This window comes from Sceloporus occidentalis, unplaced genomic scaffold (assembly GCF_023333645.1).
Source record: "Sceloporus occidentalis isolate IW3139 unplaced genomic scaffold, rSceOcc1.0.p SCAF_173, whole genome shotgun sequence".
Taxonomy (NCBI): Eukaryota; Metazoa; Chordata; class Lepidosauria; order Squamata; family Phrynosomatidae; genus Sceloporus; species Sceloporus occidentalis.
The window spans coordinates 1,255,435-1,327,523 of NW_028317153.1; the positions used below are offsets into that span (position 1 = coordinate 1,255,435).

The 72,089-nt window shown below is 40.1% G+C and overlaps 2 protein-coding genes across 5 annotated transcripts in view; one reads left to right on the forward strand and one right to left on the reverse strand.

Moving 5' to 3' along the window:
* The first annotated feature begins 1,667 nt into the window (after positions 1-1,667).
* LOC149279290 (protein phosphatase EYA2-like) lies at positions 1,668-43,834 on the forward strand. Of its 2 annotated transcripts, XM_089501351.1 has the most exons (16): positions 1,668-1,776; positions 4,445-4,489; positions 5,123-5,171; positions 6,027-6,169; positions 8,694-8,810; positions 18,017-18,084; positions 19,406-19,583; positions 19,966-20,108; positions 22,219-22,302; positions 31,474-31,563; positions 36,301-36,359; positions 37,710-37,870; positions 40,446-40,560; positions 40,832-40,953; positions 41,184-41,284; positions 43,754-43,834. In XM_089501351.1, exons 1-16 carry the CDS (start codon positions 1,668-1,670, stop codon positions 43,832-43,834), a joined length of 1,665 nt encoding a protein of 554 aa, XP_089357477.1. The 2 variants fall into 2 exon arrangements, with proteins under 2 accessions (XP_089357477.1, XP_089357478.1); XM_089501352.1 differs by lacking the exons at positions 1,668-1,776; positions 4,445-4,489; positions 5,123-5,171 and having other exon boundaries at positions 6,067-6,169; positions 18,026-18,084.
* A 7,236-nt stretch (positions 43,835-51,070) lies between these two features.
* LOC149279291 (MYND-type zinc finger-containing chromatin reader ZMYND8-like) overlaps positions 51,071-72,089 on the reverse strand; it is a 21,687-nt gene continuing 668 nt past the window's right edge. Inside the window, exons 2-22 of one of the 3 annotated variants that reach the window (XM_089501345.1) lie at positions 65,872-66,020; positions 63,475-63,693; positions 62,273-62,386; positions 61,955-62,047; positions 60,820-60,907; positions 60,031-60,086; positions 59,504-59,581; positions 58,923-59,038; positions 57,705-58,186; positions 57,001-57,141; positions 56,573-56,725; positions 55,667-56,179; positions 55,069-55,377; positions 54,970-55,017; positions 54,338-54,522; positions 54,017-54,097; positions 53,380-53,458; positions 52,871-53,110; positions 52,421-52,569; positions 51,945-52,034; positions 51,071-51,172 (exon numbers count right to left, since the gene is read on the reverse strand). In XM_089501345.1, coding sequence (XP_089357471.1) covers positions 51,071-51,172; positions 51,945-52,034; positions 52,421-52,569; positions 52,871-53,110; positions 53,380-53,458; positions 54,017-54,097; positions 54,338-54,522; positions 54,970-55,017; positions 55,069-55,377; positions 55,667-56,179; positions 56,573-56,725; positions 57,001-57,141; positions 57,705-58,186; positions 58,923-59,038; positions 59,504-59,581; positions 60,031-60,086; positions 60,820-60,907; positions 61,955-62,047; positions 62,273-62,386; positions 63,475-63,693; positions 65,872-66,020 — 3,485 coding nt within the window. Of the gene's footprint in view, positions 51,173-51,944; positions 52,035-52,420; positions 52,570-52,870; positions 53,111-53,379; positions 53,459-54,016; positions 54,098-54,337; positions 54,523-54,969; positions 55,384-55,666; positions 56,180-56,572; positions 56,726-57,000; positions 57,142-57,704; positions 58,187-58,922; positions 59,039-59,503; positions 59,582-60,030; positions 60,087-60,819; positions 60,908-61,954; positions 62,048-62,272; positions 62,387-63,474; positions 63,694-65,871; positions 66,021-72,089 lie in introns of all 3 variants that reach the window. The other 2 variants (XM_089501344.1, XM_089501346.1) reach the window with 2 other exon arrangements.

Below are 72,089 nucleotides of genomic sequence, written 5' to 3' on the forward strand. Positions count from 1 at the left end.
AGTTTTGTCAGACCCTTTGAATGTATGGACCGTATGAAGCGTTGCGGGAATCATTGGTGCCATATAAATGTATTAAAAGAGAATAATTCTAATAATAGTTTGGTTCAGATACAGAAAGCGAATGTTTTAACAATGAGCTACCTGACGTTCTAATGCGAAAGTTGGACATAAATAGTCAAGACTTCTCTTTTTTGAAGGATCTACAGAATATAAGTGAGGTCTGTCTGGTTTCACCCCCTCTATGGACAGATTATCATCTGTCTCGAGTAAGTTAGGGACAGTTTGTGTTTTGCCGGCATAGGTAGCCCGTGGACATACACACTTTGGGCAGTCCTTATGTTTCTGATCTTCTTTGTTGCTCGTGGGGTCTTTGAAGTCCCTCCGCAGTTTCCCCCTCCCTTCGACTCCAGCTGTCATCTCTTGGGTTCAGCTCCCTGACACTACTCCAGTAGAGTGCTTTAAAAGCAGCCATGTTTCCCCTAAATGCTTGTTGCCCCTGGGGGGGAATCTGAGTGACGACAAGCCTAACAAATGGTATGGGCTGCTTTCTTCTGAGGCAACAGGACGTGTGCTCTGTGTCTGCCTCCTCCATTCATGCTGGTGCCTATACTCATTCATTGCTATTTACATAGTAATTAACTAAAGATTTTTCATGTTATCTATTAAAACGTCTAGGGTTCCGAGGAGAGAAGAGGCGCCGTATTGTGTTCCACATTTGTCTTTTATTAGTTCCTAATTAGAATCACTGTATTGAGGGCATTAATACTATTAGACTGGAATCTACCAGAATTTTACTAATTGTAACATATTGGTTTTAATTTTGTATTCTTCATCCAAACCTCAATGTTTACTGAGTGGGTTTCATTTGTAATTGATGTAAGGGAGTAAGGGGGGCTTATAAAGGGGGATTAATAGAAGTACCCCCCAGTGTGAAAATTAGGATTTGCAATAATATAGACACAATTTTAATTTTTCAAACCAACACATGGCCAGATTCCCAAATAGACATTATAGATCCGGTTATATATTAATTTATCTCAATATCCTAATAAATGAATGCGTCACATCGAGGCTTAAGAAATTTAAACAGATGCTAGTAGCCGAATGCACACCTATACAAAACAGTTTAATTTTAGCCAAAAAATGCATAGACTTGTTGTGATCGATGTTAAATTTCACAAAACCCAATTAAAAGTATTTAAAAAGCTATGGATTGGATTAGCCGATGCTATGGCAGCCCTAATTATGTATTTTTTTCTTTAAAAATTAATTATTATTTTTTTATTTTTTTTTAAATTGGTGAAAAGCCCAACGTTCTGTTCTTTGGCATCTGAAAAATCCACTTGTTTATCTCCGGAATTCAATACATACTGGAGCATAATTGCATTAACTAGAGAAAAGTCATTTTTATGATGGCAAATCACATAACAAAGCAAAATGCAATCAGATGCGTCGGTCTCCGAGGACATGTCTCCTTCATTTTAATACAACATTCTCTTAGGTGGAAAAAAAACTGGAATGTTATTATAGGAAATTTAAATACAGGATATGATTTAGGTAACCTGTTTTAATATTTATACTGTTGTGGAAGAAAAAAAACAGATTATTAAGCGTATGTAACAGAGGAATAAATTATATTTTCTTTGTCTTCTTTCAGGTATAAGGAAATGCTAGATCTCGTGATATCGCAGAGTCTTTCTGTAACCAGCGGGTGCCCAGAGAGCCTCAAGTTTAACCTTTCCGAGAATCACTCTTCGTCTCCTGATGACATAGCAGGTAAGTGGTTTTCTCCCATTCCTCAAATTTTTTATATGACATTATTGTTTCTGGTCTGGAGCAAATTCTGACTGTTCTTGTGTGGGTAAGGTAGGTAGGGATCCAATTCTAGACGGACAGAAAATTATAAACCTAGCTTGAGCTTTTCTGGGTTGAAGCTGGGTGGTGGGATACAGGGTAGGCAGTTTACCCGGATATGAACAACCGTGTTCGTAAGGTTTTCCATTGGTGCTTTGTCCAGTGATGTATGTATCTTCAGTGCTTCCCTAGGCCTAAGCCTGGTAAGCACAAGCAACCAAGACATATTACTATAACTGGGAACTCTTTGGGTTTTGCCTGAAGAAGTGCTGCTTAATGGGTCTTGGGACCACTACTGGGGAAACTCGCGTTGTGGCACAGCCCACTCTCACTTTCCATCCAACAATGACGCGTGTCCCGTGACATCAATGTAACCACCATCCTACAAGGCTGGGCTCGAGGTCAGAAAGTTTCCATGTATGCATATTACCATGACGTAATATCCTGGTGCTCCGTATCTTAAAGGTGTGCAGCGCCTTTTAATGCATCATATGGAGGCTGTGAACGGTCATCCATAGTGTTAATGGGCCTGATCAGGAATATCAGCAATCTCCCTTTTAACCAACCCATTGAGCAGTGGAACTATACGGAGCCTGACCCCCTAATAGGGTGATTGGCTCACTGTTGTGCAGCAAAGGGGCAGCTGCCCCCTTAACCTGCCCCATAGGCCTAGATGCACCAGGCCCAAAAACAACACTTGCTTTGTTATCGGTACCTGGAATAGGATGCCGTACTTTCCACATACGCTGACCTTGAGGACCTCCTGTCCTGCCTTATATATTAGCCAGTAAAGGGGTGGAGCTGAGCTGGGAAGGTGGGGTTAGTGATGAGTGGGTGGAGCCAAAGAGGATATAAGAACACCTTGTAGGCTCAGGAGAGAAACATCTTATGCTTTTCGTTAAGCTTGCTATATATTTGAGTATACGTTCTATTTAAATGCAATATGCCACCTTTATTTACGGTTTTAAATACCTAACTCCAATTGTATAGATCAACACAAAATGGCGGGTTCACTTGGCTGAACTATTGTTGCGTAAATTACATTTTATGCGTCATGTTCAGACCAGAAACACTATTTAGGAGACATCCACCTAAACATTTTCAAAGCATGAACATCTTCTCTGGCAAGTGAAAAATGGGACACGGCGTTCGAAAGGCGGCTACAACCTTGTAAAACCATTAGGCTTTTCAAATCATCCATGCGAGAAAAACCCCCCAGAATAAATGTGTTTTAAGAATTATTGGCAAGCGCACTTGTTGAACGAGTTCTCACAAGTTCATTCGCGACTTCATTCCAAAGCATTGTTTGATTTTTCTCCTCGATTAGTACATCTTTAGCTGTTTAAACCATTAGTGGCATTTATAATATACGAGTCTTACTTAAGGAAGAGGCATTTCTATTGCTTAACACCAAATATATTGTTACGCCAGAAAACTGGGGCTTGCTTTCATATAGATGTCTTAAGACACATTGTGTTATTAGGAGATATCGCGCAAAAATGTATGGGGTCTTTGGCCCCTAGTTGTAGAACGAAAGTCCTAAAAGGCGAGGAATGTCCTCAATTCAGCAAATGCATTTACCCCAAGGGGTATATTTCAACATACTGGTGGCATTGGCCCAGGGGCAGCACTATATTGTGCCCTAGGTCCCAGTTCCAAGGGGGTCAGCAGTCCCTGCGCCACAAAACCATGAACAGGGCAGAGCGCTCTCTTGGGGCACAGCATTCATAGACAATGAAGATGGTGGCCATGGAGGGGGGCGGCTAGGGGTACTGCCCTGGTTCAGGCCTAGGGCAACACCTGAGTTAAATACTCCTCTGCTTAGGGGAAAATTCAGATACCCCCAGTGGACTGAAGTTTGCCCCATGTTGACACCGGATGGCTGCCGCTCCCTTTAGTATGATCTTTGGTGTCGAAATTTGCCAAGCAGACCCATTTTTGTATCGTCTATATCCTCAGAATAGATTGTTGTTTCTGTAAGTCAAATTGTTATATTATAGACTACATGTTATGTCCCGTCTACCCTTTGTACAGCGCTACAGAATTTGATGTCGCTATATAAAACAATAAATAATATTAATAATAATAAAAAGAGGCAAATCTTTTTTATTATGAAGTTACGAGAAAGCGATGTAATTGTAACGGCCACGACAGATAAAATGAATACTAGTAGACAATAAAGGACGAGGACCTGCAGAAAGACGAGGTTAACCAAGGTCACGGGGTGCTGTGAAAGACGCCAACTCCTCTAACTGCCCATCGCAAGTCTTCAGCAAACATCATTAAAAATGCATGGCGTTCCGTCTGCTCTCCCTTTAATGCCAGCACTTAAAAGAATTAAAAGATGGCCGACCAAGTGTTAAAAGACTAACATTAACCTAACATAAGGTTGTGACAGTTCTCAGATGGTTTCCTTCTGAAGAAGAGACCTCCGATGCCCCGAAAGCTCGTCTGACTTTACTTTTTTTGGCCGTATAATTTAAGAATTAATGATCTTCTTAAGCTCAGCCTACAATCAGTCTAAACGAAATAGGCTATTAAGTTTTAATGGAGGACAAAGTTTAATTTTCTGTAAATTATTTTCTTCCAGATAAATCAAAGAAAGTATCTTCTAGACAAACCTTCTCACATTCAGGTAGGGAAAAACATCTGGATTAAAATAGGTTGTTCTTATTCACCAATGGAATCTTTAAAGGGAAATTAAACATCCTTGTAGGACGATCCCCCCCCCCCCCCCACCATACCTCCGGTTAATGAGTCCGTTAATATACGAATTAAAATGTTTCTAAAGTTCATTGTGGGTATGGAAACCCAATAAATGATCCTGTTTTTTAATGTCCTATTATGGGTGTAAGACAAAATTTAAGTAAGACAAAATGGCCGCCAAGACTACCACAAGGACGTTGAGTAGAAGTCAATTCTAGAATTGCTGACTTGGGTCATTTTCTATTCTCACGCGGATGCATAAATCAGGAGAAAATGGATTTTAGCTTTAGAGCATCACTTCCTCTGTGACATCATCAGCCCGGCCTCATATGCAAAATAGCTAATTTGCATATGTTGTAGGATTGAGGAATAAAACTATTTTTCTTCTGAATTCCTACTGAATAATAAATCATATCCATACTGTACAAACCTCTCTCAGCTAAATAGACTGTAAGCTCTTCAGGGAAGAAATACTCTATGTTAAGTTCTGTTTTAGGCTACAAATTCTAAGAAAGGTAACTTTATTCCGATTTTGATGTTTTTTTTTTTCTACTTCCTTAAGGAAACGGCAAAGAATCCCAGCAATTTACGCCTGAGGTGAATTACTCGAGGTGAGCTTGCCGGGGGAAAAAAATGTTGAGTATCGTGTTTTCTTAATGTATATTACATGAGTTCCTAGAATCTTAAAGGAGAGACGGCTCCGTGTTCTCTGCAAAAGAACCCGGAGTTCCTATCGATAGAACGTATATATATATATATTCCCAAAAAGTTATAATATTCATAGAAAACAGATGATACGGAGGGTGCCGAACACAGGAAGCCTGAATATGTTTGCATATTTATCAAAGCTTAAAGGCCGGCTAATATATGACATTTATCACTAGAATCACATTAAAAAAATAACTTATTCTTAAACAGTTCTAGTTTCTTCATAATATGTTTTCAGGCAGCTGCATATCAGCCGTTTGTATGAGTTCTCGCTGTTATCTGAGCCCCAATCTACTATACAAACACCACGACTCCTTATCATACTGTCTGTGGGGAAACAATAGAATGGCTCAGTCTTAATCGCCCAGACGACTCCCTGACTAATGAAAGTCTGTGGAGGAGCGGACTTCATTAGCGTTGCCATAAAGCATCAGCTCAGAGTGGTGTTTAAACAGGGAAAGTCACCCAAAAAATCACATGCCTGACAAAAATGGCGGCCTCCAGGTCTGCAGATTAAGGGAGTTTATTGGATCAAAATGAGATAAAACCAGGTTTTTGGAGGTTACTGTATACAGCGCTGGGTATTATTACTGTAAACAGCTCAAGGAGAAGAATATTGTCCATGGCACTTCCCCTCAAGATATATAGGTTGGGGTTAATCCTGATATGGACAATCTGTTTACAGTTCAACATCATTCAGCTGTATTTTTTGCTTATTCACCAGAATCTACATCTTAATCTGGATTTTTTTTCCATAGGCACTACCCTCATATAGTGTCACCCCCATCTATATCAGCCATGGCTGCGTATGGACAGACCCAGTACAGCGCTGGAATCCAGCAGGCAGCGGCATACTCCACGTACCCCCCTCCTGGGCAGGCCTATGGGATCCCATCTTACAGTAAGTCTTGAGTGACATCATACTAGCTGGAGGTTATAGTTATGTGGTCATATGGAAACATGCTATTTCTTATTAAGAAAATCGTATTATTTCTATTAAGTACAACAATACGATAACAATAATTTGCCCTCGGTTTTGTGGTCAACGACCTACCATGCATGGTCAACGATTAATGTCCACCACAAACTCTGGATAAGGAGCCCATAGATGAGGCAGATGAACCTTCATAAAGGCTTCTCTGTGTCTGTGTGTTCCTTGTGATTAAATATGGAATTAAATAGGTAAAAAAAGAAGCTGAGGTGCCCTCAGGGAGAGAAGACCATGTCGATTTAATGTTACACTGATGGTGTCCCTGACCACAAAGTTGTTGGCATGTTGAATTCCTGATCTAAAACATGTTTAGAACCTGCGCAGCAGCTATGTGGTTAAAAGAAAAATGAATGATGGAATCCAAGATTTCATTGACCAGCAACAATGCTCGGTATCTGGATGGGAGGGTCTTGCCAAACAACTGTTGCCGTCCTCGCTGGCAGACTCCTTTTTTTCTTGCGGACTCCTCCGTTCTCTCGTTCCACGCGGCCTGGAAAACATGCAATGCCAGATCTTAGTCCTCAGAGCAAAGCCAATCCTCTGTGAGGAGGACGGAACCAAACCTCGTCCCAAGAATTGTTAATAACCCAACGTAATGTGGAATTCTGGAGAGTAGTGCGTCCGGGGGGCCGAAGGATATCTGCCTACAGTCCCGCCTTTGCCAACAAGTCGCAACAACCAGTCTTATTTCTCAGCTGTCCTGGAAAATGTCCAGTTTATTGGCATTGCCTAACAATACGCTTGGTGCCCAAACCAGAGGAATGTTGGCCTGGATTTAGAAAGCCTTTCAGCACTAGGGAAGGGAGGGAGACAAGAAAAAATATCGCAACTCAAACTCAGGGAGGACCAGCTTAAAAAAAGATTGGAGAGATTCCTCTTTAATTTAACGTACTATAAACAAGAGGGTGGTAGATAAGTGAAACAGCCTCCCAGCAGAAGTGGTAGAGGGTAAAACAGTGAGGGTATTAAACATGCATGGGATAGACATAAGGCTCCTGAATCTAAGACGAGACCAATGACTGATTAAGGTTTGAGTCTTTACAGCAGGAAAAGCGGCAGACCAGATGGGGCCGTTTTGACGTTCTATGTTTCTACGTCTCAAATGCTACATAATATTTCAAATCTTTTTATTTGCTATTTATTTAATTACCATATAAGATTAAAAAAAAAAAACATTAACAAAATCACCATTATTATACTTTTTAATAATTGTATTTAAATTCACAGCCACGTTAACATTTCTCATAAAAAAAAAATATTTTAAAAAAAAAAAAGTTTTTTTACAAAAATCTCACAAAGGCAGATTTGCGGGGTTTATTCCGGAAGACAATGCTCTGGGTTTCTTTGGTGGGGCCGAGGGGCTGGAGTGTATCCAGCGAAAATACTGAACAGTTGTTTCTGGTAGAGCAGGTGAAAGTCCGACCATTTGCTACCGGATTGTGTCTTTAGGGCGCACACATGGCAGGCCCATATGTTGCTTATAAATCCTGTAGATTACCTATTAGGGTCACTTCTCATACAATACGCGCTCCGCCAGCGAATGAAAACCCCCACCTGGCCGCGAATCCGGAACAATGAGGTTTTATTTTTTATGGTAACATTTATTGAGGTCATTTTTCTAGACAAAACAGCATATTGTGTGGAAATTCATTTGGTGTGATTTCTTTATTATTATAAATTTTTTTTCATTTGCGTGTTAACAGTAATCATCTGGTTTTCTTATAAGCACTTCAGGGAAAATTAACCCTGTCTGCTCCGCGAGGCGCACGCCTTTCCTGAATGCCGGAATCGTAAAGAAAGCGCTTTTGTTGTAATAATGTTTTAAGCTAAGTTGCAAAAGTTCTATTCCAGAATTCTTGATTCTTTTAGGGATCAATACTTATGTTTTCGCGGCAAAGGGAGTTTCCTGTGAATATATATTATTATAACTCAATGGGGAGGAATAATCAAGCAGATCTTGAGAGCAGCAAGTTCTCTTAAAGTATACACATAAGATGCTATAACGACTCCAACCTTAATCAGTCGTTGGTCTCGTCCTAGATTCAGGAGCCATATGCCTACCCCATGCATGTTTAATACCCTCGCTGTATTACCATCTCCTACTTCTGCTGGGAGGCTGTTCCACTTATCTACCACCCTCTCGGTAAAGTAAAACTTACAAGCCTCTGATCCCCACCTGTCCTTTGTTAAATCCCTTTATGTATCTCTCTGCCTTAGTACGGTGGAAACACTAATAAAAAAGCCAATTTATTTATCTTGATTCAAGGTCAACAAAACCAAACAAAAAAAATATTTACTGTAAACAAATTAAAATGATACAATATCAGAAGAAAGATCCAGTTTGGGGAAGGAACCGAAAATCTCTTTGAAGTGCCGACGGGGTCTGTATTAATGTTTCTTTTGATCTTAAATTTCTGCTTTTTTGTTTTTTTAGGCATCAAAACAGAAGATAGTTTGAGCCATTCTCCTGGGCAGAGCGGGTTTCTCAGCTACAGCTCGAGTTTCACCACACCGCCTCCGGGACAAGCGCCGTACACCTACCAGATGCACGGTACGTACTCTTATTCATCTTATTTACTGAGATCATGCACATGGATCCATAATGGCGAACAAACCCACGCCTTATAACCCTGAGCACTGTATAGAGTAACAACCCCTCAGCGATGTATACCGCAATAACCCCCCAGCTCTTTATACAGTAAAAAAAAACGGGCCTGTATCCAGCAATGTCGGTCGGTGACAAAAACCTGGTTTTATCTCATTTTCTCCCAATAAACTCCCTTTATCTGCAGACCTGGAAACCGCCATTGTTGTCAGTCATGTGATATTTTGGGTGACATTTCCTTTCACCACGTTGAGTTGATGCTTTATGGCAATGCTAAAAAAAGCATTAGTCAGAGAGTCCGGCTGGATAATTGAGACAGAGCCATTCTATTATTTCCCACAGTTAGTATATTTATATATTTTAATTGTTTAACCTGTGATACAATCAGGTTCTGCTGGTTGAGACGAGATGAGACCCTCATATTTACCCTCGCATTTGGCAGCAATTTACCCTCTTAGGGCTGTTTTGGGTGATGGGGGAGAAATCCGTGAAAATCGAATGGTCTGGAGGAATGAGAAGGTCGTAGAGAAATGAAGTTGGATGGAAGTGTCACCCTTATTCTGTATTTACAGAAATACTTGGCTTTTGATATGTTGATAAGGTGGAATGTGTGGCTGAATTCTGTGGTTTTCTGTGGACATATCCCCGTCGACATACATTGACCAAACTGTATGGCAAGTTGAGTATAGAAAATATGATGATAATAGCAATTTATGGGATTCTATAGCCATTCATGCTACCTGTCTCAATAATACTGTGATCCTCGGTGAATTAAGGGTTAACAAGGCTACTTGCATTAAGTATACCTTTAAGGTATATACCTTAAAAACACGCACTCGTTCCCACGCGTCTACTACGTTGTAAGCTTTTCACCCCTACTGCCAGTAGAATGGTTTTTTTTCCCCCTGGGGGGTAAGAAGAAGAAAAGCAATTGGATTTTTAACCATAAATCAGCCTTTTGAGTAATTTTGCACTATTTTTTATGCTTCTATCCTTATGGGATGAGACCTCAGCAAATGTCTGACTGACAGCTAGGGACAGCTGAAAGCCCCCTCCTGATACATTTCAATACTTAAAAAAGATTCTCATGGGGGAGTTTTAGTGTTTGACTTTTAACCCCTTTGCAGACATAAGTTTTAAAAGGAGACAAAAACTATTTTGAAAGAAAATAACTCCTACAGTCCACCACCCGTCCTCCCTTAATAGAATTTGAAATATACATGATTTTTTATATGTTTTATATGTTTATATATGCTGCCCATATAAAATTATATTAAATTTAACATTTACTATGCTGTTCTCACGATTATAATTTTTTTTTAATTAAACATAGTTATTATTTTTGGCAAAATCTTCTCATTTTTCTTTAAATGTTTTGAATTTATAGCGCAAGTACTTACATTTAAGTGGAAGGGTTTCCATCACCTTTTACCCACCATAACTTATGTAATAGAATTTATAGCGCAAAATATTCAAAAGAAAATAATCAGAAAAAAATAAATCCCCTATTATTCATTAAAGCAAGATTTACCTTGAATTCTATATTTTTATGGGCATCGTAAAATGCAAATAGACGGGGTTAAATTGGCCCCACCCCTTCCACATATGTATCAGGCCTATATCCTACCAGTAATCTTTGTTTTAATTTTACACTGGTTATTACAAAACCTAATCTATGGTATATTTTTATACAATTAATTTTAATTAATTTAATTCATGAAGTTAATTTTAAAATAATTTTTTGGGATTATTTATAATTTTTATTTTATATTTCTGATTTTTTTTCTATATTGGGCTGCTACCCTCAAACCATCTCAGCGTCAAGGCATAAGTAAAGATTTTACATAATAAATAAAACATTCTTATCATCAGTTTTATATAGAAATGCGACCTCAATACTTTTCTTTACAGATTGATATTCATATAAACATAAATGTTTAATTATTTTAGATTTCTTATGTTGTTAGGGTTTTTTATTTTATTTTTTTAGCCCTAAAGCAGTAGTAATAATGGTTTTCGTATAATCCTATTAAAATGTATTACGGCATATCAGATGGTAATTAGGATGAGAGTGAGTTTTGCTCCAATTGTAGCTGTTAAATTATAAGCTCTTGTGCTCAGTGACGAAGTCATTTAAAGCTATTAGGAAGGTGCGCCCTGCAGCTGTGCCGTTCATTTTTGGCTTCTTTCACTAACTCTCACAAAATGTTGATTTACCAGCAGCGGTTCCCAATACTTTTCTCTTTTTCCCCCCCTGTTTTCTCTTTTCCTTTTTTCTTTTCCCTTTTTTTCAGAGAGCACTTCAAGTTTAGGCAGCAGGACAGTTATTATTTATTTTTTATTTATTTCCATTAGCACATACTAAATTACTATTTTTATGTGTTGGGATAGATAGATTGTATTTATCTGACAATGTTATGTCACTGATTAAAAACATGGAGTGCTACAAGTAACCCATTGGACCAAGTTTTATTTGAGTTGGGTCAAGCTCTGGCTTAATTAGTCCACATTTCAACTTAATTTTATTTAATATCCTATGGTTTAGCATCCTATGGTTGTAAAATATCCTTGATGGAAACAACATTCTGTGCCATAAAGTGAGACCTTCCTGTGGTAACATACGAAGCCTAATTACAAGATGTATGATTATGTGTAGCACAGAAGAAATAGTATAATTTAAATGAATCCAACCAAAGCATTGTTCCATACTACGCTGTTGTAGCTTTACGTTGAGTTGATGGTCTAGCACAGAAACGGCATTCAAAAGGGGATAATCACATGTCTCCTTTTGGAATACATGTGCAAGAAAGGGTTAACAGTATCTGATTGTAGAATCTCAAAGTCTTATGAAGGCCGCTGACATCCGATCAACTGCCGAGGCCCGTTGTATGTATCTCTGGGTGGTGGAATCAGCGTTTGTAGGGGGCCCATCTTGATAAAAGTCACTGGTTGCTTTTATTACGCTTGTTGAAGAAAGCTGAGGTTTTTAATTCATCCAAGACGTCGGCCTCCCTGCCTCTTGCCGGTTGGCAGGGGGTGGAAGGAGAGCGAGTTTGTGCTCCATGAAATGGTTCAGGAGTGGTGGCCTTTGAATCATACTCAGTCATTTAAAACACATGCTAACCATTTAATCTCATGCAGGGACGGCTTAGCTCAGCCAGACATCAAACAAAATATTAATCGGGGCGACGGTGTGATTTTTCTGCATCCTTCGAGGTGCTGCTGTGCCTTTATTATAAGCCTTTACATCAAGTGATTAGCAGTTTTGACTATCGTCACCATCAGCCATATTATTTTAGGTTGGGAAAAATGGTGCAGTAAACTGTACAGGCGCACCCCTTCCTCACACGCGCTCTTCACAGAGGTCCTCCCGTTGAAGAAGGTCCCAGGAGCTGAAACTGAAGTCCTTCTGAATCACATATTGATTTACATTAACTGAATTGAGGACTGCCACTTTATTTAACTATCCTCACCATAGCCAAATACTTCATAACAATGTAATATTTCAAAATTTAAGGCATAGAACCTTAATGAAACAGAGAATCTGCCGGCAGATCAGACCGATTTGGCCCCCCGTCTAGTCGTCCGTTTCTCCTGCTGTAAAGACTCAAACCTTAATCAGTCGTTGGTCTCGTCTTAAATTAAGGAGCTGTATGCCTACCCCATGCATGTTTAATACCCTCATTGTATTACCCTCTACCACTTCTGCTGGTAGTCTGCTCCACTCATCTACCACCCTCTCAGTAAAGTAAAACTTTCTGACATCACAATCTAATGGCCACAGTGAAACTATGACCTGAAAATCAAAGAACATGATACCCATTATAACAGCAGAACCAGCGAAACGTCGGTTATATGTAAAAACTGGTTCATGATTGACATGTGGTGGCAATTACTATTCGAAATACATGTCTCAAAAGCACAATGAATTCTGTTATTAGTTCCATTTTAGAATTTTCGGTAATTTTCTTTTTTTTGTGCCACGTTAATTGAGGTTTCTCTAACGGTTGCAATCATGTAAATTAGGTCACGTTGACGCAAGTCATCGACATGAAAGGACAAATTCAAAGTTGCCTTAAAATCAGCTCCTGACACTAACTTCATGGGTCTTAGCGAGTTACTTAACCTTGTTACTCCATTGCGGGGTCTGTGTTATGGCAGAGCATATTGAATAAATGAAATTGGAAGAAAAATTCCTTAGCTTCTGCTGTATTTAACCTCTGACCCCCGCATTAATGCAAAACAGCCCCGGTGGCTGAAAAATCTGATCTGGTGAAACCGACTTGTGTGCGTTTTAGCTGAAAAATTAAAATGATATTTGAGTGGATGCCAACCTCTTACAAAATCTTGTAGAAACTCAAAAACCCCCCCAAAATACCTTTTTTTTTGGTAAGTCTACAAAATAAGTACCTGAATCCGTAGACATTATAGTTGCAGAAAATACTGACAAAATATACTATTTTACTGTAAGATTTAAGGACCAGTTTGGGCAGCGACTGCTAGATAATAAAACAAAATCACAAAGCAAACTGTGAAGCGTTCACAAAAAACGTTTGGCCGGGGAATTCGAGTTCCCTTTTTGTATCATTTTTGTTTAATTTTTTGTTTTTTTTATAACAAGTACTCTATTTAAACCTCTCGTTCACAAAGCTTCCAACTTTACTACTCGTTCCTCCCAAGTCGAGGGTCTTAACCCCGGATCTTGAGCCGCAGGACTACGAGCTAAGACCAGAAGGACGTTGGGTTGACGTCTAACTCGAAGTCTTCGCACTTGACTTTAGCTATGTCAAAGATTCAAAGTCTTGACCCCAAAAATTCCTCTGCCTGCAGACTTATGTTTCTGAGATCTCCTACGGGATTATGTAGTAATTTTGCGCACGTCCAGGAACACTGGATCTCCTTCTCGTTTGTTGCCTAACTCATGCATTGAAGTCCTGGATTCTTGACCCCAACTTACGTTGGGGGATTTCATTTGGTCAATCAAACGTTAGCCTCTCTAGTGGCTTTCCGTGGAAAATGAAAGATATTACAGTAAAGTTTGTTATTTTCATAATTCACTCTTTTTATTTTCGCGAATTTGTTTCCAGTCCTCCAGAAACGTACCCGGAAACACCCGTAAGGCAGGATTTTTACGTTCGAACAGGTTACGTGTCACGGACGCGTCATTAGCCGCATTCTGCGAATACTGTTGGGTTATGCAATGCTTGAAATGACTCGCTAATCATGAGAGGTAGAAAAGCCATGACCCCACTTACCTTATTAAAAACGCAAAGCATTACTGACTTCGGGGGAATGTTCTTTAAACGTTTTATTCTATTAATCTTGGAGTACGAGCAAAATCACCTGGCATTTTCCCCCATCATCCACGAAATAATGGAGTGTACAGATTAAAATAAGCAATGTATATGTATTAGAAACCCACATTTGAAGCCATTTAAAATTCCTGTTCTTGGGACCTATATGATTATTATTCCTCCCCATTAACTTATCTTTCCCTAATAAGTTGCTGATTGTTACTGATTGGTTCAAGGAGCCTTTTCATGATGAGAGGAAGAAAAGGGAAAGAACTTCAGGGCAGGAAATTAATTAGAGAATGCTAATATTGCCACCTTTTGCCAGAAGTGGGAGGGGCTTATTCTTGAAGTGGACAGGGCTGAGGCATCACCACCGGCCCATCTTACTCAAGTAGTCACACAAGCCACAACATGCTTACACCAATACCTGGTTTCGCCCGGAGGCTCCGAGAGAAGCACTGCTTCTCCGAGTTGCGAGAGCGGTGTTCTTATATGCCCCACTCCCCGCCCATTGCCCCTTCAAATGTTTCGCGTGACATCAGCGGGAACGCCCATAACGTCAGACTTCCTGCCCGCATTCCGAAAGAGGGGGGGCTCTAGGTAGCCAGAGCCATAACGTTCCCAGGTATGCTTACATTATACTGGCCTAACATTGATGAAAAGTTATGTGGGGCACATTTTGATGACATCATACATGTTTAACATTGTGCCCCGATGACTTATGTTTGCCCTTTTTCTTTCGATTTAGACCAAATCAGTTGGGCTGAATGCATGTTATAAAACGTGCAAGCAGGTATATAAAAACATCAATAAATTCTTAACCTGGGACAATTTACAAAAAAAAAATAATAATAAAATCAAATTTAAAACAATATATTGTGATATTCATATACTTAACAACTAGTAAAAACAAAATCTAAAAGCCAGGTTTGCTTCATAAAACCGAACTCTCCATAAAGTGAGATTTCTTTTTGTTTTATTTTAAGAACTTGGACAGAACATATGGTTTTGATTAGCTTTAGTCTAAGACTATGGCGGCAGAGCTGAGTCTTAACCCTGCAGAGAGTCTTAAGGGTATTAAGAGGCCTCATTTGTCAAGGGTCAGATCACGCATTTTATTGTACAATTAATGTTTCACAAATAATGCTCGAGATATCTCTCTCTCTCCCTTTAAAGGGGAAGTATCTCAGAATATTTTTGCTGTATTAAATTAAAATTATTCTGAATAAAGTCTCTTTTTCCATCTCTTTACAGATAATTAGAGTGTATAATACATGTAAACAGTCTTAAAGCAAATATTTTTAATGATAAAAGGATTAAAAGGAGAACTGGACACTCATCATAATGAATATACAGTCCCATTGTACATTGTGCAGGAATATATAAATCAATAAATTAATAAGTATAACAGGGAACATTTTTTTAGATGTTATAGTGATTTAAGGAAGCTGTATTTTCTACTTGGATTATTCTTTAGGACTTTAGTGTCTACATTCCTACGATCAACCATATTTAAAGATATATTCTTAGGGAGTTTCAAAACTCAATAAAATTCCAATAATGACTCGTTCACGGATAATAAATACCGAGTATAAAATATCACCAGGCATTAGCTCTGTGAGATTCGTTAATGGGAGGAAGTAGAGGGGCGGTTCCTAATAAAACAAAAGGGCTCCCTGCATGCACAGATTTCAGGTCAACAAAGATGTAAAGACTAATAAAAAATAATAATAAAAAATGGATGATATAATCCCATGTAAAAACAGATGATGTTTCTTCTAGATAATTCAAAAGTGATATCCTGATTTTTAAAATCATGTTTATTGCCCATAACTTGAGAATATACAAAGTTTGCAGGGGGCATAAGATATTTATTGAGGTACTTAAAAGACAAGCAAGAGAAAAAATTCTTATATAAAATATCCTCCGATCATTTTTAAATTACCTTGGTTTATTTATTCCTACGAGCAACATGCTCTAATTAGTAATTAAATGCAATGGGCTTTTTGAAAAATTACAATTGTAAAGTAGGGAGGGTCGTTCTAAAAACAAAACCAGAAACCTTTACAACAACAAAAAAAATGTATATATGCATTAAAAAAATTGCCCCTGGGGCAGAGTTTGTAACATAGTTTGCTAATGAAATTATTTGGAATAGTTGGAATAATTAAATAGCAGAGACTTGAACAACTGGAACTGGAAGACAGACGGCTCGGATCTTTCAATACAGGCCACTTTAAGAACGAGGTGGGGTGATTTGCTAAAGTTACATAGTATCCTTACAGAACGTTTTAATGGAATTTAGGATTTGTCTCGATGAAATCTGTAGGGAGCAAATTAATGAAAGAAAAATAAATAAAATACTGTTATAAAATAAAAGTGTTTTTGTTCCTTTTCCCCCCAGTTTTTTTGTTAAAACAATGTTTTCCCACTAGATGAAAAAGTCAAAGGTTGAGTTTATTCTTATATTATTTTGCGCCGGAGAGCCAGGCAGAAATGTTTATATATCTATAGCATAAAGAACGCTTATGGATTCAGAATATATTAAAGATGGCGTTACCGAGCTGCTCATTTTATTCCCTTTCCCGATTTAAGGCTTTTTTCCCCTGCTGCTATGGCGACAAAGCCTTTCTACCTATCAGCACCTTGACCCTGCGTCGCGGGACAGCAAGAAATAATTTATAAGGCTAGGAAAAAATCTGAACGGGATAGAATGTTATCTGTATATTATGTATGTTTTATTTTTTTTATATGTGTGAGGAACTAGAATGGAGATTCCAATCGCTTTAACATCTAAAGCTTCCAAATGTGTTATATGAGAAACCCTCCATGAAGGATTTGGCCGGAGCTCCACAGGCACTTAAGACTGAATATTTCAATGATATTTATGTCAGTGTATCAGAGGAAAATGGTGAAAACTCTTGTGTACAGAGAAATCCATGCCAACGAACATTTGGACCATCATAAAAAATCAACTCAGCCATACAGAAACAAATTATCACTAGACCAGAAGACAATGTATCATTCACGTTTATATGGCCGTGTTAAGAGTTTGAGATTCTCCCATAAGTAGTTGCCCCGGTTTAGCATTTCAAATGCTCCATTTTACATGCTCCGAGGGCTACATGTGGTAGCAAATTCATTCTAGAACCATAACCCATTCCTGTTGCTTCCTGGCAAGGAATTCCATTTTTTTTCTCTGCATATTCTTTGTGACTTCCCCTGGCATGACGAAGTTTATTCAGCTGTTCATTCTCTACTTAATCCAGCGTCTTAAAATAAAAACAAACAAAATCTTTAGGGAAAGAACATGGGGGAAGACACTGGAGCCCTGTCCACACTTAGGAAAACAAAGAGAAAAAGAAAATGATAAGATACTGTCCTCATGGTTTTACTGTTCTGGTGTTAAAAAGGGCCAGTCTCTCATAGAACCACAGAGGATCCGAATGGTTTGGTCCAAAAGTCTTATTTCTCTTATAAACACAGAAGATCCGAATGGTTTGGTCCAAAAGTTTTATTTCTCCTATAAACACAGAGGATCTGAATGGTTTGGGCCAAAAGTTTTAATTAAACTTTCTCCTTGAAGCACAGAGGATCCGAATGGTTTGGTCGAAAAGTTTTAAATTTAATATCTCCTAGAAACACAGAGGAGCTGAATGGTTTGGACCAAACGTTTTAATTAAAACTTCTCCTAGAAAGCCAAAGGATCCGGATGGTTCCTCCTACTGAGTCCTATAGCAGCAGGAAGTCACTGTAAGACCAAGTACAAACAAAAATTGCTTCCCCCAGTTATTAGTAGACAATGAAGCTTTTGCACATTTCCATTTTCAGTAACTTTGTTTTCCCCTCCTCTCTAAGGTCCATCAGGGATTTATCAAGGAGCCAACGGTTTGACCAACACAGGATCATTTGGTGGTGTCCATCAGGTGAGATGTTGTATGTAAATATTAAGCCTTATCTTTAATAACCCCAATTGGGAGATCATAAACCGTAAAGGCATCCCCCACCTCTGGAAATAGGACTTCCCTTATTAAAAAAAAATCCAAACAATCCAAAAATATAGAATTCTCTGATATTGAAAATCTATACCCAACAATAGGAGAGGTAAGCATCAACATGAAGTAAATTAATTTGCCACTGCCAATATTTTGGGTGAGATTTCAAAGTGCATTATTTGTTACAAAGAAGAAAATAAACAATTTTATGTTCTTGTTGATACTTTGTTTTTCACATTTTTGACATCTCTGAGTTCTGTTTCTTCCCTTTCTCTGTAATTAGTGGTTTGAGTTTGTAATCTACAATGTTTATTGTTCCGCCATACACCCTCGTAGGTTTACTTATCAAAAAAAAAAAAAAAAAGCAATGTTCTTTCCAAAATTAAAGTAAGCACAAAAACATTTCAGAAAACGCCATTTTATACGACATACATTAACCGAAAGCACAATCACTCCTTCTGTGTTTATCTGGCCCTTAATAACTTTTCTCAAGAATTTGGGCTTCAAATTGGTAAAGCAAATATCTTTTCACTAAGAGAGATTTTGGCAGTTTCTACGCGGTGGGATTTTTTGCCAGCTCTGTGCAGTTGCTTTGAGATATCTAATACGTTATTAAGTAAAAACTGGTTTATAGCACAAAGCAGATAAGAATCGGACAAGGTTTTTTTTTTTTTTACATTTTGCTAAATAATATTCCATTACAATTTTTGCTAAATCAAAATGACTTACTTTTTTTAGAATCTGTTTTTTTCTCTATGACCAATTAGGGTCCTTAAAAAGTCTGCTTTTTTACAAAAAAATTATATTTTTATTTGTATTTTTTAATACATTTTAAGTAATCTGCCTGGCAGCCAATGATTACGCCAGTGGTAGTTGTCACGCATCTAATTAACTACTCACCTCTCGTGGTAGACCTACCATCTTTGAATAGATTCTGTACCAATTATGAGCGACAACGGTTTTTGGGATCAGTAGCCAATTGGAAAAAGTAATGCTGATATTAGGGTGATATAAGTCTAAATGCCCCAATAATAACCAAATTGGCTCACATTGCCTTCTAGCAAGCTTACTTGTCCAGTGCCCACAGAAAGTATCTTATCATGGGTTGCCTCATGTTCTACTTGACGTTATGGACCCACTCTGGACTTCAAAGGTCTAAAAGCTCAGCTAGATATTAGATATTAAATATAAAAATTATGCATGCTCCAAGGATCCTTTACCAAGCTAAAATCCATTTTTGTTTTTGTCAAAGGAATATTCATCGTACCCTGGTTTCAGCCAAGGTCAATATCCCCAGTATTACAGCACGTCATACAACTCTCCATATGTACCAACAAATGGTGTCAGTCCAACGTCTCTGTCCACAAGCTCGTACTCCCTTCAGGAGTCTTCCCATCACATATCAAATGAGAGCCCTGAATCTTTGTCTGGTAAGTCAATATGATTTATATTTTCCGCTTCTTGCAGACTGAAGGAGGGGTTAGAATGTTGAGCATTACTTGGAATTTTACATAAAACAGTTCATTGGTTTGTTCTTTAACAATGTTAAAAATGAAATTAGGCATAATTACCCGTTAACAAAAAGGATAGTGTCTCCTCACATCATCATCTTTGATGTAAGCAGTTCAAGCTTTGAATATCAAAGGTTAAAATAAGAAAACCACATAATGGGCCGCCATATTGTTTTCTCAAGTGCAGGTCACTGAGTTAGAAGAACACCTGTTATTTTTTCTATTACCTAAGATGAGTTCTATGAACAAGTATCTAGATGGCTTTGCATGGTTTTGTAACAAATGTTTTATTGTCATTCAGGTGAATATAATGCCCATAATGGTCCTTCCACACCCATTAAAGATTCAGACAGCGATCGGCAGCACAGAGGATCTGACGGGAAGTTACGCGGTAGATCGAAAAGGAACAATGACCCAACCCCCACGGTGGATAATGAAATCGAGGTATGTTCAGAAGCACAAATACTACTTTAAGGCCAAATCATGGACGACCATGTACTCGACCATATTTTGGGTCTAGTAGTTCAGTCTGATGATGTCTACAGACTAAACAAACTGTATGCCGCCAAGGACAGCCATGATTGCGTGATTATACCTCCCCATTAGACTGCTCTTCTGCTTTTACGGAAGCCTTGGGGGGTAATTCAGGACATGGAAGTAGTTAATTTTGTAGGTTTTGCTCACTAACTCTGTTGAGTTCCCTAAATTCGAAACTGAAGATCCCGTAGAACAATAATGCCAACTGAAAATCCTAAAGCCATGTAGGTTACTTAAAGGTACAGTTAGGAAAATGTTCTCAAAGAGGCCAAGGTTTCCAGTTAAAACAATTGTTTGCTTCCATTGGGCGGCCGAGCCAAACATTCACAGATGTTGTGGATTACAAGGTATACGCTACAATTTCTGAAACTTAACAAAAAAATACAAAAAAACAATTGAGTGATGATTTACGGACTTTGGAATGAAATTTTTTGGCATGCCGTACATCGAAACATATGCTACCGTGCATCAAAATCTGCTGCCTAAATATTGTGGTAATAGCCACCGGCGTTATTTAATCCTTTGAGTGCCGATACTGCGTGAAGCTGTGTATTGCTTTGAAGAAGTTAAAATATTGGTAGATGAGAGAACGCCTAGACATTTTTTTAAATCTCTTGCTTTGTGTAGCCAGCTCCGTAGACCTTATAGGAATGTTCCATCAGGATGGGGGTTTGGCCAAAGCTTTTGATTGATTTTGATAAAATTAGATTTTGGTATGATCCCCTCTTCCAAAACAACCTCATGAAAACCCATAGTTCAAATTTGAAACTGCTCCTGTGGCCCCTTGTGGCTTTCTAGTACCCTCTCTGTGGTTCAGTCAACCCTGCGGTTGACCAGAACCACCAGTTCTTCCCACCGTCCACAGAATTCCGATTTTGTGGATGAAAGTTCCACCTAAACAGCTATATTTCTTCTTTTGCCCAGATATGTCCCAGTATCTATACAACACATATATAATTAATTTAAGAACCAGAAACTTTTTGAAGTCGTCACACCAGAATTAAAACGAGAAAACCATTTGATCCATGGGTTCTACACACAGTAGAGAACAACATTACCTAGTCCATCATTCTGTCGAGTTTATCCCATTTTTCCTAATATATTTTCCACCTGGTTATTTAGATTTTCTGTTGAGGAGGAGAAGATTTTGCAAGCTCGATTTTTTTAAAAGTCTTGGCTGACTATCAAAGGTTTTTTTTTTTAAATAATAATACATTAAAGCCGGATAGAATATATTTGAATAACTGTCCTGGAGTTGGGCAAGAATACAAAAAGACCCTTAAATATGTTATCTGCTCAGAACCGTCCTGTCTCAGAAACACATTGATGTTACATTTTATTGTGATTTTTTTGTTGTTTTCTTTTCTTCAAATAACATATAATGGTTGGGGGGGTACAAGCTCCGCTATAGAGTCCTAGAGTCAGGGGTCATTTTGAGATTATATTTTCTCTCTTTTACCAACGGACGATCATTAATAAATCTCCTTTGGGAAATACTTGATAAATTCAGTGTTTTTGAAATGAAGTCTTCACTGGAGGGAACCTTTAAAAATAAATAAAGAAGGGGCTATTGATGTTTTGACTCCAGAGTGCAGAAGGCTAAAAGGGCTTCGTGAACATGAGATCTTGATCATCTTGGGTTTAACCCCCAAGAACTATCAAATCAGATGAATTTAAGGCAATATCCGTGCCTGAAACTTGAGTTTAGTAAATAAGGTTCTCACGTAATGTCACCTCCTTCGTCAAGATGTTGGGAGAAATTAGGGAGTATAAAAAAAATTTAAAAGCTCAGCACCTCTGATATCTGCAACCCCAAAGTACGTGTTCTGAGAAAGACTCCTGTCCACCACAGATGAACAGATCCCAAAGTTTCCTTTGCCCCACCATTTTCTCGCCAACAACAGCATAAAAAAAAGTATGTAATTAGCAGATAGGGGCCTTCCAAAGGCCAGGAATGTGTATTTAAGTGACCCTTTCTGTTCTTCTTACTAAACACCTTCCGTTCTTTGCTTCACAGCGCGTCTTTGTGTGGGATTTGGACGAGACGATAATTATTTTCCACTCTCTGCTCACGGGAACCTTTGCGACCAGATACGGGAAGGTAAGTTCAGTTCATGTTTTCTCATTGTGTATTTGTTCCACCAAATAGGTTTGGGGGGGTTGGTTGTTAGCAATCAACAGCATCAGTCCCCAACCACACATCACCAAATTGTGTTCCATTTAGTGTCTGTTTGGGGTAACTGTTGGATTAGTACAATTTAGTGACATTTTAGTTATTTTTAAGGAAAACAAATGATTAAAAGAAAGAAATGCCTTGGAGAAATTGCTACGCAGTGTTCCACGCAGGATCCAGTCGTGAGATGATTTAGATTGTACTTAGTAGTCTACGGCTGAGATGTTTTTTTAACATTAGAATAAAAAAGTCATAGGACTTTTGGGTAAGATGGCTGCCATATCGAAATCGTACTGGTGCCCAGAGTAGGTCTTACTGGCAACGTTAATAAAAAAAAAACGCTGGAAATATTACTTTTCATGTTTCAAACATTCTGTTCTCTTTAATATTCTACTACTTTGAACAGCTTTTTCTTTGGTTTTTTATTCCCCGTAAGTATTTTCGTGCCAGTTGTATTTGAGTCAAGTGCATAAAACCTTATTTCCTCTTTTAACGGCTTCCAATTAATCCTGCTTAGCCGTTTTAAGGGGGGGATGGGGGGCTCTATGCCTGCTGTTATCATTATGATCCGTTAATTAAAACACTAATATGGCAGTTTCGCTCCTCGTAACCGTAAAGCCGAGTATCTATTAATAGACTTCGAAGGGAAAGTGACGCACATGACTCACGATGTACTAACACATCATTAAAGTCGTGTGTACATTAAAAGGTGCCGGGAAAAGGGGTGGGGAGAAGGAAGATAGTAAATCAACCCAATGTTCTAGAATTCCCTTGAGGAATAAGTCATTGCCACAAACAACGGCCAGGAAAAAAAACATATTTGGAGAAGGCCATCGTAGGATGTCTAAGCACAGGACCTAAACGAACTTAGCGAAGGCGTTGGGAAGTGTGAAGAAAATTCAATCCAAGTTAGAAAGTTCTAAATTAGAACGTTCAGGATATCCTACGACCATTATTGTTGATGGACACGTGGCAGTTTTTTGATAAGGTTACCGAGAAGTCTTTTTGAAAGTTGATGGTAGAGGAGAGCTGTCTTTGGCAATCATGGTAGACAAGAAGCCTCTCTCTTTCTGTTGATGATGGAATAAAACTTTACCCAACGGTTGAAAAAGATGCAGAACAGGGCCTCTTTCTCCGGTTGTTGATGATAGACATTGGGTAACAAATCAATCATATTTTAGTGACTAAATAAGTAAATTAACCATTTGGTACCAAAATCCTTTGGCCATAGTTAGAAGGCTGTGCATCTTCAACGTGATATATAAAATACAGAGGGTTTGGGTAATTTTGTCATTTTTTTTCCCTGTCTATTCTTAAGTTATTCTTATGTGTTAGTCGTATGTTGAAGTATTATTAAACACTTTGAAGTCCATGATTATGATATTGGTCAGCTTGTCCCGACGGCTAGCTGAGAAACATCAGAATTCTACTTTACCAACCTGTCCCCGGCTTCATGGCAAATTGCATAATAAAAAATACGTAAATAAATAAAATAAAAAATGATTAGAAACCACTGGAAAGTTAGCCAAAATGTTTTTAATTAGGGGGTTATATATTCTCTATCCGACAAATTGCAGTAAACCTCCTTTTTTTTTTTACTACTTAATTGCACAGACATAAACTTTGGCCTTTTATTGCTTGTCAGTTAAAATCTACGAGAGGTTCTAAAGGTTCAAATAAAAAAGATGTTTCCCGCAGAGTCATTAGTCAAATCGAAGCACGGCAAATTTCTTTTTTTTTGTTGTTTTTTTTTTACTGGTTTTTGAGATGTTGCCCTGCACCACCTCTGTTGTTTCGAACATCTAAGACTTTTCAATTCCTTCGACAAACACAGGCCAAAGTGCTTAAGGACATCTGTTTATTTTATTTCTCTAATGAGAAAACCTTCCAAATTCTTCCTGGCTCAGCTGTGTTTATTTACATTGTGTTAGTCAGGCGTGCCGCGCACCTAGGGACATAGGAAGCCCATTTGGGCCTCCTCGAGGCTGACCCTACTTTTCTGCATCCTTGACTACGAGTCCAAAGAAGTCCTTCCTTAAAAAAACATAGACCCCAGGAACCCTACGAAATAGCTTTCCAAACAACAAATACGGCCCTAATTCGCTCCGAGGTTTATGGATTAAGTCAAGATGAATACAATTTGGAAAGGATTTTCCAAGGAAGTTTAAGATTGTTTTACATGCATACAGGGAATTTTTGGAATTTTACAAACTGCGGAACAGATATTTATTTAGTGGGTAATGAGAAAAAAAATTAAATTGCCTAGTTTCCTGGGCTTATAGTTTTAGAATTAGAATTTTAAAAAAATATATATTTAAAACAGTAGAAATAATAATTCTGAATTATTGAATTATATTAGGGGATTTTTTTTCAATAATAAAAATGGATAATTTATTTTATACATTTATAAAACTTTATAATATTTTATATTTTGCATTTTAGTTAATAGAATTTCTGAAGTTTTATTTTACAAAAAAATGTAATTTTTTTATTTTTATATTTTTTTCTTTTTTTGGAAATATATCTCCAGCATATTTTTTAAAATAGCTTTTTTTTTTTTTTTTTTTAATAAAAAGCTATTACAGTCTAAAACTTTCACCATTTAAGGGTCCTTCAGATAGGATATGAGATCACCCAAGGTGGGAGTTGGGGTATTAGGTGTCATGTGTTAAGTCAGCGAGTGTTGAAATAACTGGTTGATATTCTCAGCTAGCACTTGAAGGGAATAATTTTGAGTCTGGTCAATGTGTTTTTTTTTTTAAACGAAAATGCCTCCAGCTCCTACTGTTGTTTTTCAAAACACCTACCTAGTTCTCAAAATGTTAACAGTTCTTCCTTCGATTTGATCAAAGAGGCACAACAAAGGTACATCTTTTTGACGTAAATCGTCGGTGTCGAAATTTTCCGCGACGTAGCGAGAAGTCGGTTTACCCGGAACCCGTAACAAGGTCCTAATTATACCGTGCCAAGGGAAGTATTTTTTTTATTTTTTCTTAAAAAGTCAACCTTTTGGCTCATCTCTTCCTTCCCACTTACCCAAAGTACCTTTCAATTTTAGTTTGGCTCTTAGGATTAAAACGTGTGATTTAAATGTCAGCTGAAACCCCGTACACAAGCAGCTCGTTTGGAAAGCTCCGTTCCTTTTGTGCGTTATAAATAGAACTGCAATTTCAAACCATGGTCGGATCTAGAGGGTTTTTGTTATTTTCTTCCGTACCTGAATTCTTTCTTCTCACGTTAAATTACAGGTTATACACCCTGTACCTTTTCATGAGATCGGAGATTTTGTTATTGGAGCGCGAACAATAAGCTGCTATGTTCGGCAATTATCAGGTTTGATGCCCAGTAAAAAAAAAATTATTGAGGCCCCCAACTTATCCAGAAAGCATCACAATAACCAGTGATATTAAATATTATTTTTCGCGAAAGGCATTGATTTTGGATAAAGCTAAGTTCTTTGTAGTGAATACACATCTTATATTAAAACATAGATCCCGCTGCCAGGTCGGCCCCATTCGGCCCCCGTCTAGTCTGCTTGTTTCTCCTGCTGTAAAGACTCAAACCTTAATCAGTCGTTGATCTCATCTTAGATTCAGGAGCCGTATGTCTACCCCATGCGTGTTTAATACCCTCACTGTATTACCCTCTACCACCCCTGCTTGCAACTACCGCCTCCTACATCTTCCTTACATAACATTAAAAGCCCCGAGCAGGCAAAACTAATAGACAAATTGGACAGTCTTGGCTTAAACATCCTCCAGTTCCGCAGAATTCCCCAGCATTCTGGGTATTAAACCTTTAATGACGTTTTCGCTCTATCACCTCTTCCTTCGCTTCTAAACCACTATTGGGGGGTTTTTTCCACTTCTGCTATCCACCAAACCTTATTTATGTACCAAGGTACGTCTCCAAAAAAATTGTTCAGACTTGTACGTTGGGTCTGAGCGGCCGAACCGTTTACGGTAAAAAAAAAAAAATGCGAGTACATAAATCCAGCCTGCCGTCTGAGTCTGTCTCTATTTACCTACGTTTCAATTACCCTGACATTCAAAATGCAAAGACAATGTCTAGATAAGCCCCAATTTTGGATACGCTTTTATAGCCATTTACCCTACACCCCCCCTTCCCTCTCTTTTTTTTTTTAAGTGCTGCCAACTACCTGTTGAGTACGAGAGCAAATAATGACTCTGCCACAAGGATGAAGGTGTTAATTATGTGTATTTATCAAATCAGAGCCCTATTCTGTAGGGTTTATCTCTTAAAGGTGTCAGCCAAGGGTGAGAGACGGATTAACAGACAATCGAGGCTTTTTGTGTTTAAAATCTCCTACTTGCGGTTTTACCTGAAATAATAAATGGTCGAAATTTTTTTTTTTTAAAGTGAATGCCTTTAATTCGGTTTAATTGCTTGGAAACTCCTAGAAATCAGACCTGCTCGACTAGTTAAGGCTTATGCATTTTAATCTTTACAAAAAAAAAAGAATCTTGTATTTGTAAAAAAAAAAAAAAAATGTCAGACAGGGGTGAGAAAAAAAATTCCCAAACATTCTCTAATGGATTTTTGAGATTTGTTTGCAAAATTTTCCTTTTTTGACGTAGCTAGGGACCATGGGTCACAAAATATGCCGATTTGGACCCACAATTAGGGTTATAATTAAAGTTATAATGTCTTTGTGGCTATGGATACTCAACTCATAGTGAATACTTCATAGGGACATCCAATATTTAGTAAATTATAACGTCCAAGATTCTTAACCATCTACGAAGTTGGTCGCCGACCAGCAGGAGTCATGTAACTAGTTAGCTTGGAGAAGTCTTGTTAGTTATTGCAACTAAGCAGACAGACAGCACCACCACCCAGTCTCATATGGCTGGACCCCGCTTGCCCCTCTTTACCTGAACTTCTACTCTTAATATTCGAAAATGTATGGGGTTAGACAGCTCCAAAGTGGTGGGAGTACTGATAAGCAGGTGGACAACTTCCGTCTTTGCGTCCACAGTTGACGTACAACTTAACAATAATCAATTTTAAAGGGTATATTGTTACCTTAAAGTCAGTTCTATTGGCTGGATATGAGTAGTCCTTGGACCTTGTTGCCTGTCGCTGGAGAAGAAAGGGGTTCTTTACGGTTTGTTGACGTTTGAGTCCAGAATCTTTCATTAACCAGCGACGTAGCAAAAACCTGTGGCTTCTTTTCTCTTTTTTTTTTCTCTAGAATGAGATTTATAGAGGAGAAAAGGGCCATTCCTTCCCTCAATCACGTTCTTTACCATTGGATTCCATGAGAATCTTCACTGGCTTGTTTATTGCCTACAAAACCTCTAGATATTTGGGACTGCTTAAGCACTTGATGTTAGTTAAAAGTAAATCTATCGTCTGCTTTAGCTAACAGCCCCTTAAGTGCATTTAATCCGTTAACCCTTTTGATTGCAATAATTATTCCCCAAATGTATGTAAATAACGTTATGAAGCCAACCTACCTCGGCGAGAGTATCGCGGGTGGTCAGAGCAAATTAAATAGAAATTGTGTTTTTTTTGTTTTTTTGTTTTTTTTACAGCGGGGCCACATTGCAGGTTTTTAAATGTATGTGGCGTGTTCACAAGCTACAGGGTGGTTTAATCGGTGACCAGCTGTAAATTCTTGCCATTAATTCAGTGCGGACACTATAATTTATTGCTACACTGTATTCAACGGCCAGCCAGCACACACAAAAAGGCATGGATAAGATTTCGCTTTGATTTATAATGTGGTTTGAACTCCAAACATCCCTAAAAAGCATAATTAATAATAATAATACAAAAAAAAAAAAAAAAAAAGCCCGGAGAGAAATTTTGGACTTTGTTATCTAGAGTCCATTCCCAGTTGTAAAAAAAAGTGCTTTTTCATTTTTACTTCTTCTCCCACTCGTATAGAAGAACTTGAGTCGGGACCGGCCATTAAAAAGCAAAGACGCATAAACTTGAGTGACGTCTGTTCAGTAAACTCCTGGAAAAACCCTGCCAAGAGATAATTTTAGTCGATGTTTATGGGGCTGAAAGCTTTGGGACATCATCGACACCCCGCTAATGCACTTTGGCAGGTATTGCTTGACTTTTCAGGCTGGCGGTACGCCAGAGGATTACTTTGCTATAACCCAACTGAAAAGAACTAGCTGCTGCCCGTGGAGATCGAAAATATTAAAAAAGACCCTATTTGTGACTTCTTGGTAAGCGTTTGCCACTGCCGGAGAGGGACTGATATATGCTAAGAGTGTTTGGTAGACATGAGGTTAGAACCTGACGCTGGTGAAAAAACATGAGATCCGACTCGGTTCTTTGGTCGGCTTTACATTGCAAGAGGCTCCAGGCATCTGAGAACATGCTGCATCAGCAAAACTTGGGTGGTGGAGCATAAGAGGACCACCCCCCCCCCCGTCAAGTGCCTGTAGGGTAGAATTTCGGGGGTTCTTACACCCCATATTAGCCTCCTCTGGAAAGCAGTTCAGTGCACCCACCACTCACAGCCCTGATAGTAGCATTTAATAAAAGAGGGGGGGCAGGAGTTGAATTAACGCTCCCTTGGAGGAATTACCATATAGTAGATATGCAGAGAAGTCTGTAAACCATTACAGTGTTTAGTTTGTTAAATAAAAAGGTGTGAATCCTATTGTTCTCTTTAACAGCCAGTTAATGAGCCCAGTAGGGGATTAAACTAATAGCTTTCTGGTCTGTACATAGATAAGAGGAGGACAAACAAAGGGAAAGAAATACATTGTCTTCGGGAGACTTGTCAAACGAGGACAGTTGGCCCAAATCCACCGAGAGACTCATACAGTTATACAGCAGGACGATCACACTTCAAAAGCAATGGGCTGCTTGATACTTTATTACCAATACATATTTTATTATCTAGCACTCCGTTCTAGAACTTCATATACATATCCCACCATATAAGGGAGACGATTAGGTTCTTCTCAACGCTTCTTCTTAACTTTCCACCAATTATCATTGTGAAACAGGCCAGAAATGTACAATAATCTGACTTTTTATTGATGCGCAAAAAGAAAAGTCCATACCCAACTGTTGTAAAGACACCATTTTGAAACCGTGTTGCATAGAATGACCAAGCCAAAAGAGACCGATTAGATGACAGATTCTCGGGGGGGAGGGGGGTTAAAATTTTTTAATATAAGATATTTTATTGTAAGATCATTTGAATTTATTTTCCATTACTCTTTACTCCATTTATTAGAAAGTCAATGAAACTCTGTACATTTCATGACTTATTGGCCTTGCAACCTGTCTGTTTAGTAACCCAGGAGGCAACATTTTGTATGTAAACAACACGTTTTTGGAAACTACCTTTCTTGAGTCTTCATTTGAGTTCTGCAAGGAAATTCCTGAGATCGCAAACATCTATTTTTGAAAAAAAAAAATTTTTGGCATTTCTGAAAATGTTCCTTTCTTTCCTTCCTTCGAGCCCTTCCTTCAGTAAGAGCCAAAAAGTCACAAAAAGATAAAAACTGTTATTTCTGTGACACTTCACTCTTTCTATGATAGCATCGGTGAGCAGAAAAGGCCTTTTCGCGCATGCATGTTCTCCCAACGCAGTCCTCCGAAAACAAGATCCAGGAACTTTTCCTAGCCAGACCCTCACAAGAAAGGACAAGAAAAGACTTTAAAGATTTTGTAGAGAGCACAAAAACAAAGTAAAACAAAGTTTTGTGCTTTGTAGGGAGCACAAAAAAAAGTAAACATCCCTTTAAAAAAAAAAAATCAATGAAATAAAACTTCAATTTTTGGGGGTTGATTATAACATTTTTTTTATGCAGGTTAAACAAAAAAAGCCTAATTATGTTGATTCTCTTAACAAAAGTATCGGAATTTGAAAATGTCTCGGGGACTAATTTTATAATTAAAGTGGAAAAGATGACATAACTCTGTTTATTGTCTAACATCGAATCCCTGGTGCGTAGAATATATTTTGTGGTTTTTGAGGGGTTTTGGGGTCTTTGTGAGTCATCCATACGCTTAAGAACTCAACCATTTTCCTCTAATTAAAGTTCACTACATGAAGAATGCATAATAATGAGGTTAGTATGTGTAATAGGCCGTTTTCAACAGCGTCTGCCACAAAGGGCGGTCGAAACACTCTCGGCTTTCCATTCTTCCCGTAGACCACCTAAAATGTAATTTACTGGCTGACCCTGATCGGCGAGAACATGTCTGTAGGAGAAAGCTGCAGAGAATTAGACAAAAGTCTACATAAATCAGGGGTCTTAGCATGATTTGTACCTTACATCTGATAGCGCCGCCCACACGCATTGTAAAGAGGGTCTGAAAACCACAAGCTTCGTTGGAACAATTGGATGCTTTTTGGAGAATTTATTGCCATTTAAATCAGGGTCATTTGGAGGAGATAATGAAAATGAACATTAGATAATCCTCCGCAATGTGGTTCAAATCATTCGAGACAATACTTTTTTTTTTTTACTTTTAACCCATGAATGATGTAAGGCTGACAGCTAAATATTTCGTCATTTTTAAGTGTATGCATATATGTTCATTTACACGGGAAATGATGCAATGTCTCATTAAACCAGGGGATGTTTCATCATGAATTTTTTCTACATTTTTAATTATTTAAGGGATAAAAGTTGAACTTCTCTCTTTTTTTTGGAAACATCTGCTTTTTTGTGATCAGATAATTTTTTTAAAAAAAATATATAAATTAATCGGCCGTTCGAACACTTCAGACAGGAATGGTTCATGATGATGTGGCGGTGTCTCACTGGCATACCTGGGAACTACCCAGAGCTCTTGCTCTTCTAGGGAGGGTGGCTCTGTGCTGGGGCGGGGCTAATCCACAAAAAGTGGGAGGGAACTGACTGGAGAGCATGGTAAAGTAGGCAGGGAATTGGTGGAAGGTGGGTAGTGGACATGACAAAATGGGGAGCAGGGTTCCCAGATATGCCCCTTGGTGAGTGGAATATATAACATACCATGGGTACATTTCTGATACAATGTAACAAGAAAGTTCAGTGAGTTGTTGACCTTAAATGTCTTCAAACATCTTCTTTTGATGACAAACCATTTGCTTCTCATTTTTTTCTTCCACAGGACACCACCACGTCGGTGAGAGTAGGCCTGATGATGGAGGAGATGATCTTCAACCTTGCTGATACTCATCTCTTCTTTAACGACCTGGAGGTATGTCCGTGCGCCGAAACCCTTCTCAGCTAACCGCACCTGCCTCCGATTCTGGAAGCAGAACAAAAGTTTTATATTAATACAGAAACAAAACAAAATAATAGGAATATATTGTATATAGGTGTAAGAAATAAGATCAGGGATAATCTGGAACGTGACTCAAAATCATTATTTCATACCAGATTATTTTATAAACATTTTTTTAAAAAAACTAAACAAAATTGGCAGAATTTAAAAAAAAAGTGCCTCCAGACATTAAAGTAGACTAGCATTGTTAGAATAACGCATAGTCATTATACCATATTCACTACAATGAATAACGTAATTATTAACATGTTTACATGAGTCATACGTGACGCCGAATGAGTTCTTGGCTGCGGATTAGTATCCAATTCCAGTAATGGAACAAGTGTATTTTTTTATTGAATAGAATCTAATTTAGCAAAGTTTGGACAGGGGGGGATTTAAACAGATAAGAAGTCTTAGGCTGTCTATACACAGATTCCAGACATCATTCATTTATCAGCTCCATTTTCATTCAAGGCTTTAAAATACTTTTCAAAACTTAATATAATAAAAAATAATATAAAATAAGAATTATAAGGGTTATTTTCAGTAAATAATTTGAAATATCCTCAGCATGTCTCTGGAAAAAAAACAAAAAACATAACATGACCCAAAAATTATATATTACAAAAAGACAAGTAGGTTCTAAATTCAGCTTCATGAGAAAGGCCATCTGTGGTCACAAAGAATTCAGTGTCAGCCACAAAAATTTTATTACCAATGACCCAAAATTCATGAAATTAGAAGTAGTACTTGCCCCGACCCTGTCCCCTGCCAACGCCCCAACATATTTCGAGGTACAATCGGCAAATATTTCTACATGGACCGGTGGCTTTCAGCCACCCTTGTGTTTCTACCGTTCCTTCGTCCACTGATGGATCTCCGCTCAACAGACTTGAGGTTTCCCACAACACTTCCATAACCTTCAATTTGGAATGAACTTTCCCAAGACAACTGCACAATGTATTGTTATTCCAAGAGCACAAAACGCAATCGAGCGGCATCAACGCAGAACTATGTTATTCTTTTTTTTCATCAAATTTTTGTGGGTGTCCGTTAAGGTTTTAGAAGACCAGATACAATAATATCTGTATATAATAATAATAATATAATAGATATATCTCCCTGTAAATTACCGGAGAATCTGACCGACATCTCACCCAAATCACTTGTTCTTGGAACTTTTTGAATGTTACACTCCAGCTGAATTGTTTCGTTTTACCGCCGTTGATCTGTTTGTTTAAAAAATTTGTTTTCCCATAAAAACACTCTAGGATAACCTATTTATTCTAGACAATTCGGCAAAAAAAGACACACATTGAAAAATAAAATATTGCATTTGACTTATTTCCTTTATAAATTTTTATATCATAATTAAGCTTTTTACACTTGGGAGATTTTGTACTTTTTTATTTTATTTTTTTAAATCTTTCCAAGCCTATGAAATAATTTAGTATTACTAAAAGCGTATTAAACTCCTTTACAGCTGAGTGATGAATTTTTGCATGTCGTAGGGGACTTTTTGGCAGCAAACCACTTGTAAAAAATTGGTTTAACAGCCTCTTTTTTTTTTTTTTTTTTTTTAATGATTTTACTTTTTTTTTCGTCTTAATCCTCTGGCTATGATGGAACCTCCCTTATTTTGCCAGGATATAATTCTAAATCTTACCAGTTAGACCTGTGAACGTTCAGGAATTTTTGAGGTCAGTTGAGTAGGTAAACGTTTGCCAAAGACAGTTCTAGAAGGAATGTAGAGTTTTGACAAGATATTATTTGGAATTGGCTATTAATTTGTGTTTAGCTAATGGAGAGCTCCATCATGTGGTATAGCAGCTTCCTCTGCTTCTGAGAAGTACTTATTTATTTTTATTTAATTTTTTTTTATTATAAACGCAAGACCAGTTAGAAGACATTTTTTTTTAAAGACATTATCCAGACATCTGCTCCTCAGACATCCGAATTAGCCAAGTACCTGTGTCGTAATACTGGGAAGCCATTCAGACAGATGTGTGGGCTGATCTCGTTACTTCTGGAAATAGAATTTCCAGCGGAGAGAGAGTTATAACCAGCTAATATAATCATCAAAACACAGAACACGTGTGTTCTTACTAATTATATATATCTGCAAATATTTCAAAATTATATTATTATTATTATTATTATTCTTTTACTATAGGAATAGAATAAACACGATCTTGAAGATCCAGTGTATGCTTTTTGTTGGATAGTTGTTGGATTGTTTTATAGTTATTTTTATTATATTTTTATTATTTAATGCAAATACATGTAGACCTTTTTTATTTTTAAATTGTGTATTTTTTAATTCACATTTTTTTCTAATTAAGATGTATTTTAAATAATTGATACCAATGACCAAGAGGAAAAATAATTATTATGTATTACTCTGTTTTTCTTATGACATCATCTTGCTGGTCCGCATACACATAAAAGTAACCCTTGATCCATACATTTGCTTGGTATAGATGTAAAAAAAAAAAGTTAGTTTAGTTTCTATTTTACTATATTTTCTATCTTGCCGGGAAACAATGAAAATGCATTTTGAATTTATGATCGAGAATACGATCATAAGTCATCCCAGTTAAAGGGAGCGCCTTTAAAATGTAAGGAAGTTTCTGAATAAACCTATAGTATGCATCACAGATCTGTAGTGGTGAAAGAGTTAAAGTCAGTAACAGTTTTGAAGTTTAATTGAATTATATCGAAGAAAAGACACATCACAATTTAACTTCTTGTAAACAAACAAATACAAAAATAGATTTCTAAACATTAGAGAATTCTCTGCCGGTAATTCAATAAGAACCAGAGCATTTAGCTAAAGCTTTATTAAATTATTCTGCTAGGATTGCGGTTGGGGGGTCTGTACTTAAATCTAAATAAACGTGGTGAAGAAAGATCTCATATAATCATATGAAATTATAAAAAGCATGTTTTTTTTGTTTCAATTTTTTTTTCATATTTTTCTAGTGTAAAAAAAATAAAATCAATATTTCAAAAAAAAGATTCCAAATAGTGAAACATTTTGTAGAATTCCTTAAAATACAAAATATACATGCATTTTAATCAAGTCCTTTCAGTGGTTCTTACACATTAGGGCGTTGAATCTATTGACAATGTATATTTGTAATATATGATTTTTGTTGAGCTGTGAGAAACAGACATTTGGAATTCTGACACACACACACACACACAAACCATTGTGGTCTTGTTAGAAATATCGAGCTTCTCATAATCATTCTTGAGAAATCCTTAGATAAAAAGAAACACTAGTGCAGAAAAACACATAAAACAGAAAAACACACAGATAATAAACACAATCCGAGCGCTGGTCACCAGAATTCCGGTGGTTAGAGGCAGCTTTAGCCCCTGAAAAAAATATGGAAACATCAAAATTTTGGAAGAATTAGTCTTCACGCACACAATGCTTTCATTCATTCAGATTAAACAGATGGCATGGCATTAAAAATTTATATATTGTAGAACACCCTGTTCTACTATATATGCATTTTTATTTTGGAGTGTGACCTCCAAAATGTGGAGGGTGTTCTACAAAATATACATTTTTAATTTGGAGTGTGACCTCCAAGATGTGGTCACCTGTAGAAGACTTGTTGGAAGAGACACCTCACAACCCATCCACCTGCTACGCGCTCCGGCACCCAAACAGTCTTTAAAATAATAAAAACACAATAATAAAAACAATAAATCATTATTATCACTTTTTGGGTTCTGCCATGGAACACTCACTCACAGTTGCTTCCATTTAGCATTTTTAACCCAGAATGTTTAAATATGGTCCAGCGTTTCCTAAATATCGGTTTAAATCAGAGACTTAATCAGTCCTTGGTCTCGTCTTAGCTTTAGTATCGAATCCAATCTATTTATATCTAAAACCAGGCCAGGGACCAGCTATTTTTTTGGGACGCTTTGCTCGCTCCTGAATGCCTTCAACCTCAATGAAAAATGAGTCTGCTCACCGAGTACCCAAAGACGGCGCTAAGCCGCGCCGCGTCCAACTTTATGTTTTGCTTGGTAATGAGATAGGGCTGGTCGTTGGGTTATGAGGTAGCGTCTCCCTAAGTGTCACGGTGTTTTATGAAGTCAGAAACGTGATAGCTACCGTTGTCACAGGTTAGCGTGTTCAACAATTCAGTCGAAAATGAGAAAAGCAGATCCCCGTCCACGCTCAAATACCTTTCTGCTTACACAATACCGAGTACAATGCATGAGGAAGTGAGTCGGCTGGAACACCGTTATTGTGCCTCGGCCTCCGTGGACTGCCGACGGAACCCGGGGCAAACCTTGTGTCTCGCGCTTCTGATATGGAATGTGACCGATACATGCCAGCCGTATAAAAACAAAGCCAGAGTAGGAAATTAAAAAGGTGATTTAATTTAAAATGGTAAACTTCATTATGATACCCAGAGAGTATCGAATATTGTGACGAGAAATCATGTCCCGCGGAACACGACAATCGGCCCGCGCATGGGAGCCAATACATAGACGATGCACTCAAAGAGCTTAACCCTATAAATAATAGAATGTTGTATTTGAGAATAATAGATTTCTAGGACATAGAACTAAAATGTATTGCATCATATTTGGTTTTAAAAATTCGATGCAGAATTAGTATTGTATGTTTTTGTTTTGTAGGAATGTGACCAGATACACATAGATGACGTATCTTCAGATGACAACGGCCAAGACTTGAGGTGGGTAAGACACTTTGATTTAGGATGATCGAAATCCCAATATCCAAAGTATCAATTTAATAACTGAAACGGCTTCATTAAAAAAGGGGGTTATGAAATGGTTTAATTAATGCTCGGTCTATGGGGCATTGAAAAAGCCTCTATGTGATGCCACTGGCTAAGGGTCCATGGGCTTCAGTGTGCATATCCTAAAGGTAGGACTGTCTTTTCCAAAGGGTCCAGGCACCCATGGGCAGTTGGGAGCCATAGACTCGTGATCTCAAAGAGCTTGAAATCTTGAGACAAGATGGCCTTCGGTTAAAGACCGCCCAATGCCAGGTGGAATTTGACCATGAATGATCTCCAGGAGTTAGGTCCTCGGCCAAACTCCTTATAAATCCAAAACACATCATTCTGGAGTTTCTGAAGTCGTCGATTTGTTGTACTTGACCTATCCTTGTCTAGAGCTAATGAAAAAAAAAAGAGAGAGAGAAACAATCGACTTTTTCGATCCAGAAACTAAAATAGAAAATAACGATTTTTGACACTTGTAATGGAAAATTCGTTAAACCACTACAATCCCCTAAAGCAGTCTCATTTCTACAAAGAAAACAATGTCAGGGACAGGTCTGAAGGAATCCATGACTATATATATATATATATATATATATATATATAAAACAGGCCGGGCCAAAAAAATGAGATCTAGAAAAACTGCCAAATTATCTGAAACTTTTGACATCACAATTGGCTTCACGGTGATCCAAACGTACTCCAGCAAACCGAATAATCGCTTTCTCAGATGGGCGAAAAAGCCTTCAGCGGGTTTGTGGATACTCTGTTACACATATCAACGCACCCTTTGCATGCCAGATGGGTGTGCGATGCGAGGCTACAAAACTTGCGGGTTTTTTTAATCTGTTTTCCAACAACGACCTTGGGTAAAGCAGTTGTAATTAGACTTGACTTCGTTACTATGGGTTTTTATTTTTCTATTATTTCAACCCTTTTTAATTAAATATGGAAAACCCCAGACATGCAACCATTTTTTTTCTCTATAGTTGTCTACAAAAAAATATAATTTTCTTGGGTTATCTATACGTAAAAACCATAATGTCGTGATCGGACAGTTCAAACCAATTAGAGATGTCTTTTAGTGGACTGTTGTTCATGGTGCTAGATATTAGGTCCTTTGGAAACCCCAACAGTCCCTTCTACTGATAATGACAGAGATGATGACCCCCGAAACGTGTTTTTTGGGACTCCGCAGCCCGATGTTTTTTGTTCGTAGACGTGTGTCCGTCTCTTGCCTGCGTGCATCGAAGTCCGTGTTTTAATTGCACTAACACTCTTCCTCTTCCTCCCCCGCAGCTCGTATAACTTTTCCGCAGATGGCTTTCACAGCTCGGCTGCTGGTGCGAATCTCTGTCTGGGATCTGGAGTCCACGGCGGAGTGGACTGGATGAGGAAATTAGCATTTCGCTACAGGAGGGTGAAGGAGATGTACAGCACCTACAAAAACAACGTCGGGGGTACGTGAGAAACCTACGTTTTAGTTCCAGGGCCTCAGTGGATTTCCTCGAAATACTAAGAAAACTTTCAAGGACTTTTTTTTGCTTTTCCCTAAACTTTTTCTTCCCAGTGTCTCTGTCTAGTTTGCCCAGTCCCTATTTGTGCGCCAAACCCCCTGATGCCCTTCTTTCCTCCCCTGATGCCCCTCTTTTCTAGGAGGTCAGAATGTTTGCTGGGTATGAGGGTATCGCAGGGTTCTACAGCCCTAAAAGCCTCAATAACGTGTATAGAAACAGCAGGAAACGGCTTTATAAATTTAAAAGGTGGTTCTGGCACTTTAAGGCCGGTGGCCGCCTCATGACATATGAACGATACTATAGACCACGCCTTGCGGCCGGGCACATGCCGCCGCTGGAGCTGCTGATTGGTAGAATGTGGGGCATTTGCCGAGTGTGCCAGATGGCCAGTCCAGGCCTGGACTCCAGGGAGTAAATGATTATGGGGAAAAATACGAGAAAATAAGTTCTCTTCCTTCGATTCCAAATACTTTTTCTTCCTGTCAGAACAAAGACATTGTATCCCGTTAAACCCGCTCTTTTTTATTTTTTCGAAAGCAATTAAAACTAAAAGCATGGTTTTCGGCTAATAAAATTAAGAGAACAGGACATCTCAACACATGAATGCTGTTTATATCAGCGGGTGATCTGCTTCACTTTTACTGTGTATAATAGTTTGTGCCAATGGCGTGTGCAGCCTGCCAACTTTTTATTGTATTCTTAATTGATTCCATGTTGTTTTACTTCATATATGGTGTAGATTTTTAAAAAAAATAAATGTAAAATAATGTGGGGTTTTTTTTGGCAAAAACATTTTTTATTTCATTATGAAGTCTTATTTTTTTATAATCTGCAATTGAATTGTCACATAAAACACAATTTTAATTTTAAGTACCCCACAATAGTTCTGATTTTGCAGAATATAATGTTTTCAGGCAGCTGCTTATCAGCCATTTGTATGAGTTCTCGCTCTTTTATCTGAGCTCCAATCTACTAAACACCCCAACTCCTTATCATACTGCCTGTGGGGAACATTAGAATGGCTCAGTCTTAATCACTCAGCTGGACTCTCTGGCTAATGAAAGTCTAGGGAGGGACGGACTTCATTAGCATTGCCATAAAACATCAGCTCAGTATGGTGATTGAGCCGGGAAAGTCACCCAAAATATCAAATGGCTGACAAGCATGGCGGCTCCAGATCTGCAGATAAAGGGGGTTTATTGGAACAAAATTAGATAGAACTAGGTTTTTCTCAATGCCGACCTACGTTACTGTATACGGGGCTGGAGGTTATCACGGTATACAGCGCTGGGGGGTATATTACTGTATACAGCGCTGGGGGATATTATTGTATACAGCGCTGGGGAGTTATATTACTGTATACAGCGCTCGGGGTTATATTACTGTATACAGCGCTGGGGGGTTATTACTGTATACAGCGCTGTGGGATATTATTGTATACAGCGCTGTGGGGTTATTACTGTATACAGCACTGGGGGTTATTACTGTATACAGCGCTGGGGGATATTACTGTATACAGCGCTGGGGGATATTATTGTATACAGTGCTGTGGGGTTATTACTGTATACAGCGCTGGGGGATATTATTGTATACAGCGCTGGGGAGTTATATTACTGTATACAGCGCTCGGGGTTATATTACTGTATACAGCGCTGTGGGATATTATTGTATACAGCGCTGGGGGGTTATTACTGTATACAGCACTGTGGGATATTATTGTATACAGCGCTGTGGGGTTATTACTGTATACAGCACTGGGGGTTATTACTGTATACAGCGCTGGGGGATATTACTGTATACAGCGCTGGGGGATATTATTGTATACAGTGCTGTGGGGTTATTACTGTATACAGCACTGGAGTTTTTGCTCAAAGAGAAGAATATTCCCCTTTCCTCTAACGTAGCTGTCTGCGTGGCATCTTTCTGTGCTGTGAAGAGGTTAATATCCATTACCACCTATAATTACGGCACAAAACTGTTTTACGAACACAAAAACCCATGACTTCAGGGCTCGTTCTCATCAGAGCGCTAAACATACGTTCCCACGCAGACTGAACTCTTGTCACCGGTGTGTTTAAAGGATTACCCCTCCCCCATCAGACCGAAATTCCCAGTGTTTTTAAGACGTGTCCGTCGTGCGCAGGAATCCCAGCATTTCCTTCTCTAGTACAAAGTCTTCCCATTTATTATATATATATAAACTTGTAATCCTGGGACTTTATCGATCTTGGTCGATACGTCTGCGAGGATTTCTTATTACAAAGTAGAACAATCCCTTTTCCCCGATACATTGTAGCATACCAGGAATTGTTTAAAGAACAGATAAATCCGGCCCTTATATATAATATTAAATGACGCTATGCAATGAGCCAACACGTCGCGTTCTCCGGGGAGTGGTGACTTCATAGTTTAGGTGATATTATCTGTGACGATCCGCGGCGCCATGTTGACGGAACCCATATTGTCTTTATCTCCAGTGATGATTCTACATTCTAATGGTTGTCTTTTATCTTCGTAGGGTTAATAGGATCACCCAAAAGAGACACGTGGCTTCAGCTTCGGGCAGAAATGGAAGCCCTCACCGACTTATGGCTCACTCATGCACTGAAGGCTTTGAATCTGATACATTCCAGGTAAGGGAACTTAGAAGGGATGTTCCAATCAGAATCCATCTTTTTTTTGGGGGGGGGGGGCGTTTTCTCCCTGGTGACCCTCAAGTTATTTGGAAGATCTATGTAGTGGACATGGCCGATGGTGGATAACCCAACTGTAAAGAGACAAACTTGCTTGGATTCCTCCTCTGTTTTTGACGCACTCAGACACTCGGATTTGGAATGAGCTAATGAGTGCCTATATTTTTATTTTACTATTTTTTTTTAAATTTTTTTTTTAATTCTTTTGCAGACCTAACTGTGTCAATGTGTTAGTCACCACTACCCAGCTCATACCGGCCATCGCAAAAGTCCTCTTGTATGGATTGGGCACAGTCTTTCCAATTGAAAACATATACAGTGCAACAAAGACAGGTAAGATGTCACTTACTGGATTCTCCAGTGCCAGAACACATGTATCAGGGTTTAGGAGACGTTTGATTGAAATAAGTCAGGCTAAGGTCTAGCAGATGGGGGGGTTCTGTCCCTGTTGGGTCAACACTGCACCCCCAAGAGCTCAGCCGACCCATCAGTAGATGTTCCGCCGTTGGAGACATTGTGTCGATTGTTTAATGTAGCGAATACTGAGCTGCGTGTCTTCACAGGGAAAGAGTGCTGCTTCGAGCGGATAATGCAGCGATTTGGGAGGAAAGCCGTTTACGTCGTAATTGGTGATGGCGTCGAAGAGGAACAGGCGGCGAAAAAGGTAACTTTTAGTGTTTTGCAATGAATTTAATCAGTGGGGTCTTTTCATTTCTAACTATTTGCCCTAAAATGTTTGTCTAAATTCAGCTAACGTCTGCTTTGTTAATACTTTTCTGATATGAAATTGGTTGAATTATATTTCACTCTTTTTATTGTTTTTCTTTCTTTTTTTTCTCTTTCTTTTTGTTCTTGTTTCTCTTTCTTTTCTGATCACTCTCTTCCCCCAAGCTCTCTCTCTTTCTCTTCTTCCTTTCTCTCTCTCTCTCTCTCTCTCTCTCTCTCTCTCTCTCTCTCTCTTCCCCTTCTGTTTCTTCTGCCCCTATTGCTCTTTCCCTCTCTTCCTCTATATCTCTCTTTTTCTTCTTCCTCCTCCTCTCTCCATTTTCTTTCTCTCTTTCTGTTCTCACTCCCTCTTGCTTTCTCTCAACCCTTTCTTTCTCTCTTTCTGTTCCTGTTCCTGTCTTCCAATCTCTGTTTCTCCCCCTCTCTTCCTCTATCTTTTCATATTCCCTCTCTTTCCTCCTCTTGTTGTCCTTTCTTTCTTTCTTTCTTTCTTTCTTTCTTTCTTTCCTTCTTTCTCTTGTTTCTTTTCTTCTTTCTCTGATTCTATTCTGCTGTTTCTTTTTTTCCTTTGCACTTTTTCCCTCTCCTCCCTTCCTTTCTGACACTGGCTCTAACAAAACCACCGAAGGAAAACTAATTATATTGTTCCTTAACATTTCAAAAAAAAAAGTGTCAGCTCCACACTCGCCGACTACCTGAGTAATTTCCTACCCTAAATCCCTCGGTTTATTTTGACTTGTCCCCTGATAACGACTGTTTCCTAAAAGCTCATTTTCACAAGAAAACTGTTAGTTTTCAGTCTTCAAAACTCCGATTTTTATTAAACACAAGATGTTTTTTTTATTTTTTTCCCTTTGTTTCTTGTTGAGTACCGCGGCTACGCCATTCATTGTAAGGCATCCCCACCCAGCACTGTTAATTATATATAGTATGTACAGTCGCTATCACAAACTTTTACTGCTCCCCACGCTGACATCAGAGCAAATTGAATTGCTACGGTATTGAATTTAATGAAAACCTACGCAGTTTTCTGATATTTCCCTTACCAGTGGTTGCATTTTATTATAAACACAAGGCCCCAGAACACTGTTCCTGGTCCCCGAACCAATTTGGCTCCGATTACCTCCATTCCCCGACCTACCTGTTTTTTTCTCTCTCTTGTTTTATTTTGTTCTTAAAGGGACCGCAACTTCATTTGTATTTTTATTTTTTACTCTGCCCCACTTGTGACATCATCATGGGCCACCATATGCAAATATAATATGTACTTTTTTAATTATACTGTACCTATTGGTCATTATTATTCCAGCAGCAACCCGTGAACCTGAATTTCCATGCCTTTTATGCTTTTTAGATCGTGCGCCCCCTCTATTTTTGATATATACTTTTTGATTACATTGTACATGATGACATCACTGATACTTTTTAACTGCACTCTTCTTAATTAACCCCTTAATGACAAAGCCCGCACTTGTACGGGCTCAAAATGCATTGTTTTCAATGGGTTTAGGGACCGTCCATTGTCCTTAAGGGGTTAATACCATCTATTGCGCTTATCCACCCCCCATCAGTAAAATAATCCATTCTAAGCTTCTGACCCTCTAACTATGGCTTCTTGCCCTCGAATTTCAGTCGTTCTACACCATGGTCCCCTACCCAACGTATCTATAGTCCGAGCTATCATTTTAATTTCCACGCAGGCTCAGATATCACTTCAATAAAACTTTGAAAGTTCCCAAAGAAGTAATTTGGGGTAGTTTTTCCTACAGCAACATACGTATAGGAAATGTAGACCCACAGATCAAAGACCTCTATGGCCGTTAAGTTATGATAAGGTTCAATGGTTTAAAGACGGCAGGTTAAACGTCTTCTGTCTGCTTATGTCTTCTTCTCATTAAAGCCGCAGCCACCTCTCTACCACCTCTCTACGACTGTCATGATTTCTGAAGGATGAGGATTATTATCTCATTCTTAAGAAAAGAGACAGTCTTTAGGGAGCGCTGGGAGACAGAGACTTCTCTTTCCATTTAAAGAACACTGATCATATCACAGGAGTTATGGCTTCCTTTGTAGATGAGCGTAAAAATTAACTGCGTTCGAGTGACTGGCGGCGAACTTAATACCAACGATTTGTCACAAAGGGGAACTTTATGGGAATCAGCAGAAAAATTTTCAAAAATTCAATAAATAAAACCGGACGTTTCAAAATTAATTTTAATATTAGTCTCATTATGGAAAGAGAATGTATCCAATCAACTTCCACCTCCTGGCCCCTTCGCCAGATCTGAAACGAGTACAAATAATAGGAGTATTATATTATATATATATTAATAATTGGAAACCAAATATTTGTAATTTAAAAAAAATAATTATTGAGTGTTTTTTTTTTTTCTTTTCCACGTTACAGCACAACATGCCGTTTTGGAGGATCTCTTGCCATGCCGATCTCGAAGCTCTAAGACATGCTCTGGAACTAGAATATTTGTAGCAGACCGGAGGAATTCCTCGAGGGCCACCAAACACGGGCTTTCAAACGATGTCCTTCGTCGGGAATTTCCAATTGGGTCGCGCTTGGTCAACTGGACTTCTTAAAACGGACCTTCAGCTTGCTCCTTCCAAGATAAGCCTTGGAGAACTCTTCCATGGAGGATCAAGACTTCTTTGAGGATAATAGCTTATCCAGACGGATACTTTGTATAATTTAATTGAATGCTCACAATTGAACTTGGACTACAAGTGATTGGTTTTTTCCAACCTGGACTATTTACAAGCACAAAAAAAAGACTTGATCTCTTGGATCATCTTGTGAAATAATTAGTAAAAGATGGTCTTTCTCTCAATCGGACTCTCCCTACTTCACAATGCATTACCTTCATGGGACTACATGAAAACAAGTGTAAAACATTGATTTTTTTATTTTTATTTTTTCTTATTTATGGACTGTTCTCATTTTTTCCTGTCATTACTCTCCGCTAACTGAGTTTTGAAACTATCTGGTGGGGAGGGTGGGTTGCGCATCGAAAAATTTATTTAATAATTCTTTTATTCACGGCAAACTCTGGGGACAATCATGTTGTGTACATTAGTGATGGTTGTTAAGGGTTATTAGAGTTCTGTTTTAACGTTGTATAGATGGTATGTGGGCTGCGCATGTGTCTACAATGTGCCTTAAGCCTACCATCTTTGGTTTTTATATATTAAAAAAATTTAAATGCGGTATGTTGTCATGAATGAAAGGCATTAAATAAACCTACGTTTACATTTTGGGGAAAAAACTATTTTGTTTGTTTTTCGTTGTTGATGGAACCCTGGTCCAGGTTGACATCACAACTACTTGTGATTCTACGGTTGACTATGATCTTCATATATAACTGCTCCCCTACCCAAGTCTACTCCCCTACCCATCCAGGGCAGGATTACCCATAGTACACTTGGCTACAATATTCGCCAATAAAGTCTACTTATTGTCATTGGACAAAAGGTACCAAGAAACATAGAACCTGAGAGCAGGTAAGAGGTATTCAGCTCTAGGGGTTGTTATTTATATGTAGCACTTGGGGTACAAAACATTTTAAGCAGAGTAGTCACCATAACTACCAAGCCCACTTTGCACCACAATCGCTCACTGAGTTGTTTTCATGGAAAACGAGGACATTTCTGGCTGTAACATAATAACAAAAGTGTTTCTAACCATCAATTATCCTTTTACACTTAATCTTGGATCAGCGAACACAATGTGCCATTGGAACACAGGAGTAATGGGAGTGATAAAGGGCCATTGGAACACAGGAGTGATGGGAGTGATAAAGGGCCATTGGAACACAGGAGTGATGGAAGTGATAAAGGGCCATTGGAACACAGGAGTGATGGGAGTGATAAAGGGCCATTGGAACACAGGAGTGATGGGAGTGATAAAGGGCCATTGGAACACAGGAGTGATGGGAGTGATAAAGGGCCATTGAAACACAGGAGTGATGGGAGTGATAAAGGGCCGTTGGAACACAGGAGTGATGGGAGTGATAAAGGGCCGTTGGAACACAGGAGTGATGGGAGTGATAAAGGGCCGTTGGAACACAGGAGTGATGGGAGTGATAAAGGGCCGTTGGAACACAGGAGTGATGGGAGTGATAAAGGGCCGTTGGAACACAGGAGTGATGGGAGTGATAAAGGGCCGTTGGAACACAGGAGTGATGGGAGTGATAAAGGGCCATTGGAACACAGGAGTGATGGGAGTGATAAAGGGCCTCTGTACGCCTATGAAGAGGTTTCATCAGCCGTTTCCATCTACAATAGTCATTTACAATATTAACCCCATCTGCAGTGGATTTCTGATTCATTTCATGTTATTTTAATGGACAAAATCTGATTTTCTTTAAAAAATAAGGACATTTTGAAGGGACCCCAAACTTTTGAGGAGTGGTGTAACCTCTATAACTCCGAAGAACGTATTAATCTGTTGTGTATGGTGAGTGCGGTATATGATATAAAGAGGTAACCGGAAATAAAACACGACAGGACTTTTCTCGCTACATTTTCACATCTGCATTTATTTGCCGGTCGGTAATCGAGACTCCGAGCTGAAGAAGCCGTCGCGATACGATGTTTCCCACAGAGCCAAACGCGCAATTCCTGATCATTAGTGAAATATATTGTTCTGACGGTTACCCTCGGGACACCTAATAACAATTATCTCAGCTATTTAGAACCCGCTGATGTGTTTCCATCTTAAGGACAAGATAATGATATATTTATCTTGCGGCTTGTGATTGACAGCCTGGGTACGGCAAGGCCGGTGCATGTTTAGTAGCCTATGGGCTGCCGAGCCGATCACTATCTGCATTCTAGTTAAGACTTGTTTTCTTAAATGCTCAGAAAAAGACACTTTTTTAGCTATTAAATATTTGCCTTTTTAGCTCCTTCCTACTCCTATTATCATTAGAAAGGATTTATTCAAAATCCAGCTCCTGGTTGTTCGTAGAAGCGTCTGCCAAGCAGTTGAAGAAAGGGCTTGGACCATGGAGGAACAGATGATATTTGTTTTACCTTACTGAGAGGGTAGTGGATAAGTGGAACAGCCTCCCAGCAGAAGTGGTAGAGGGTAATACAGCGAGGGTATTAAACATGCATGGGATAGACGTACGGCTGCTGAATCTAAGACGAGACCAATGACTGATTAAGGTTTGAGTCTTTACAGCAGGAGTTTCTCTGTTACTGATCGGTCACGAAAGCGTTAAGTCGTGGAGAAGCCAGCTCAGCAGGTACGGTTCCCAGGCTCTCACCTTTTCACTTTGAGTGACGCTTTGACAGCTTGTCTTTTTGTTGCTCTTGGTTCCCAGCTCGGGGAATGAATATATCAAATCACCTCCAACCTCTAATTTATCTTTCACGTTCCGTGTAATGAACTTTATTTTCCGCTGGCCTTATAATTAGCCGCGTCAGGTAATTACCCCGCTCTCCCTGACGGGATGGACGCACTTACCTGGGTTCCAACAGCACTTATGTAATTATTACCCACCTTGTCTGAGATTTGGGTGTAATTATGTTCTTATAGCGTTATCAGCTGTCCTATTAACCCCGTAGACACCGAAACATCGCGTCACGGCTGTTTAAGGGTCATTCCGCCTACGTTTGGCAGGTGTTGTTTTTATTCGCTGTAATAGCTTTGGTTTTAGTGCAAATGCTGAAAATGTATGTAATCGATAGAAGGTGGGGCCACAGATTCCTTATCATCAAAGTGCATCTTGGTTTTGTCGATATTAATATAGCCGAGAACACCCCCCCCGCAAAGATTTCAACGACATTGAAATGGTATGGTCCATTAGACTACATAATGGGTGTACAACCTTGAAAGTGAGAGCTATTCCTCATTAGCATAACTCCCAGGTGTCCCTGTTTTAGTTTGGCCAGGCTCTCTTGTAGGCCCCAAATCCCTGATGCCCCTCTTTCCTCCCCGATGCCCCTCTTTTCTAGGAGGTCAGAATGTTTGCTGGATATGAGGGTATCGCAGGGTTCTACAGCCCTAAAAGTCTCAATAATCTGTATAGAGACATTAATTTTGGATTATAGTATGCCGATGATAAGCATACATTTGGTGCGAGGATGGCACGTGAATTCAGGATGCCACGGGGCAGGTAAGAGGAAAACATTTTTTCCCCCTTGTTTCTACTAGTGGGAGTATTGAAGAAATTCTAGATTGAACTTCCATTTCCAATGAAAATTCCTACAGATTATACGAGCATGCAAAAGTAGAACAGAATTTACATTCATATAACAGTAAAACTGCTTTGTACATCAACAAATAATTTATTCTTTAACAAAGTACAAGTTTATTTTAAAGGAGGAGAAAAGTTACAACAAGAGGCCAGAATCTAACACTAGAGGCTCAGATGGAATGGAAGGACTTTTACTTTACTGAGAGAGTGGCAGATAAGTGGAACAGCCTCCCAGCAGAAGTGGTAGAGACTAGAGTGAGGGCATTTAAACATGCATGGGATAGGCATATGGCTCCTGAATCTAAGACGAGACCAACGACTGATTAAGGTTTGCGCCTTTACAGCAGGAGAAACCGGTGACTAGACGGGGGCTGAATGGGGCCGATCTGCAGGCAGGTTCTATATTTCTATGGCGGTTAGTGGCCGGAGTGGATCTATTCGGAGTTAACGAGCGTTCTCGGTCGGAATGTTTTGCACGGACAATGTTGCCACCTGGTGGAGAACAGGCAAATTTCACTATACAGTTTGTATCATGTTGGATAAACTTTTATATCTAAAGGTTTTATAGGGAAGGTTGTTTTTAATGTCACAACCACAGAAGAACCTGCGGAATTACAGGGAAAATCCACGCAATGGTTGATTAAAATTAACCGATGGATTTATCATTATACTTCGCAGGCCGGACCACCACAAAAGCTTCGGGACAATGCCGAGCAAAGCCCCTGCAATTTAAAACCAAATGGCAGATCTGTCGTGCCATGTTTCGGTCTTAATTTAATTACAAGTGAACACGTGTTTTTCATTAAAAAATCACCCCACATAATGATAGCCTGAAGGCGCGCCCTCTGTGTTACATTAACAAGGGCAAAAGGGGCAATAATCACCAAAAAATTATAATAATAATTAAAAACGAGTTCTATATTCAGCCAAGTTGATTTCAATTTAATTTTTATTGCTGTTATATATGGGGGTAAATTGTTCTAGTTTTGTCTCATTATTGAAGCGAGTAATTTTAGGGGATTTCCTTAGGAATTCAAATTTACTGGAATTTCAAGTAAAATTATTATTGTAATTGTTATTAATTGTTTTTATATAGCAACATCATATTCTGCAGCGCTGTACAATGGGTAAAATTCTAACTCTTGTCCAGACCGGGGTAGTTTGAGATGGGTTGTTCCTCTTCAATTGAAACACAATGTATATAATAAGAGCCTATTTTCTCCTTAGGGGCCACCGAACACACATCGGGGTGTTTTTCTCACACCAGAAACCTTAGAATCGTATTTACCCTTAAATATTTCATTTTACCAGTAAATGTTCATATAAAACGTCTGGATTCTGGATACCGACGAAGCGTCACTGGTCACACATAAACACCTCGTTAATTAACAATAAATTAAGTCCATGCCTCACGCACCTAAGGGTATTAAAATATCAGATACTGAGGACATTAAGGTGGCTGTTTCCATGATATACACATAATGCGGGCTTCTGTGTTCTTCTTTCCTCCCTTGATGCCCCTCTTTTCTAGGAGGTCAGAATGTTTGCTGGGTATGAGGGTATCGCAGGGTTCTACAGCCCTAAAAGCCCCGATAATGTGTATAGAAACAGCTGGAAACAGCTTTATAAATTAAACGGGGTAAATAAAGCCCATTAGTCTTCTATGATCTTGCCAATGCGCCCATTTACACGATGGAGGGACGCGTCACCCTCCATATCACGGTGTGCCCGATGCCCCCTTAGAGCGGTAGGATATGATGTCATATATCAGCACAGAGCGACAGAGACCGGGATGAGCCCACAGAGATGAGACCAAGGTGGCGGCTGGGATAAAGACACCTCTGTTTGTTGGATTCAGGCCAGAAAAATTAGAATTCTAATTCTAATGTTTCTGGCCTGAAGCGTGTTTTGGAAACTTTTGTTGTGCGTCACTCACATATAAAGTTTTTTTTATTACAAATTTTAAAAAAAAATAATAGAAAAGGGAAAGCCTTAACGATGATGATCATATCTTCGGTTCTCCAGGTTTGGCCCAAATGTACCTGGAATCCCAACCTATTACCAAGTCCCTAGGGCAACTTTTAATCTCTGGCACCGCCCACTTCCCATCATAATGGGTGCTAGCACTTCCTCTATGACCCGCCTAACCCCTCCCACTTCCCGTACCGCTCCAAAAAAAAAAAAAGCTCTCCAAGGGGAACCCTGAGAGATTCCCGTTACCGCACCCGAGGTCCATGTATAAACATAAACATAAAAAAAAGCAAAACTCAAAAAAAGAGGAAAAAAAAATGAAATTTTTTGATTTAATACAAATTTTATACAAAGAAAATTTGAAAAAATACCTCCATATGCTGAAAACAATTATGTTTCACATACAAGGCCAGCTAGGCTAATTCTCTCCCTGCCTACATTTGTAAATTACAAATGTCCTGTTTTTTTCATTTATTTATTGGTTTTTTTTATAAATTTTTGTTTCGTTTGTCCATCTAGCTGGTAACTGTACATAACGTATCCTTTTATAAACAATGGAGAAGATGAACAGAACTAAAATTTACAACAATGTCCTGGAATGATATCATACAGTTACATCATCTCATATACATACAAGAAACCGCCTCGGATTTGTTCAATGTCTGCGTTTTACATAACCTACAAAAAAAATTTATTACAGTATAAATGTAACAGTTTTTGAGGTTTTTTTTCCACATTTTTTTTTCCTCATGCTCGGATTGAAACTATTATTTTTTTTTGCAATACAAACACATGCTTTTCCCAGCATTCTTTTTTTCTTGAGGGTATCAACAAGCTCCTGTTCGGATATATTTTGTATTTTATTAGATTTTCTCTTCCATTTTTTTTTTTTATTTTTTTTTTTAACATTTACCAATACAGAAATAAAAAAAAAATTAAAAAAAATAGGCAAAATGTCGGTCAAAAACAGTTATCCTTGTGATAGTTTGAGATGTCCTTGGATTTATAGAGAATTTGTTACATTGTATAAAATCTGTGTGATGCTGCTTATACACCATCGCCGGGAAAACAAAAAATACCCCCAAAAAAGTCTGTCATTTATTTCAGTTTTGTCATACGCAAGATGTTTTTTCGGTATATACAAAACACAGCAGTTTAAGGTCCATAGTTTCTCCTGATTGCGTACGAACGATGGGTAATTGTAGGGCTCGTCGTCGTTGACTAACAAGAGTTCTTCCGTTTCGAGGTTCCGGCTGAGATGGTTAGAGGGTTATCGATATGATGATCATTCCGCACAGGCGTCCATAAGTTAAAGTCGATACAAATATAAAAAGAGATATTCTAAGTTTTAATGACATCCACAAATTGTACATTATTTACAAAAATAAAAAAAAAATAACGCAACAGACGACTGTGTCCTCCAGCTTCCGCGAACTCTGGCTAATGCTTCTTAGTGTGGTGTAGCCTTAATGCCGATACAAAGTATTTGTCCGGGAAAAGTCTTGTTTCCGCGTTTCAGTCGTCGGGCTCGCCGCTGAAGCTCACACTCTTCGGACCTGAACCGGCATCGTCGCTTGGACGTACTGAACGCCTGTCCTTACGGCGACGGTTCCTGCGCTTGGACTCACCACCACAGGGATGGTCTGCAAGCAAAAAATAGCATTATTGTAATTAAATTATACCAGTATCTTATCATTCAATGCATTATCCATTAACAGTCTATCCCTCATCCAACGTAAGGTTCCATTTTATTCCATAACTAGATGCTAAAGGCGGTGCAATTCGCCAATATTACCATGACCTAGGGCAAAAAATGGCTAGGTGGTGGGTCAACAAACAATGTTTGGGGTGTTTTGTTCTGCAGTTGGGTTTAAACAAAGACGTTTAGTCCTAAAATACTAAATAGAAAGATCTATAGGTGGAAGGGGGGGTGTAATTTTATAAAAATGGGTGTGGCAACAATGAAGCCACTCCCACTTGGTATAGGCAGGGGTCGTTAAATGGTTAATATTGTTAAATGGGTATTCTGACCCGTGGCTGCGTGCCTTTGCCCATTTTACCGAATTACATAAATAGAATTAAAGAAAAAGTATCCGCAAATTTGCTACCAACAGCGATGAAAAAATAATTAATGAGGACAGAGATTCATAACCTGGAGAGGGAAACCGAAGGGTTATTTTCATGCTGCGGCCAGTGATTAAATGAAAAATGAGTTAAAATATTTAAAAATGTAAGAATATAAAAATTAGATGAAAATGGCCCAAAACAAAATTAAAATACATAGCGAAGCAGGTAATTCCCCCCCAAAAGCAAAATATTACTGCAAAAAAAAAAAAAAGGCAACATAAAGGAGAGACGCTGGAAGACTACACTACTCCAACACCAACAACGGCTAATGACGGAGGAGGTACTTACAATTGTGGGTTGAGAACTTGGGAGATAGGTGGTGTTCTGCGGCACCTGGACCAGTTTAATGGGCTGGCTGCCGGCGACACCTGTTGCTATCTGCAGAGACAGCACAGGGGAAGCTTTGATTGGTCCGCGTCTAAAACGGGCGGGCTCAGTCACCAAGCGGCTGGCGAATGCTCTACGTGGAGAGTGGTGGGCAGCGAGTCTACCGTGGAGGTGGCGCTACCGTATAAGCAGGTGAAGCGGCTGCCTGGGGGCCCCCGCTGACCGAATATAAATCTGTTTTAGGGGGGGGGATTGAAATATTCTTCTACAACGGTTTACACTCAGGGAGAAACCGCGAGAACGACTCCGAAAAAGAAAACATGAAGCATATAAAGAGATGGGTCGGAAGCGGGAAACTCCTTCCGCAGCGGGAGGCGGACACACAAGACACGTGACTCACTTTTAAAGCGGAAAAGTTATCGGCCAGCGATACGTACAGTGACGCCCTCTTTGCCTTTGTCGGCCGTGCTCTCTTTTTCTTTCGGGGCGACGGCAGCTTCTGTCGGCTGTTGCTGGGCGCCAGCGGCAGGCTGTGTCGCCTTGTCCGCGGCGAGCTCGGGGTCGGCTTCTTGCTGCGTAGCGGTGGCTGCGAACAAGATTCAGATAAAAAAATCTATTTTCTGGAATATATCAAATATCTATTTTATCCACCCAAAGCGAGGAGAGCAGTCTCATACTAAAGCAATCCCCTGGTGAAAGCCTGTTACTAAACCATCCGTCTGCGCTGTCTCTCCTAAACCATAGGTTGGTTGGGGTGGAACAACTTGGCCCGGACTCGGCCCTTCTATATGGAGAAGGAGCTGTGTGCGACCAGCCCTGGCAATTCCCAGCGTTCACATACTACGTAACAAAATGGCGGCCTGGGCTGAGGCTTTGGTTGCCCGTACCTGACTGTGTGCAAGACTTCATATGCTCTGGCCAGTGGGCTTGCTGGCAGGGGTAGTCGCAGTAGCTTGTGTTCCAGCAGCAGTAAAAGATGGCCTCCTTCCTGCAGTTTGCACACCATTGTTTTTTCTTCGTCTCGTCCACGGCCTGTTGCTTCTCCAGCTCCGTTTGCTTCTTCACCTCCGCAATAAGCCTGTCCCGCTCCTGCTCCAGGCTCTGCCTCATCTCCGCCATAGTCAGCTCTGAATTAAACATGGAAACAATATCTCTTAGAGAGAGAGAAGGGGGTCTGTATTAGCACGCCGGGGTCCCATATTAGAATAATCGGTAGCCAATGGAACCTCTGCAGACCGAAGGACCCAGGACCCTTTTGGCCAAACACAGTCCATCAAATTTGTAACCACCAACTTCCGATCCATCACATGCCCGTCGTACATTATATCAAACCGGGATAAAGCGCTGCTGTATCTGCAGCCAAAATATTTCCTAAATCGAAAGAGACGACTCCTACCCAAATTGTGCTTCATTTCGGAGAGCTCCTGCTGGTGCAGCCATTGCAATTTTTCTATTTCAATACGCAAACGACGAATCTACGAAAAAAAAATTGCAATAGAATTATTCCTCTTGATGGATTTAAAATTAAAAGAAAAGCATATTTTGTCCATTAAAATAACATAACATTTATCAGAATTCCAGCCCAGACGGGGTTAATGCTGTAAATGACTATTGTAGATGGAAGTGGCTGTTTTTAATGGAATCTCTTCATAGCTGTACAGAGGCCCTTTATCACTCCCATCACTCCTGTGTTCCAATGGCCCTTTATCACTCCCATCACTCCTGTGTTCCAATGTCCCTTTATCACTCCCATCACTCCTGTGTTCCAATGGCCCTTTATCACTCCCATCACTCCTGTGTTCCAATGGCCCTTTATCACTCCCATCACTCCTGTGTTCCAATGGCACATTGTGTTCGCTGATCCAAGTTTAAGTTTAAAAGGCTAATTGATGGTTAGAAAACCCTTTTGTAATTATTTTACAGCCAGAAATGTCCTTGTTTTCCATGAAAACAGCTCAGTGACCCCAAACCTTTTAACACTACGGTGTATTCCCTCCCAAAAAGTGTGAAGATTTAGTGAGTCATTTACATACCTCTGCTATCGTGCTACCGGTAGAATTTTTTGACAAGTCGTTATAGATTTCGGTCATCGTCCCTTTTATCGCATCCATCATCTAGTTATAAGACAAGAATAGCAAATACGTGAGAAGCTGCTGCGAGGCTAGCATTAGATCAATTATTTAACAGAGCCAACATATACTGTAGCACCGTATGTGTGTGTGTATATATATATATATATATATATATATATATATATATATATATATATATATATATATATATATACACATACATATATATATAAAATGTGCCAACTGAAGGCCAATTCCATTCTTATGAAGCCCCTCACGTACTTTGCTGGTGTATTTTGCGATGTCGGCAGCGACGTCGGCAGAAGCCGTGGCTATGGGCAGGTCTGTATTCATGGACGTGGTCACGGGAGTTGATGGGCTGGTTACCATAGCCAGAGGCGGCGCGCTCGTGACAAGGGTTATGGTAGATGTTGAAGTGGCGTGGGTCACGTCTTTCTGCTGAACTGCTAAAGGAAAGAAAGGAGGCCATTAGATACAACCCACAGACACGGACCTCAGGAACCCAAGGGGGAGAGCAGCCATTGGGATGATGTCAAGTGTCATAATGAGACAGTATTGTCAACTGGTTGCTTAAAGGGTATTGATCATTACTGGCAATTTAACTAATTTCTCAAGGTTTCCTAAACACATTATTTTCTACCTAAAACGGATACGACGCTCCTTATTATTGACTTCCTTAGACGGAACGTGCGGTAGTCCCGCCGTCGCCTGGGTAGTGTTTTGCTCTCTTTGCTGCGTGAATCTGGAATTTGGTTTCATGTATCGCATTTTAATCCAATTACTAATGCATGGGCTTTAGTTTTTTAAATTCTTCGTTTTTGGCCAAATCTTGTTTATTAGTTTTAGAATCTTTCTAATGCAGGTGTATTTTATTTTTATTTTTTTAAATGTACCTTTAACAGCCTGCCGTGTCTGATATCGTGTGCCCTGAGGGGACTGTGATGGGTTTGTTGTTGGCTGTTGTTGCTGCTGCTGTTGTTGTTGTTGCTGCTGCTGTTGTTGTTGCTGCTGCTGTTGTTGTTGCTGTCTCTGCACCTTTTGCATGTGCCATTTCTGGGAGGATGTCTGAAATTTACCCGATGAGTTCCACACCACTCTCTGTACGGTGGGGACTGTCTCTTTGGGAAGCAGAGGCCTTTGCTTTTTCACCGGGCTGCCCGCTGTCGCAACCGGAACCGCTACAGCCGCTATGGCGGTTGTAGGCACGGCTACTCCTGCGGTGGGAGCAGACTGCGCCGCCGACCGGGTGAGGATGGGGGTTTCAGGCTGGGGTTGGCTCGTCGTACCCGAAGCAGCTGCGGCTTTACCTGGATGTGACAAAATTTAATGGAGAACACTTCATCACTACTCCTGGGCATTTGGCTTTGTTGGTTAAGAAGGTTAAGAGGTGCACCAAAGTCAAAATAAATAGAATTGTTTAAAAAATATATATATAAATTAAGATACACAGTCCAGGGGTCTGTTGATTAACCAATCCGAGAGGCCGGGGAAATGTAAGGTTAATTCTGACCATTTCTGAATTGTATCCATTCCGCCGATGTGTAGCCTACGCACTGATACCAGGATATCCAAAATTTGTAAACAACTTACCGTCTTGACTCTTGGCTGGAGTCTCCTTTGGTTCTTTCTTTTTCCGACCTTCTCGTCCTTGGTCATCCCCCAGATCTATAACTAGTTCACTTTCTGAATCCGAGTCCAAGCCGAGCCGTACGGTCGGGGAATCCGTCTCGTCTTTCCCTTTCAGCTTCTCCTTAGCGGAATGCGGCAGGGTTTTGCTCTTTTCCGTTGCTTCTTTCTCGGAGTTGGGGGTTGATTTCTCTTTCGCCGCAGAATCTCCCTTTTCCGCCACTGCGCTTGTGCTTTTTGCTTCCTCCTTTACATCGGCCACAGCTGGCAACTTGGGTTTCTTCTTGACAAACGAAGAAGAAGAAGGAGGAGGAGGTGTTACCTTCTCGTCCTTGTTCTCTCCGTCTGTCTGGTTGCCCTTTGGCTTCTGTTCCTCGTCGCTGGCGTATTCGCTGTCGCTAGTGTCGGTCTTTTCGGACTCTTCGGAATCGCTGTGTTCTACAGCTGTGTACACATCCTCTGAAATTTCATTGATTCCTAAAAGTGACAATTCAGGGGAACTGAAGCTTTAAATACAATAGGCAGAAGAACAATACAATCATTCCGTCCCAGGCTAAACACAACTTGGTTATATATCGGTAACAATTAAAGGGCCAGAGTCTAAAATATAACTGTATGGCCACCTTCCCAACTGGTGGAAAGTTTGGTCCTCATGAGCATCCATGAAATGTGATTTAAAACCAGGAGCGGACTTTTTTAGGGGAGTAAGCACAAAAAAATACTAACCCAGCATTCAAATTCTAATGCCTATTTGTTATATGGGTTTATTGTCCCTCAAGAATTCTGTTGAGATACTTAGTAAGATAATTCCGTGTTATTTTAATCTAGCAGGCATATAGAAATGAAGATCTTTTTTGGGGGGGGTCGTACCTAACTGGGCTTTGCAGCTCTCTATCGTCTTGTCGAGATTGAGCTGAAACCGGCTCCGGATCTGTCTCTTTGGAGATATGAGCGACGTGGGGGTAGACTGCTGGAGAACCGATTCGCTCAGTTCTTTCAGATCCATTTCGGCTTTGCTGCGATCTGAAAACATACAACAGAGAACCGTGATATAATAAGGGCCATGATATTGATAAAACGGCCCTAGCGTTAACCTAAATCACAATTTAAGAGGAGGTTGGGGTTTTCTTGGCTTCTTCTGGCTAAGAACCTCAATACTATAGAGTCCACTGGTAGCCACCGGATCGACTGGTTGGCTACGGAGCGCAAATCTACGCCGGCAAGTTAAGTTTCTTTTCAACAATGAATGGTACCAAAACCAAGAAAAAGGCAGTTTTACACATCTCTTGGGAACTGACCAAGATTGAGGTTGAGGATGCTGCCCACGGTAGAGGTCCGATCTTGTTTAGACGTTACGGGTGTCGATGATTGTGGAGAGAACGGTTTGGGGCTGTCCGATAAACTTCCTCCCGGGGCTGTCTTTGTAGATACAGGGGAGGCTGAAACAAGACAGACATTGACTTAATCTAAGCTCTTTTCAAACAAAATGCATACATTTTCCATAAAATAACCATCGTACTATACTGTTTAAAATGGAATCAGGATTTTTTTCACCTGTGTCTTTATGTATCAAAAATATGATCATTTACAGATCCTGATCGGAACGTGCTTTCATTCACGCTGCCACATAGCGGGAGAGCACCCACGGGGGCCAAACATCCGACGGGCGCTAACCACACTACTCCAGATTTTCATAGGTTCTCATGTATCTCTTTATACCAATCGGGTAAATCATGGTCGGCCCACAGTTGGCTCTTTAGCTGTTGTGGAAACGTAAGACTCGTGAACATGATGGGTAAGCGGCCATGGAGGTCTTCTCCTTCTCCGCACGGCCAGATCCGCAGAGTTCCCACCTACACAGATCTTCAAAACCCACAAAGCCCACCTAGCTTGTAATTTAGCTTATGGTCAGTGAAGCATTGTGGGAGTTGTAGTTCCACAACAGCTGAAGAGCCACCTCTCAGCAGAACCTTCCGAAAACCAGTTCCTCTCTATTTCTAACCTGTGCTCTTATCAATAAAGTCCATTGATTCCTCACTCGCGCTGAAGTGAAGCGACGCTGCTTTCTTGTCCGTGTCTTGCTCCACATCAGACCCGGTGTGGACAGAAGAGTTCGTACTCATCGGAGAGCGTGGCATGTCCGTTAAGGAAATCCGCCTCCCGCCGCTGCTATTTAACAAGGGCTTGCTCATGAGAATCTTGGGTGATGCCGTCATGTCGAAGTTCAGTTTAATTTTCTCCTGCTTATCGGTCTTCGCCGTCCCGGCGCTTGGATTGCTGGTGTCCAGCAACATTTGGTACTGGTTATTAGGTGTGTATGGTGTCCGGAAAGGAGCGTAGTTAAACACCCCGAACCTCTTGCGAATGTTTTCAACATATACTTCCATCTCTTGCATGGCGCTGTTGAAGATGCTTTTAGTCTTTTTCACGGAAAACGGGATTTCTTTGGACATGAGGTAGCAATTATTCATTGGAACCCAAGCCCTGAAAAATGGAGGAAAAAATCAGCTTCCATCGAGAATTCAGATCAATTTTTGTCCAAAATGTGGATTTCATATTAAATACATTTTTGTTTTCACAGTGATCTTTGTTACTCTGAAGCCGAAATATAAATATGTCTAAAACTTTAATCTAAAAAAGACAGATTTAAGAATTAAAACTAATAATAGGGATGATTCTGTCTACGGGAAGTACTTAATGTAAGAATTTTAATACAATGTATCTAATCTGCACAATGCAAGGATGTCCTTATCACAAAACCCAAATCAAGCTTGGGGTCAAGACACGAATATAAAATATATTCAGAGTGTTCGTATCTGGTTCTCATATGTCTGTGGACCCACCTACCAGGTGGCCATTAAAGATTTCATGGACGTTCTTGGGAAGCAGGGATCTTGGAGGCTGTACAGTCCTGCCACTGTTATTTGCTGAGGTTAGAAGCCTCGATGTTGTGTTGGAAATATTTACAGAGGGTGATAATTGTATTTAAAAGCAGTTCATCTGACAAGGGGAAGCATATCCCCCTTGCACTTGCTACTTCCTGTATGTTGGATGGTGCTCTGAGATGCTACAGGAAGTACTCGTGACAGAAGGTACAGAGCACAATTGCTTCCCCCGCCTGGTAGGTTAAGTAACTGTTATTGAAAATACATATTACATATATGTTTTGTAGCACAAAAAGAGAGTTTATGAACATGTTAGTCAATAAATAAATTCCCACCTGTCGTGCTGTCCGAAGAAGCGGGCGTCCACCTGTCCGTCCTTATCTCTAAGGGCTTTTGCAGGCCAAAAGGGAAATCCTTTTAATTTTGCCCAAACCAAAGGGTGGGGATTGCTCTAAAAGAAAGAGATGGGACATGACATGTTCACAAAGCAAAGGTGTAGCCGGTTATAACATATACAGTTTCCTGCTGTCGGGGGACTCTGTGAAAATAAACACCCAAGCCCTTTAACAATGAATATCCAATACTAATTTCTTTCCAAAACACGACCTGGGGTGGAATATTTGGAGTAGCAAAGAGGGCCGCTCCTCGGTCCCACCCCCAGGGTACGTGTCTGCTGTACAGTCCTGGTTAGTCCAAGGCTGGCTCTCCATCGTTATATACTTAGTTTAGGCTGGATAAGGGTCTCTATTTCCCCAAAAAGAAGCATGGGGACAGCCACCAAATCACGGAGTTTGATTGCCTAGTGGACAGATAAACTACTGAATTTCTAGCGTGTCTAGTAACCCACATAAAAAATATAACAAACTAAAGGGTTAATAGGAATTATTTAATACAGAGTCTATGACATGATACTTACACAAGGCTCGCAAAACCAGCTCTCTCGTTTTTGGCACGCAGCTAAATAACATTCAGGACAGACTTCAATTTCATTCATCTAAAAAGAAAAAAAAAATAGCCATATTTTAGCCATAAAATTCAGAATTCTATGCAAAATGACATTTCAAATGGACATCCTCGAAGGCCAGCACCGCCGTGACCTCGGCTGCAGCTGGCGGGTTCTGCTTGTAATAAGATTACGATTCCTGCAGACGGACAGCAGGTGGCGGGAGAGAGCTATACAAAAGAGTTTGCCGTCGCCAGCAGAGGGCTTGGGCACTCTGGGCACACTCAGACTAGGCAGAACTTATTGAACCCAATTGCATATTTATATTTAAAAATGAATCAACGCCATGTTTTAAGAAAAAAACCTGAAAACCTTGTATCAGCCTACAAGATACCCCAAAGCCCACACATGTTTGGCTGTTACAGAGTTCTGTTCTTATAACCACGTTGACGTTTCATGGTTGCCAAAAGATGGACTTCACGTCCCGCGCGGTGTCTCACCTCATGTTCGCAAATCTTTATTAAAATTTTCGCCATTTGCGTGAGTTTGTGATTTCCTGGAAGAAAGGGGAAAAAAAGCAAAATAATTTTAAGAAAGACAAAAACAAGGACAGAAAGACGAGCATTTTATACTGAAAAGCAAGAATTCTGATCTGATCTGATGGTTGAACGCAGTAGGTTGGGGTTGAGTTTGGGATAACTGAGCTGTTGTCATGGAAACATGGACATTTCTGTCTGTAACATAATTAGAAAAGAGTTTCTAACCATCAATTATCCTTTTAAACTTAAACTTGGATCAGCAAACACAATGTGCCATTGGAACACAGGAGTGATGGGAGTGATAAAGGGCCATTGGAACACAGGAGTGATGGGAGTGATAAAGGGCCGTTGGAACACAGGAGTGATGGGAGTGATAAAGGGCCATTGGAACACAGGAGTGATGGGAGTGATAAAGGGCCTCTGTACGCCATTCCATTGAAAATCAGCTGTTTCCATCTACAATAGTCATTTACAGCATTAACCCCATATGTGCTGGATTTCTGATCCGTTTCATGTTATTTTAATGGACAAAATGTGCTTTTCTTTCAAAAACAAGGACATTTCTAAGTGACTCCAAACTTTTAAACGGTTCCATCGAGAGGAATAATTCTTGATAACCACGCAGCTGTGAAGTACATTGAGCTCTTTATGATCTGAAGCATTACTTTGATGGGATGTTATCAGAGAATAGCTGCGTCCTGGCACTGGACAAACCGCCGCACCCCCCCAACGACACATCGCAGCACTTACCGCCGTTGTAAATAATGCAGTTATGTAAAATCCATTTGGCGTCAGCCAGGAAGGCTTCTGTGCACCCATACATTTTCTTTTTTACATTCTAAAACAATGGGGACAAAAATAATACAATAATTTAAAGGTAAATAATTGTATTTTTTTAAAGGCTTATAACTTGAAGATACGAGTAAAAATTCTGGCTGTAAACAGAGCCGGCCTTAGGCGTTGTGGCGCCCTGTGCGGACTACTCCTCTGGCGCCCCCCCCTCACTGCCCCCTCAAACTACCCCCCTCTCTGCCCCTTCAAACTACCCCCCCTGTCCCTTCAAACTAACCCCCTCGCCCCTTCAAACTACACCCCTCCTCTGCCCCTTCAAACTACAACCCCCCCCCTCTGCCCCTTCAAACTACACCCCTCCTCTGCCCCTTCAAACTACAACCCCCCCCCTCTGCCCCTTCAAACTACACCCCCCCACTTAACTTGTTGCCGGAGTCCTGCGGTGAGACCGGGAGGCATCCGTCTTCTCGCTCTGCCGCGCTGCCGGCATTTCATGTTGAGCGCCGGAATAGTCCGGCGCTCAACATGAGATGCTGGCACCGCGACGGAGTCAAGGAGAGTAAGGGGCGCCGAGCGGTTGCTGAGAACTTCACGAGCAACCGCTCGGCGCCCCTGCCCGGGACTTAGATTAAAGCATCGGGTTTTTTTTTGGTTTTTTTTTAAACTTTATTTAACATGAATGATGTTAAATAAAGTTAAAACAAAAACAAAAAAACCCCGATGTTTTAAGTTAAGTCCCGGGCAGGCGCCCCTGCTACCATGGCGCCCTGTGCGGTCGCACAGGTCGCACACCCCTAAGGCCGGCCCTGGCTGTAAATCAAAACTAGCCTTCTGTGTTTATACCGTACTCTATTCTATTGAGACTTCATTATATCCCAAAATACCCAAATTTCTCACTGCTGAAATCCCTGCTTGAACACAGATTTTTTGGTTACCACTATCAGTGAGTCGCTTAAAAAAAAAGCTTTTTTTTTGAGCCTTTTAAAGGGTTAATATTTAAAGAGTCACATTGGTTTACAGGCGAGATCGAGGACTAGGGAACCGGAGTCCGTGCCGTCCATCTGAAGCAAAGGTTATCAAACGTTATACCAACCTTTTCCAAAGTAGAGTGATCCATGGGATTAAAAATATATTCTGCATAATCCGGATGCTGCTCCAAGGACACCGGCTTCTGGAATGGCTCTGTCTGTGTGATAAATATATATCATTTTAAGCAAAGGATTAAGGGTAGAATGCCCCAAAAATAAATAACATAAAAAAGATTTAAAAAATACAAATGTGTTAAAAAAAATAGATAGAATAGATTACAAAAAAATGCTAAAAAAATAGATAAAACAGATAAAAAAAGCAAATTTCTAAAAAAAATTACAAAAATATATAAAAATGATTAATGGAAAATAGGAACCCATACCCCTGGTTGCTTCATCTTCTGTAGTGCAAATTTAAGCAGGTATGACAGCTGTTCAATGGTCAACATGGTCATCGCCTTGCTTTGTGTTTCTATGCATTCCGCGACTGTGATTTTCTATAAAAAGATAGAAAATATATTAAAATTTTACACTGGTCACCTGAAAACAGATATTCCAGAAAGTCGAGAGTCGCGCTGCTTTATTGAGGATTCGGTGGTGGAATCTTCATTACATAACGGTGAAGATTTAGAAGAAGTTAACATTCTTCTGGAAAACGAGTTGATGGGGAATGAAAGTCGCTAGTTGGAGGTCCATGAAACACAATTTCTGGAAAAACTCTGGACTTTCATCCCATTCAGAACAGACCTTGAATGTCCTTTGGACCACCGTCTATTTCAAGATGTAGATGCTGGTTTGTGGAACATTTTTAGGAGGACATTATCTATCTTTCAAAGCAATTAAGAAGGTTTGAGCAGGGGGTGGTAGTTCAGAACCTGGAGAATTTACACGGAACTAAATAAATGGCTTGTATTTGGAGCAAGCCATTGTCTAGATTCTTCATGGTAGAATACCTTAAAGCACACACAAAAGACTCGGGGACCCCTCTGGTAAACCCATTGTCTCCAGGACAGGGTCTCTTAAGTGAGACTTTGTATCGGTGGGTCCGTAGGAAGCGCTTCAGAAAATGGATTCAATGAATACAATATTGGAACATTCACGGCTACGGGTCATGTTCCAGCACTATGTTCCACAAGTTCTAAACTGCTGGGACAGAAGCCATGGAGAAAAGAACAAGGTGGCAACATCTGGAAACACAAAACGAGGGAATGGGTGACATTATTATTATTTATTCTTTTCCATAGCGCCATTGTATTCTGTAGCGCTGTTCAATGGGACATATTCCAGTGTTCTACGCAGTGCATAGGGTCTAGGTCTTTTAACAAAAGAACTTTGCTGGCCACACAGATAGAACATTCCAGAATAAGCAGGGAACGCGTTAATTCGATTAATGGTGAAGAATTTGAAGCTAGCGGAACACGGGTCATCATTTTTAGGTTGTCAGACTTGATTCCCATTCCAAATAAAGAATAAGAATTCCAAGTACAGCTTTCGTTTAATTCTCGAGATGCGGCAGATATAGTAATCGTTACCATGGCAACCCTTTTTGTGTTTTCCATTGGGTTCCTGCCCTGTCAAGCCTTACCTCGCACTCAGGGCAAAACCAATCTCCCTCCGGTTCGGCGTTCAGTTTCAGACATTTTGCGTGATAAACTCGCGGGCAAAGCTCGCAGCACAGAACTTGGCCTTCCCGATGGCAAATCCAGCAGTAGAAGTCATTTCGGCCGTCCTGCGGTACAACATCAACAGGGTCTGTGGTGAGTGGCTGCTTCATATAGTAAAACGGACCATGCCTTAGCTCTGACTGAAATGTAGGTAAGAGAGACAGGCGGGGATTAAAAAACAGATATGAAATTACAACAAAAAAAACAAAAAAAAACATCAACACAACACCAAAAATACAGAGGCAAAGCGCAAATAGGGCACGGGGAGCATGTATGATGTACACTGTCTGCCCGTCACAGGCACCTTTATGTATATTCATTTACCCCCGGAGTAAGAAGACATTCCAAATGAACTAAGACTTTTTTATGTGACTTTGTGCCCCATTGCGGAGTATTTGTGTTACTGAGTGGGGCATTTAGAAGAATAATGGGGTTTATTTACCCCGTTTAATTTATAAAGCCGTTTCCTGCTGTTTCTATACACATTATTGGGGCTTTTAGGGCTGTAGAACCCTGCGATACCCTCATACCCAGCAAACATTCTGACCTCCTAGAAAAGAGGGGCATCAGGGGAGGAGAGAGGGGCGTCGGGGAGGGACTGACCAAACTAAACTTGGGACTTATGCTTTATCATGGAAACCCAAAAGAACATTGGCTCATGGACTAGGCCAAAAAGATGAACCTGTAATAGCCAGTAATATCCTAAACTCTATCCTAGAACCCGGAATTTGGGCTTCATGAACACAGCCCTTTCCAGTAAGGTCCAACTGCATTAGTATCTACTGTGAAAGTTCACCTGTGGCTACCCACCCAAACAGGGCCACTAATAGGACACGTAGGACCTCAAATATACCCCCAATAATCCTTTTATTAGGAGCTGAGTGGTAACTTTGTTGGTCAGACAGTGTACAAACAGAACACGATTTTGGTTTCTAAAACGCGGTTTGTCTTTACATTCCGCTCGCCAACCCGATAACTTGGACATTTAGCTCACAAAACACATACACGGCAGGCAAAGCACACGGACGGCCACGTCACATACAATCCCTCCAAACTGTTTGCGGGTTTTAGCTGTGACGAAGCAGAAGCGGCGCGGGATATAAAAGTATCAACAATCTGACGCTTTACAAAACAGTTTAGTTAAAACACAACATGCTTTTCTTGTTTGAGGTCCGCAAACAAATGGCTTCTCCCTCCAAACTTAATTGGTTTAAATGAATTGATTTTGGTGGATTTATTACAGTACTGCAACTGTGGCCTTCACGTAAAGCACACATTTTGTGTTGCCTTTGTATCCAATAAGCTATTTGTTAAGTTGACATCATCTCGCATTATAAATGCCCAAGCTGTCTTTCACATAATGTGCATGTGTAGGTGTTTATGTGTGAGCATGAATGTGCATGGGTGAGCATGAATGTGCATGGGTGTGAAGTGTTTGTAAACATGAGTGTGTTTTAGTGAGTATAAGTAAGTATATGTTAGTGTAAGTATGTGTGTTAGCGTAAGTGTGTGTGCAAATGTGTGCCAGTGCATGAGGGGTGGGAGGAAGAGGCCGATGGGATCACTTGGCTTGGCTTTCCCCCGGGGTCGGAAGTTGCCAGACCTCCCCTGGCCGACCCTCTACGATGTGTTGTTTAATCAGCAAGGTCAAAAAAATCTGGGAGTTGAAAATGGGAGATGAGTAGCTGAAGTTTATCAAACTCTACTGAACATTCAGCCAACACATTAATACAGGGATCTCAAATGCCAGCCCACGAGGGCCACAAAACACATCCATGCATCATAGATATACAAGGAATACTCTAAGAAACTCTAAAACTCTAGCAGGATTGCGGCCCCTTAAGGGCCATGTTCGTCATATGTGAATCAGAACCGCTAACAGATGGAAGAATTATCCATATAAACATAAAGATTTCAAGATAAAATTTCGCCTAATTTGCTGAATGTATCACTTTTGTAGCTAAATGTAGCGTAAGCCGCGTGTCCAAACCCTTCCCGGAAATATTTTTTTGAAATCATATAAATATTTTGCCTCATTCGTAGTTTTAGCCCGGGAACTCCTAATAGTCATGTGATGCAAGGGGCAGGCACTGATAGGCTGTTACCATAGGAGCTTAAAAGCCTTCTTAAAATGTTTGTGTTGTTTTTAAACTGATTAAAATAATAAAATAAATCAATAAAATGACAGCTTTAAAAAAATTTAACCCCTGCAACTTTAAAAATGCTTAGAAAAAAATATAAAATCACCCTTTTTTGCTCAATAATAACCATTATCAGAATTATAACACATAATACTGTTTTAAGGGCTGTCTATATACCTGATCTTTATTGTTGTTGTTTAACTGTCCGGGTTTCTTTTTCTTTTTGCTGGGACTCGTTGATGAATCTTGGGGAGAGTGTCCGTTGGACGAATGTTGCGGGCTGGGAAACCGCCGCTTTTGTCCGGGGCGCTCGGCCGTGCTCGGAGCTGAAAGGGGGATAGAATACCGATGAGGTTTATAGTTAAGGGGTTAAAAAGTTTAACCTACAGCGGATTTGGTTCGCCTTTTCCAGATCGCGTTCCGTAGTAACGGAAAAGCTCTGGACTATTCGCGGGAATTCTAAAGCATTGCATAGTCTGCCTAGCATCACCAAGCCCTGATCGTAAGCTCCTATGACCAGGGCCCTTTTGGTACTGTAAGTCCAAACTGTTCGTGTTATGCCCTATTTCCCCATTGTACAACACTGCGGAATATGATGGCGCTATACGAATCAACAAATCCTGGCGTGTCAGCGGAAGCTCCACAGTGATAAATAAGGTGCCTTGTGGGCTGTATTGGTTGGGGCTGACATTTTTAGCCCCACTGACCACAAGGGGGCATCAGAGGCGACTCAGAGGCAGCATTTGCAGCCACGGTACTCCACATGTGCAAATGTAAGCATTGAAAGGGTTAAATTAGAACGGCTGTCAAAAGCTATGGAATTGAAAGTTTGCGCCCCCAGGGTGCTGAGGTTGCTGGGAGTTTCAGTTTCTTCTTCTTCGCGGGCGATACCGATGGAACATTGCCAATAGTTACCACGCATTTCGCATTCATATTTAATTTCTGCGCATGCACGTTAGATGCTGGCCTCATACGTTTTCCTAATTGCGCCTTAAACGGCAGGCCCTTCACAGAAACAAGATGCTCTCTAATCCTTCCCAAGGAGTCAAATTACTGGAATAACCAGTTCTGGCCGAGGAACATCCAGCAGATTCTCGGCGTTTGGGAAATAATTAGCCGAATCCGACTTCCTGAGACAGAAGGAGGAGGAGGACAAAGAAACACAGACAGCGAGAGGGCTACCGGGAGGGAAGCGGGGGTCTCGGCGTGAAACCGGCAAATCTACCGGCCCACGTGTTTCATCCGATAAATTAAACTTCCGATGATATAACAAATAACAAAATAACATTATCAACGTTTGTCCTTTTATTGGGTTTTCAAAATTGCAACAAAATATCAGGGGGGGGGTTGTACAAAAACAAAAAAGTATCAATTTATACCAAATTGGTAAACATTCTCAATTTTTACCAATCGGTAAATTTCTTTCAGAAATTTTTCAAATAAATTTAGATTTATGCTGAAATATCCAATAATAACCCCCAAAAAATCAAATTTACTTCTAAAAAAAAATTTAAAAAATTATTAAGAGTATCGTGCCAAAACATGCTTCAAATAAACACTAAACAGCATCTGTAGGGTGCAATAGGGCACACGGTGGCGCATGTCGGTGTTGCCATGGTGATTTGTAGTTGGCTATTTAGAAATGCGAGACATTCCATAGCTATTGCATTATTCTTGTTTTAAAGCAGAGAGCCCTGCATTCGGCGCTTATGTTCGTAATCAATGTTACTTTCCCTTTAAGACGTTATATATATTTTTTTTAAGGCTGTCCTATAAAAAAAAAAAAATAGGTGATTTTTTTTGTCCAGTTCCAATAAAATTCAGGGGTTTTTTTTTTTGTTATTCTCACAATGAAGGAGCAGAGAGCGCGGCTTCTCAGAGATGGTTAATGTAACGGTACTCACTGGACTGCTGGCTTTCCACGTAATCCGGGGGTAAGCCTTCCGGGTACGCAACGGCAGGACCTAAAGGGTATAAAAAAAAAAAAAAATAAGGGATAAAATTAGAGATTATCTCCTACCGACACATTCAAACAACTGACAAGTAGTGAAATCTTACCAATTTTTTTTGGGGGGGGGGCTATAAAATTAAAAAAAAACCCAAAAGATATTTTTTGTGACATACACTTACACACACTAACCCCCAAATCACTTTCCACTCTTTGATGGGGGGTTCTGGTAACAGTTAACCCATTCTATCAGACACCTAGTCATTGTCTTATGCCTTTGTTTGCCCAGGGTTACAGAGAATTACAGGCAGGGGTTAATCGCCCATCCCCCACTAGGTGCAATATTCAAGCCCCAGTAGGTTTCCAGTTCAGGAAACCAGTGGAATCTCTTAAAGCATCAGCCATTGTAACAATGTGTCTGCCTTCCAGTTTCAGATTGCAATTAAACATAACCGATATCAACATGTGTGACCTTGTGGCACTATATGCAAATGACTCTTTAATTTGCATATGGAGACGCACGTGGGGATGTCTAGTTGGTAGAAGCGGTCTTTTTGATCTATACCTTTGCTACTCATTCTGCCTTCGCAATGAGCCACCGGCAGCAACATTTTTTTTTCTTGTGTTTGCACCTCGGAGGTAGATTAATATATTGTAACCCGGGGGAACGAGGATTCCCAAATGCCCCGGTGAACAAAACCATATATTAGTAAATAAATCCGAGATCCCCATTGGACAAAGGGCGCATTCTTGCCACAGTCCCTGGGGGTGAAGCCGACAAGCCTGTTCTAGGCTTCTGGAAAAGCAATGTTACCATGGTAACAGCCACGTCACGCAGAACTATGCATTGGTATCAAGCATTCCGCCCAAGATGCGACACTGACAGTGGGGGGTTGTGCCAGGACCCCCGCTCCGGGGGTAACAACCATTCCCGATGGGAAATCTGCCCCTTGGGATACCCGGCAAGTCGGTTACAAAGTAGCAATACTGATAATGCAAAGTTCTTCCATCAGTTGCTATGGCAACTGCTCCACATTTACAACTTTGCTCCAGAATGGCCTTTAATAAATAAGGCTGTGTGGGTTATGCACAAAGAGCTGTTTTGGTGCAAAGTGTTTAGTGTGCCATCACCATAGCAACCGACGACTGCTACAGAACACATGTTATGGTGACCGCGGACACCTCGTGGGGCATAATGACACGTTGTCACTGCACCCTTTCCTCCATCAGCTTAATGGTCTTTTTCCTCCCCGTATGTTTTCTTAACGCAACCGCTTCTTATAGAGACGGAATTTCCGGGATTTCTTTTTCGGGGGGAAATTGGGTTTGTTAAATGTTTGTAAATGTTAACGAGACTAAATTATGTCGTGTTCAATTAATGCCATGCATTCCATTCTAAAGAGAGTCTGCCGACTAATCCCGATCGGCACAGAAGCCAAACGTCTGCAAAGTGCGACCTGCAAAGGGCCCCTTCGCCGCTCGGTGGCCTGTGGGGGCCGCGCTCGCTTTTATACCATGACATCATGTTTGGACAAGGCCTGAAACCTGTGCGAGCTTAACCCTGCGTTACTCACATAAGAGAAACAGACCTACATAGCCTCAGAAGCTTGCAATCTATACGGAAGTCATAGAAACATAGAATTTCTGGCAGATCGGCCCCATCCGGCCACCGGCTAGTCGCCCATTTCCCCTACTGTAACGACTCAAACCTTAATCAGTCGTTGGTCTTGTCTTAGATTCAGGAGCCGTATGTCTATCCCATGCATGTTTAAATCCCCTCGCTGTATTACCCTCTACCACTTCTTCTGGGAGGCTGCTCCACTTATCTACCACCCTCTCAGTAAAGTAAAACTTCCTTCCATCCCCCCTCCCCCCGGTTTGTCCCCAGGCACATGAGGAGGAAATACAAGCCGCCTGCTATCTGCCCCATGATGAAAAGCAGGCTCTCCATTCACTCAGGGCAGTTACGCACCTCCTCTAACCTCACTGCCACCCTTCCCTGCTATAACTACAACCAGACCAAACAGAAGGGTAAGCCTGAGGACAAACAAAAGTATTGGGGGAGGGGCTTTTTCTCAAGAGCTAACAATCTAAGGGGTGCATGATTGAACGAGGGAGAAAAAATTACATTAGGTGGAATGTAAGGAAGGTTTACTTTACTAAGCGGGTAGTAGATGAGTGGAACAGCATCCCAGCAGAAGTGGCAGAGGGTAATACAGTAAGGGGATTAAACATGCATGGGATAGGCATTCAGCTCCGGAAAGACGAGACCAACGACTGATTAAGGTTTGAGTCTTTACAGCAAGGCAGGTTAAATGGGGCCGAGTGGTGCTGTTTTCCTTGTCCCAGTGTGGTAAGGGTTAAGTGATGCGTTCAATCTCACTACACCTAATGAAAAGTTTAGTACTACCCGTCTTACTCTGCATCTGCCTTCTACCCTCTCTCTGCCGTTTGCCCCAACGTTTGCACTGCCTCGGTCACTAAAAAGGGGTTAAATGAACCTTGTTTCCCCAAATAGTGTTGTTTACTAAACCCATCTGCTGGGGTGGAAATAGTAACTGTGTGTGTGCGTGTGTGTGTGTGTGTGCGTGCGTGGAGAGATGTTTGGATAACTGAACAGGTCGTGAAGTGCCTGGATTTCTCCAGCCTCCATTTTGTTGCATGAACAGGGAAAGCAAACAAAATGGCTCCTGAGAAGCACCGTCCTGTGACAGGTCAAAGTGCTGAGTTACAGAACACAAAAAAACCAATGCTTTAAATTGGACGGCGGAACGCCTCGCCAGGAAGCGCCCGCGAAAACCGCTGCCCCGAGGACTTCCTTATTTTAGAGCATCTAATTTTATTCTAGAATCGACACGAGGGCTGAATCTGCTTCGTGTTTCCAGAGGTATTTGCCAAATGGGGAATGTGGAGGCTGCAGGAGGTCTTTCTGATGAAGATGACCCTAAATATTTACCTAGCCGAACGTATAGATCATTACTTGATGATGTGATTGATTGATTGATTGTTGTCAAGGAAAGGGCAAAATGGTAGAAAAAAAATATATACTTGCAGGCATTCTTTTTTTAGGCCAAATGGTCAGCGATTGTGACCTGTGTTGGTGTAGAACCCAAGCCACATGTGTGGCCTCCTGATATTAACACAATGATCATTCGAGATCAACGGGGTCAAAAATTGAAATCATGAGAACGGGGGTTGGGGCTAGTGAGTTCCTCAAGTAAACATCTGGGGTCTTTTCACTGAAGTGGTTGGCAGTGAAGTTGAGTTACGAGTCCGAGTCCAACCTGGTTGTTTTGTAATGTAAAAAAATCCCATTGGCTAGGTCTGCTTTACCGCGCTAAAACTTGAGTTGAGTTAAATAAGGGTTAACACTTGACAAAAATCAGCCTGGCTGGGTGGGTGAGGCTGGCACGGTCGGACACAGACATACTTTTTTCCAGGTCAGATTTCTCCTAAGCGTCTTTCTACAGACCCTAAGACTAAGGAGGCGGCCATTTTGTGGGTTTACACTTGTCTACCTGAGACGAGCCTTGGACTTCACGCACATCTATTCCAAAGGAGGAAGCCTATTCAGCCAGAACTTGACCGAAGAACTTCCAAACATGGTGGCACCTGAGTCCACTTGCCTCTCGATAAATAGACAAGTTGTTATTTGGAGGCTCCTCAAAGACACTTGACGTCTTGACTTGACAACTCAGATTTATTTGTATTTGGATTTTACAAAAACTGCATTTAATTGGGGCCCATGGTATCCTAGGTTACTTACAACAGAACTTTAATGACCCAATTATAGTAATAACGCAACAAGCACTGCCTCCAGTACATAACGGGGAAAAATATTCAAATTCAATTGAAAAAAAACCCGAAAAAACCCCAAACCTAATTCTACGCACTTGTTTTGATATTTAGACAGTTTCAGATTAAAATAACAAAAAAAATTCTATTAACCCTCAAATATACCTTATCCAAAAAGAAATCTAAATATTTTTCCTCTGCCTGTTTTTTTAACCACTTGAAAATAAATCTTTAATTTCCTTAAATTTACATATTTGTTACCGAAATTTTTTTTTTTTTAAATATACACAGAGCAGCACTTGACCAAATTATGGTAAATTAGATTATGAGACATAATTTGTTGAAAATGAATATGTCTGATCCTTCAAAACTAACGTGGATAGTCTCTGAACTATTTAACACAACAGCCTCTCTCTCGATTAAAAAGCCCATTGGACAAATTATAGCCAAGCACTTCCTTGAAATTCCAAAATGGCCACCAAGCAACTTCCTGTTTACCATGACACTGCAATTTTTGAACATTCCGGCGGCCATATTTGTAAAATAATTTTGTTCCTCCCAAATTAAAGCTGGCCCATCTTCATATTCCCCCAAACATTACACCGCTTCCAAAACACACATTTTTAAGAAATTAACAATAATTAAAAGCCAA

Bases quoted from the DNA above. Each gene is read 5' to 3' on its own strand.
- LOC149279290 (XM_089501351.1), top strand. From the start codon at position 1,668: ATGCTAGATCTCGTGATATCGCAGAGTCTTTCTGTAACCAGCGGGTGC. The intron at 1,777-4,444 runs GTAAGTGGTTTT...ATTTTCTTCCAG, and splicing joins GTCTCCTGATGACATAGCAG to ATAAATCAAAGAAAGTATCT. The intron at 18,085-19,405 runs GTGAGATGTTGT...TTTTTGTCAAAG, and splicing joins CATTTGGTGGTGTCCATCAG to GAATATTCATCGTACCCTGG.